This window comes from Vitis vinifera, chromosome 1, assembly GCF_030704535.1.
Source record: "Vitis vinifera cultivar Pinot Noir 40024 chromosome 1, ASM3070453v1".
NCBI lineage: Eukaryota > Viridiplantae > Streptophyta > Magnoliopsida > Vitales > Vitaceae > Vitis > Vitis vinifera.
Window position 1 is genome coordinate 12512777 of NC_081805.1, and position 72089 is coordinate 12584865.

Genomic DNA, 72089 nt, shown 5'->3' on the forward strand with positions numbered 1-72089 from the left:
TTTAAATTTCAAAGTTATTCCATTATGGATGGATTGGATATCCGAAAAAACCTATTTCATTATCATCCATAGTCATAAACAAATTATTTTAACATTATTAAATAAACCAATTAAATAGGTTAGGCAAATCAAGTAATTAAATTATTTATTTAAACAGGTCATATAAATTAACATAATTGGAAGACAAATGTAATAATCCAACCCAATTTTTTCTAAATCTTATTTTTCGAGTTTTGTTGCCAATTAAGGTCAACTTTACCATCCCTAACAAGAATTATCCCCAATCTAAATAAGAAAGCATTGTAATTAAGTAATTTATGATCTCTATAAATTTTAATCATCTTTATTTTGAAGAGAAATAAGTTGAAGGAATAATGAAGTGATGCTTAAATCATGAATACTTCCATATTAGTTTGGAATATTTTGTTTTATTGACTAAATTTGGATCCTATCCTTGTAAGGATTATTTTCTTATTAGGATTTTTTTTCTTATACATAAAATGCTCATAATTGTAATTGTGCTATATATTTATTTATTTTAAGGTTCTTTGATGAGCACCCATGCATGAATTTATTCCCTTCTCTTTATAGATGTTTGCACTTTATTAAACCATGTTAAGTTCTTTTTTTATTATTATTATTCTTAGCTCTTTTATTCTTCATGGTATTAGAAAGGGCAATGTTTTGCAAATTTTCTTCTAAAATTATTTTATGAGTTTCTCTATTTTTTTCTTATATTTGTTTTTTATGAGAAGGGAAAATAGCAACCCTAATAAGTAACTTTCCATAATTCTTCTTAATAAGCACAATTATGTCTCTTGGTCAAGACCAGTCTCATCATGTCCTAAAAGAAAAATGAAATTAAGATGCATCAATGGCAAGAGAGTGTTCTTAGTTTCAATGATTCCAAATACAATAAATTGGACTCAAGTGATCAACTTATTATATGACCTAAGAATATTGCAAAAAATTTCACTTTCTCTATAACTACTAAAGGTTTGTAAGATTTTGTTAAATAAATTATGGATATAAAAATAATGTAACTTAGATGTTTTGATTACAACAACAAATCTCTAAAAATAAGCAAAGATAATTCATCTATTAAATAAGTTGAAATTTTGAAAAGCGTGTGGGATGAACTTACCTCATATTATTCCTTACAATAGACCTCAAAATTCTTCAATAAACAGTTAGGAAGCATAAAGTTTCTCAATTATTAACTAACATAAAGCTTGATAAAACAATAAATTTTGATTCGTTCTAAAGTGTCTTTTGATATTACTTATATGTTATTCTTTAAATAAAAGAAAAGAGAAAAAATACTACAAAAATTGAATCTTAAGTTAAAATTCTAAATTCTATACTAAGTGTTATTTTAGCTACTAGAAAGATGAATGATAAGAATTTTTTTCACAATTCTAGTAGTCATTAGTGTTCATATAAGGGTATCATTATAATCATTATAATAAACTTAATTAAAGCACAAATCTTTGTTAGATTCTTCATCCACATTTGAAACCCAAGTTTGATACTACAATTTAACTAGTTCAATAATATGAATGTCAAATATAGTACATTAGATCTTTCCACTAGATCTTTTCAAAATTTTCAATTAGCTTGAATACTCCACTTTTTATATTGGTTCACCCACCTTTATCCATCATTTCAATAATCGTCTGATATATATATATATATATATATATATATATATATATACGCTTTTAATAATTCTTAATGAGTGACTAATTTTTACGTTATTGATTATTCGATCTATGATCCTAATGATTTACTTGATTTCACTTCTAATAACAACAAACAAACCATCACTATCTTCATTGCCAATGAAGCTTTAGTTATTATTAAAGGTCACGAATTGTTTAATATTTTTTCATATTTCCCCATTCATGGGTCTTCTATGTTCCTTCTTCTCCTTTAAAATTATTGTTTGTTTAGGAATTTTTTAATATCTTTAATTATATTATGTTGTTTCACAGTTAAGTAATAAGAAATGGATTGGTAAAGACATTTATTGTTAATTATATGTATTGAAAATGCTCAACTATACATTAGTTGCTAAGTACTCCACTCAAAATGCAAAAAATAGATGTTTAGAACACCCATTTAATTGTTTATTTTCTTATGTATTTCCTACAATGGTTTTTTACCTCTTATATGTGTGAGGATTGTGACTTATTAAAAAAAAATGTTTGAGGCTTGTCAAATTCAACAATTTCCTTTTTCTCCTTTTTTTTTTTTTTTTTGCTACATCATATGAATTAATTCATTCTAATATTTATAAATACTTTTTTTACCTTTGTTGATGACTCTTTCTTGTATCACATGGTTTTCCTATTAAGATGGAAAAATGATTTGTTTTTATTTTTTAAGTCCCTACCCAATTTAGTATTAAGGTTTTAAGGTCTAAAAATGGTTAATATATAGTGGCATTATCTATCAGATCACTTATGTTGACACCACATAACAAAAATGTGTGATTAACTTGAACAAAAAAAAAACAAAAGGACAACAACATTTGTTAGAAACTACCTAACATCACATGTTCTAAATGGATTTTCCTAAAAACTATTGGTTTGATGGTATCATACTTACATGTTTACTTGATTAATAGACTTTCTAGTTGTAACCTTAATTTTAAATCTCTTATTGAATTTTTTATGGTTAAACAAAAGAGAATTCTCATTTTCATGTTTTTAGGTGTTTTTTCTTTGTCCATATCTTGGCTAGTCATCATGAAAAGTTTAATACTCATATCATTTGTTATGCTCTTCAATTACTCTTCCACTCAAAAAGGATATGAATGATATACCTAAAAACTTATAAACTTTAAAAATCTCATAATATGCATTTTGTTAAGATCAAGTCTTTTTTTTCTTACTAATAATGTTTTCAGTTCTCGATATTAGGGAAAGTGTCTTCTTGATATGATTTCATTTCTCATTCCTAGTTCACCATTTAGTTAATATCTATCCTGATTCTATTACTATCAATCAACAAGGCTCCATTGTTTACTAGTAGTTATTCACTTATCAATGGAGAATGTATAGTCGTAATTAAAATTAATATCTCATTTAAAGTTTTTAACTAACTTAACTTGAATTATATTGCTCACCTAAAACAATGCGTTCTCCTTCATAAATCTAATATTTTTACACCTACAATGCCACTATCTTTCCTATACAAAATCACATAACCCATGCCCAGGTGCCTCCATCATACTTTCTTTATTTTTTTATTTGTTTACTTATTACCATATCTCATGAATCTAAAAACTTTCATGAAGTTAATATCCATCCAATTTGCAGAAAATTTATGCAGAATAACTTGAGATAGTCAACAAAAACCAAGCATGGAACAATATCAAATTATGTTAAATGAAAAGAAAAATAAAAATGGATACAAATTGGTTACCATTGAGAAACATAAAGTCAAACTAGTGACCAAACGATATCCTCAAGCTTATGGAGTTGATTAGAAAGATTTATATAAAGATATGTTTTTATATAAAGATTTAAAAGAAATTTATATTAGTCTTCTAATAATGATGTCTTCAAGATTCCCAAATACATTTAGCATATAAATTAAACAAAAGTTTTTATGGTCATAAATCATATTCTCTTAGTATGGAAAACTAAGCATTATCTTATAAATAATGAGTTCAAAAGGAGTTTAAACAATTCTTCCTTTTTATAAATAGAGTTGTCTCTTGTATCATAATTATTTTAGTTTATGTTAATGATATTATTATTACTAAAGATGATACTTAGAAAAAAAAAATTTGAAAGTTGAACTCTTTCTTTCACAAGGAGTTTGATATTAAAGATTTAGATATTGTAAAGTATTTGTTTAAGATATATACACTACAAGGAAAAAGATATATGGTAATATTTAAAATGAGTCACCGTAAATATTAAGTGTCATTTCAATATAGTGTCACCTTATCCAATGACACCATAGAAGGTATCAATTGGTTACATATTTGGAAGCAACATCAAACTAGATAAATAGTGAAGGATTTGGAAAAGACATCATACCATAAAAATATTATACTAGTGGTGCATTCAAATATATTCACTATAACATAATGTCACCTTATCCAATGACATCATAGAAAGTATCAATTGGTAACATATTTAATAAATTTAAATGCATTAAATGCATCAATTTTGAGTTATAATATCACCTTATTAAAAATGATAGTGGAAGATATGATTGTTTTTGGCTGATTAACTTATATTTTTTTGTAATGCTTATGGATTAATGTGTGATACATTTATTAATCTAATAATATTTATACACCAAATGTTCACAAAAAAAAAATGTGTCTAACACATCAAACCCACCAAAACTATAAAATAAAAAATAAATAATAAATAAAAGAAAGGAATACACACTAAAACATGATTTAGAAATGTTAAGCATCTTAAGATTTATGTATAATTGCATTTCATATGCATAAAACTAACTATAAAATAACACAAAAATCGCATCTAAAAACCCAAAATTTTCACTACTAATTAAAATAATGTTTATATTGAAAAAATTTAAGAAAGTCTTGAATTTCCTTTTTCCTTTCTTCCTATTTTGACAGTCTCATTTTGTACATATTGCTTATTGTGTACAAAATGAGCAATATTATACAATACTTATGGACAATTCATATAGCAGCTAAGGACTCACCATGCATGATAATGAAGCATTAACATGATTAATAATTGGTTGTAACACAAAAGTAGTTCATTCTCCACTAATTTCATCAAATTCTATTTGAGAATTCCTTTTTTAACGTCAAAATGAAATCAAATGAGCAAATCACATTAATATACATAACAATTGAAAACATAAAACTATATATAATTCATTAAATGAGTAAAACCTTTGAGGCAATAATTATAATATCAACAATTATCCATTAAATAAATCTCATAACAAAATAATCACATTCGAAACCTTCTTATCTTAGACACTAATTGATCAATTCTAAAATAACATTGTTACTCTTATAGACAAAATTATGCATATGCATAACTAAAATATGTAAAGCAATTTTTTTTTTTTTTTTGTTACCTATACTAGTTGCTAAGATGGCTTCCTCTTAGATGTTTTCTTTCCAAAGACTTGAAGAGCTTAATGAGTACTTTTTAAAAATAAACAAATGTGTATATATATATATATATATATATATATATATATATATATATTGAATGTAATATTTAAAAAGAAATAGTATTACAAAAAATAATAGGAAGAGTTTACATGTTTGTGATATCCTTCAAGTCCTCACATGGTTTATGATGCATAGGGTCCAGATAGTGTGGACTATCATTTGTCTTGGCTCAATCATTACCAAAGAAGAAGGTTGTATATAATCAGTATAATAAGGCAACAAGTACATCTATTGCTCATAGACCTATGAGGATTTATACCAATTGTTAAGAATGCTAGTTTAAGGTTTCCAATATTAGAAGTAAAGTTAGGCCACATATGGTCAACTAGTTTCTACATTGAGGAGTTTGATTGGTGGTGTAGTTTACCATCACATTCTCTATCATTGGCTATCACATAAGATATTCAACGGTTTTTTAGGAATTGAATATCCTTTTGACTTTAGGAATAGGTGAAAAATACCATAAAACCTTTGTAGGAAACCCCTTTCTTAATCCCCTCCCCTCCCCCAACTTTCTTTGTTTACCTTCGACTTTTACTTTCCACAAGTTGGGCATGCAATAGCCTCCTTGTATTGATTCCTATGTAAAATGAAAATTATTATAGCATACATGAATTTTTTGATATTCTATGCCAAGTGCATTCAAAGTCTTCTCGGTTTCATTCATGGACAACATCTCATTATTCAATGGCAACATATCTACAAGTAATTGAAGCAAATTTGAGAATATTTTGTTAGACCAATTATAACATACTTTTAAGTTGTATAGTTTTATTAATACTGACAATTTCATGTACTTCATGCATCTAAGATATAAAGGTGTTTTCATATCTTCAAGTAACTTTCCAAACACTTAGGGATCATTGATATAGTTAACTTACACAACATTAACCATATCTATTGTGTTAAGAACATTATAATCACATTTATTATAAAACTATTATAAGAAATTTGGATGTCCTCCACTAGGACCCTTTTCTCCATGTCAATACCATACTTAATAACTAAGATCTATTCCATTAAAGAAAAGATGTTCTATAATCACTTAAGGAGTTTGACAAAACAAGTTTTCACTATGTAAGCATGAACATTTTATGGAGATATGGTTGGTTGAAGGTGTTAATACAAAATTGATAAAAGTTTTTAACTCATTCATCATATATGGCTAACCTTCTATCTTTTGGCATTCGATCTCAACTTTCTATTTCAGTTGGTATAATGGAAGATAAATCCTAGACAAGAGAATTGCAAAACATATAATACTAAGAATAAAAAAAACTCAAATTAATATATCTTTCTTGAATACAATGGATACATTTAATTAATCTAGATGTAGCATGTATAGTTTAAAACAAGACTTCATATGTCTATCAAATATTTAAATAACATGGTTTAAAACTTTGTTGAACTATAGATGAATCTATATCTTAGAAAGTTAGAAGACAATCGACTAAAGGGTTGAAAATCTAATAACCAAGTTAAAGGATTTGGCCAAGTCAACCTTCATAAATGTGGTCTCCATTTTTAATCAAGTTATGGGATGAAACATAAGGTAATTAAACTTAAAGATAGGGCCAATCTATGAATCAACCATAAAAGTTTAAAAAGAAAACTACAGAAAGTTCAATGCAATATAGCTAGTATAAATCAAGAAATTTATCACAAGAATCAATAATGGTATTCCTTACTTTTTTTCTTGATTTATACTTCATAATTCCAATTAATATTATCAATAAAGTTAACTTACAACTATAATAATATAATATTTCTATTGTTTCCTCTTTGTAGCAAATGATTTTGAGTAAGAATGATGGAAAGAAAATATTCTCACGAAAGGCACTTGGCGTTCTTACTAATTATATGACCTACATTGATAAATGTGACAAATTAGTTATTCATTTTGGCATAAATAAAAATAACAATAAATTTTGTATATTAAAAATAAGATGATTATCTTATTGAGTTCATATTTAAGATATTCATTCCAATCCATCATATAAACCTTGATTGTTGGTTCTTTGCCATTATAAAAAAATTAACATTATCTTGTCGAAATCTATGACTCATTACAGAGTGATAGACAATGTGAGGTATGATACAATAAAGTGAAAGAAGTGATAACCACTTTTTTACAACATACTTCATTCTGACAACTCAAAGTAGGCATATTGTGTTTACTACATCTTGTCAGTAACAATTTGTCTTTTGAGAACAGTTCTTTAAGAGCTTTACAAAAAGAAAACTTAAGATTGATTTATTGCAATTCCTAATTGAATAACCACCAACTATTCCAAAATAGGCTAATGAGTATGTAACCAACATTTCATTAATTTCAACTATCATAGTTTTGATTGTGGCATGCATCCAATCAAACATATGTTAAGTGATGGAGATTGTAACGGACAAAACTCAACATTTAAGGAAGGGATTTCCACTTAATTTCATAGTGTATTGGGCATAGACCTTATTCTTCATGAAGCCAACTAAGAGAAATTAAGGATCTTAATGAAACCATGTGATCTTGCAAATAAGGAAAGTCTTAAATGGTAGTGCAATCCACAATAGCATGTAGTGCTTTGAATACTAACATAGTTATAATAGGCAAGAGTTATAATGAATTTAATTGGAAGTATACATGTCTAACAACAAATTGTTTAAAGTTATATACGTGTTATATTTTAGATGAAATGAGACGTCAATTATTTATGTAGACAACTTAAAAATTATCTTCAATTGAATGAAATAGACATGAAATGGAATTCAAATAAGCATAAACAAATGTAGTGTAAGAAGAAATATTCCTAGGAAATGGTAAGCATTTAATAAAACTTCTCCCATAACAATGATTCGCTCCTCCAAATGTTTTGGATAGTTATGGGAGCAAATTATATAGAAATTCACTTCATTTACAACGAAAAGCTTACACAAGCATTTTCATGAGTGAGCTAGCCGGTTAAACATTAAAAAATAAAAAAGTAGACAAAATCTTAATTGACGGTAATCACCACCACAAAACCACTCTATTTACAACAAAACACTCTTTAAGTTATAAATATCATTCAACTATGTCATTCAGCTATGTGAACCACTCCATTAATAGTAAAACACTCTCTAGAGAATTTTGATTAGTACTTAGAATAGTCTATATGTAAATGGAAACAACATGCAAATGTTTAAAATGATCCATTTATAATCAAACACATCTAAGAGAGCATTGATTTTGTAAATTTTGAAGAACTTAGGATCAATATAAACCTATGAGCCTAGGGTATAAAGAAACAAAATCAAGATACAAAGAAATGGACCAAGAGTATAACCAAATGTGACCTTGATACAAAGTTTTTGGACCATTTTAGAATTTTGCTCCTAGGTGAAATGACAAAAAATTTCAAGAATTCAATTTTGTAAAGTTGCAATAATATGTACATATTATTAAAACCATTCATTTATTACAATAGTGACTGAAAGATCAAAATTTTAATTAACTACACGTATTTTTCTTTTTTCATCTTTATCCATTTCTATCTTCAATATATTTAGTTAAAAATACATTTTTCAATATATTTATTTAAAATATATTCTTCTGGAATATGATTATTATCTTAAACAAAATTAATTTTTTAATAAATAAATAAAAGATATATATATATATATATATTATCAATGGGTTCATATAATATTTATTTACTATGAAATTTGTTTACCATGAAAAAAAAAATTAGTTTGTCAAAATTATTTATTATTTGGATAAAATTTATTTATCATGGAAAAAAAGTAATTTATCATAATAATTAATTATTTAGATAAGGATGAAATAAAATAGTGAAATCAAATATTATATTAATAAAATATATATTTATTTCATGTAGAAGATGTAGGGAATTTACAAATCACTCAATTAATGTCCATGGACCAATTAGGGGTGTGTGCTATTCTTCCTAGGCTCTCTAAATCCTAGCAATGGAAGCATATATACATATAAAAACTTTGGATCTAGTAGAGAAGTGTTTTACCTTGAATATGCATGTTCATAGGCAGATCCTATCGATAGAAAGAAATGTCAAAGGTATAGTATTTGTCATATATCTCACAAACCCGCCAATCTTCCACCAAAATGACGCTCTCCTTGAATCTCGGTATTAGAAGGGTGGAATCTTCTCTAGGGTTGGTAGTTAGAGTTCTTTCTTTTTCTAAAAGTAAATAGGAAACAATACTAAAATCTTAACCCTAAAAAGGTTATTTATAGGCTTTTAAACAGTTTAAGTGACTTAAGTCTATTTTGGGCTTAAACTAGCTCACTTGGGTCTTAATTGATTAATTAACCCAATTGGGTTCCAATTAATCAATTAGCCTAGTCCAAAAAGACCATTCACAAGCTCTTGTGCAACTTTGCATATTTACCAAAACGTTCTTACATACACAAATGAACAAAGAATTCAAACAACCCTCATAAATCGTGCAATCAAGAAATACGAGCTCAAGCAAGAACCATTAAGACCCAAAGTAAAATACTAATCACCCCCTTAAAATCCAATTCTAAAATTGAAACATCCAACCATAAAGATTTAACTATACTCCAATATCTTATATATATTACAATGAAACATGAATGATCAGGTTTGTAACCTACTATCCACTATATATAGACTCCTCATAAACTAATGTTTATAATCTAATAAGATGAATGCTATCGATCTTTCAAGATTACTTCTATAATCATTAAGTCTCAAATTTTTTTATTGTGTAATCAACTAACATGCTTCAGCATACAAAGATCTTATGTCAAGTTCCAATTAAGGAACTACTACAGCCATAGTTTTTCCTAAACACACTTAGGGTCACCTAAGATGACACACTATCTCAATCTCCATGAGATATCATGGTATCTCTATTGAGACTACGTATGGTCATCGATTTTCATCAACAGCGACCCAATCCATATGAAATATATGATCACCTTAAGATCTCATCTATAACTCAAAGTCACTATAAACTTTGGCATAAGCTCAATATTCTATCAAGGATAAGAGATCATATAGTATAACAATTTGGTAAAGTCATGACTACCTAATAGCTAAACATTAGACTCATCATAGATCTTATCCTACGTGTAACTGTACGCACTAGCACACTTACCATGAGAAACTCATCCTTATAACCAAGACTAGTCATCCCTCTAATTAGAAGGTAGAACACTACAGTCTCATATAAACCAACTATAAACTAATCATCAATTTGTAAAAAACAGATGACTTAAAATTTCTATGTAACTTCTAATGCACCTAAGTTGTATACAATGCAAAAAATGTCAAGCCAGAATACTCAAAAAGTGTAATGCATATAAAAAGTTGATTAAAAAAAATTAAAATTTTTATTAAATAAATAAATCTATAAAATGATACATCATGTCATGCTTTTAAGAGTTCTATCTCAACAAAAGATAATCAATAAAGGAAAAAAAAATAAGATCATTAGCATTGCTCAAATAATAAAAAATCGATGATTTATCTTTTCATCTAACATTTTTTTTATATTGATCATATTAATTTTATTTTTAAAGAATAAAAAAGATTGCATATTTATCAAATAAATTTTCCAAATTTTTGTGACACTAAGTTTTCCATATTTATCACATTAGTTAAATTTAAAAAAATTACTTGTCTTCACTTTAAATTCTTATACATTTATCATTTTAAATTTTTAAAATTTAAAATATTAAATAATAAATTTATTAACAAATAGCTAAAATATTACAAAAGTAAATTAAAAATAATTTTAAAAATATTTTATAAAATATAAGTTTTCAATAAAAATAAGATGATAATATAAATTATAAATATAATTTTATTAATTTAAATAAATCATCAACAAAAAATCTGTCAAAAAAAAAATTTTAATGAAAATTTTCAAATAAAATATTTTATATAAATTTCGTTTAAATATTTTGAATAATTTAATTTTCTTAATCAAAATGTAATGACAAATGTTTCAATAAAATTTATAATTTTATTGGTAGTTTTTAATTTTCCTAAATAGAAACATTATAAAGGAATTTAAGATACTTTTAATAGAAAATTGGATAAAGATAGATTGATTAAGTAAACTTCTAGTCATTTTAATCAATTTAAAGCTATTTATGTTCAATCTATTATATATATAGGAAAATCTTACTTGAAATTATATATATAATTTCAAATAAGATTTTCCTATTATAAGTATTTTTAAAAATTTTGAACTATTTTATAAATATTATATATTTGAATCTTTAAATATTAAAATATGACATGTTTTCAATAACATGAAATCCATTTCCACATTAGTACTCCATTATACTTGACCATGCGACTAATTTTTCTATGTAAATATCTTCTTTTTTTTAATTCAAAAAACTAGTTTAAAAATCTTTACCATATATATACTCTTTCAAAAGTTATATTTGTTATCAAAGGACATCATATTAGTTCAAAGTATCAGAAGTTTATTATAATAATAATAATTATTGTTATTATTATTATTAGTATTATTTGTAATTAAACAACTTTAATGTCACGCCCCAAGACCCACTCCAAGGGCGTGACGGTTATTTCACACCTCAAACCCGAAGGCTTAAAGTATAATCTGACCCGAACAATCATATTGTAACTAGATGTTACCAATTACCAAATACCTGTTCAGAGTAGCGGAACAAAATCTAAATTCCTCAAAATTCAATTTCCAAATAACTTCCAAATATCAAATGATCCAAATGAACATAACTAACAGTTAAACAAAATCCAACATAAAATCCTAAGTCAAATCCTAATGATGACCATTCTTCAGCCTAGCCATCACTCCTCACCCGAACTAAGAGTACCTGAAAATTTTCAACAATTGGGAATGAGCTCACAGCCCAATAAGGAATATTAATGCAATTCATGGATCAAATATTTTCATTTCAAATAGGAGATATCAAATTTTTTTTTTCTCATCAAATATCAGAGTTCCAAAAATACCAATATATTCAAAATTCAACCAACCAATTTCATATCAAATTCAAACACTTTCACATAAGATTCAATCAAATTCATTCAAGTTTCATTACTCTAGTTATCAAATATCAAATGCCCAGTTAGGTGGGACTTTTCAAATGGGTGGCTAGCCTTAAATTGTTCCTGGTGGACGGAACCAAACACTACTAGTACTAGTAACCTCTAACCAAACCCCTAGAGGCTGGGGTCCAAATCAATTACATTCCCACCATAAAATGTAAAGGTCAACTATTATATCCCATTGATAGGGCCGAATAGTCAACTATTATATCCCGTTAACAAGGGCCAAATAAACCAGAGTGATGTTTTTGTTCAAGTATTCAAATTTACACAACATAATATCTTCATATTTTGTGTCATAAATAAAACAAAATATTCCAACATAACATTTAGTGCAAAACAATTTGATCCATGCATGGTAACAAAATATCATTTTATTTTCCACAATTCAAAATAACATATGAAATAATTTAATTTTATAAATATTACATTAACTTCCCTTACCTCAAAAGAAGTCCTTGAAAGCTTGGGAGAAGAATAATTCTGAAAAAAATATAATCTACTCTTCACCTAATATAACATAAGAGAAACAATTATTACTATTTATTTATAATTTAACTAATTTATTCCTTATTTAAATAAAACTAATAAATTCCCAATTTGTTTCTAATAACACACTACTAATTTAATTAAATTACAATTTTATTTCATTATAAAATTCTATATATATATATATATATTTTGCTAAATCTATTATTACTATTATCTTAATTATTAATCTGAAACTAAATATCATTATTTTATTAATTATCTAATTTGAGGCTAAATCATTATTACAAAAAATATATTATTATATATTTTGCTAAATCTCTTACTTGTCTGGGGTACACACCAAACAAGTAAAACAAAGCAATTTTTTTTTTTTTTCCATTGTCATCATCATAATAATGAATCATTATATATATAATATAAGTCTCCTTCCATCCGGGCACATGCCCAAATTTTATTTTTTTTTATTTTCCTTCCTTCCAATGCTGTGCACACGCGTTCTCCTTTCTTTTTTTTCTTTTTTTTTAATTAACCCTAACCTAAAATCGAAATATTCCAAGGAATTTTTTTTTTTTCTAATAAAACTTAAGATCTCCCAAATTCCAATACTAAAATCAAAATATTAAATTTTCACTATTTGATATTAAAACGAATTAAAAAAAATAATCTAACCCTAATCTAGATTTGGGGTTTTCCAAAAAAAATATATCTAATGTGTTTGAAATTAATCAATGAATCTAAAATATTAAACTAAGGGTTAGAATCTTACCTATAGAGATCTGTTCTTCAACCCTGAAATCTGACTCCAATCTTACGTTCTCTGGAATTCTGCGAATAGGAACTCTATTCAGAAAAGAAGGGAAAAAATAAAATTTCTAATTTATACCTAGGGTATTTATTCGTAAAATTACACTTTTACCCCTCTTCCACTTTATTAAATTAATTAATTAACTAATTAAATTATTAATAACAATTTCCTAAATTACCCTTAAAAGAAAATGTCTGGGCGTTACATCCTCCCCTCCTTAACAAAAGTTTAGTCCTCTAAACTTGACATACCTGAGTCTTGGAATAATTGAGGATGTTTTTCTCTCATCTCTTCTTCTAACTCCCAAGTGGCCTCTCGGATACTATGATTGCTCCACTGGACCTTTACCAACTTGACAACAGCATGTCGTAGTACCTTATCCATCACATCCACAATTTGAACGGGTACCTCTTCATAGGTCAAGTCCTCAAAAATTTGAATAGGCTTCAACTCCACAACATGAGAAGGATCATAAATATACTTCCTTAGAGTCGAAACATGAAACACATTATGAACCTTAGACAGGCTTGGGGGCAAGGCTACTTTATATGCCAAAGTGCCTACTCTTTCTAATATTTCAAACGGACCCACAAAACGAGGACTAAGTTTTCCTTTTCTCCCAAATCTCATCACAGACTTCATAGGTGAAACTTTCAAGAACACATGATCACCCACCTCAAACTCCAAATCTCGCCTACGATGATCAGCATAACTCTTATGTCTACTTTGAGCTGCTTTTAATCTTTCTTTAATCAAAGCAACCTTTTCAACAGTCAACTGCACAAGTTCAGGCCCCAAAAGTTTCCTTTCTCCAACATCATTCCAACAGATAGGAGATCGACATTTCCTACCATACAATGCCTCAAAAGGTGCCATCCCAATGCTAGCTTGAAAACTATTGTTATAGGCAAACTCTACTAAAGGTAAATGATCATCCCAATTACCTTGCAGGTCCAAAATACAAGCTCTCAACAAGTCTTCCAAAACCTGAATTACCCTTTCTGATTGGCCATCAGTTTGAGGATGGAAAGCAGTACTAAAACTCAACTTAGTGCCCAAAGCTTTTTGTAGACTATGCCAGAATCTAGAAGTGAAACGAGGATCTCTGTCAGACACTATAGAAACTGGTACTCCATGCATTCTCACAATCTCCTTCACATAAAGAGAAGCTAAACGATCTAAAGAAAAGTTCACTTTCATAGGCAAAAAGTGAGCAGACTTTGTCAACCGATCAACAATCACCCAAATAGCATTATTACCCCCTAAGGTTCTTGGCAATCCTATCACAAAATCCATGGTAATATGCTCCCATTTCCACTCAAGAATAGCAAGTGGCTGCAAAGACCCTGCTGGTCGTTGATGTTCAGCCTTCACCTGTTGACACACTAAACACTGAGCCACAAATTGTGCAATATCACGCTTCATACCTGACCACCAATAGTTTTGCCTCCAATCCTTGTACATCTTTGTCCCTCCTGGGTGGATTGCAAACTTGGAACAATGAGCTTCCTCTAAAAGCTCTCTCCTTAAGTCTTCATCATTTGGGACACAAAGTCTAGTCCCAAATCTCAAGATCTCATCATCTGACAAAACAAAATCAGGCTTACTACCCCTCTTAACTTCCTCCATAACTTGTACTAATCGGGAATCATTCTTTTGTAGGGTCTTAATTCTCCCAACTAAGTCTGGTTGTACTCTGAAATTTGCTACAAGTGCTCCTAAGCCCGTAACTCGAAAGTGGACTTGTAAACTCCTCAACTCTTCAAGTAACTGCCTTTGACAACCACTAATAACTGCTAGAGAACCAACTGACTTCCTACTCAAGGCATCAACTACAACATTCGCCTTCCCAGGATGATACTGAATAATACAATCATAGTCCTTAAGTAGTTCAATCCACCTCCTCTGTCTCATGTTCAATTCCTTTTGGGAAAATAAATACTTCAAACTCTTATGATCTGTGAATATCTCACAAGTTTCACCAAAAAGAAAATGTCTCCAGATCTTAAGTGCAAAAACCACAGCAGCTAACTCCAAATCATGAGTAGGGTAATTCTTTTCATAAGGCTTCAACTGTCTAAAAGCATAAGCTACAACTCTCCCATGCTGTATAAGAACACAACCTAAACCCTGATGAGAGGCATCACTATACACCACAAATCCTCCTGAACCTGAAAGGATAGTCAAAATAGGAGCTGACACTAATCTATTCTTCAACTCTTGGAAGCTACATTCACAATCATCAGACCACTCAAACTTAACTCCCTTCTGTGCCAACTTAGTTAAAGGTAGGGCAATCTTAGAGAACCCTTCTATAAACCGCCTATAGTAACCAGCAAGTCCCAAGAAACTTCGAATCTCAGTCACAGTACTAGGTCTTCTCCAATTAGCTACAACATCTACCTTGCCAGGGTCAACTGAGATGCCATCATTGCTTACCACATGCCCAAGGAAAGAAATTCGGTCTAACCAAAACTCACACTTCTTCAGTTTAGCATACAACTGTTTATCTCTGAGGGTCTGTAATACAATACTCAAATGACCCTCATGTTCCTCTCTACTTCTTGAGTATACCAAGATGTCATCTATAAAAACCACCACAAACTGATCTAAATAGGGTTTGAATACCCTATTCATCAAGTCCATAAAAGCAGCAGGTGCATTAGTCAAACCAAAAGGCATAACAAGAAACTCATAGTGCCCATACCTAGTTTGAAAAGCAGTCTTGGGTACATCTTCCCCTCTAACCCTCAACTGGTGATAACCCGATCGAAGATCTATCTTAGAGAACACACAAGCACCTTGTAGCTGATCAAACAAATCATCAATCCAAGGAATGGGATACTTGCTCCTCATTGTCACCTTATTCAACTCCCTATAGTCAATGCAAAGTCTCATTGAGCCATCCTTCTTTTTTACAAATAGAACAGGAGCTCCCCAAGGTGAAACACTAGGCCTGATAAAACCCTTGTCTAATAACTCTTGAAGCTGAACTTTCAACTCCTTAAGCTCCACAGGTGCCATCCTGTATGGGGCCTTAGACATAAGACCTATTCCTGGTACCAGATCAATGGTGAACTCCACCTCTCTCTCTGGTGGCAAGCCAGACAAATCCTCTGGAAAGACATCAGGATACTCCCTTACTATGGGTATGTCTTCCAACTTCAAATCACTTTCATTACTCACCACACTAGCCAAAAATCCTTGGCAACCCTTCTTAAGCAAGCTACTAGCACGCAAAGCTGAGATCATACGCAGTGGTCTGTCCACATGCTTCCCTTCAAAGCTAAACTTAGGCTGACCAGGAATACTAAATGTCACTCTTTTCTCAAAACAGTCAATAGAGGCATGGTAGGAAGCTAACCAATCCATCCCCAAAATCACATCAAAATCTTAAAGGTCAAGGAGTACTAAGTCAACTGGCATTTCCCTATAACCAATCATCACAATACAATTTCTAAGCATTCTACTGGCCACAACAGAATCTCCCACAGGAGTAGCAACAATCAAATCAAAGTCCATGCTAACAACAGGCAAACCCAACAAACCAGCAAAAGATACTGAAACAAAAGAGTGTGTTGATCCAGGATCAATCAAGACTCTAGCAAATAAGGTGTGGATTCGGAGAGTACCTGTCACCACATCAGAAGTGGCCTGAGCATCTCGATGAGTCATAGCAAACACCCGTCCTTGGGCTTTGGGTTTCTGTTTATCCTCCTTATTTTCCTCTTTATGCTTCCCAGTGATGAACTTCCTATTCTCTGGACAATCTCTGATCAAATGTCCTTGCTTCCCACAACCAAAGCAAGTTCCAGTCTCTCTATAGCATGGCCTACCCCCATGCTTCTTACCACAAGTAGGACAAGCCCCATCTAAATTCTGCGCTGTCTTCCTTTTATTCTGATTTCTTCCTAATGTAGACCTTCAGTGTTCTTGATTACCATGAGCACCATCACTCCTATTTCGCTTCCTTTGCTGTTCTCTATACTGATGAAGCTCCTCATTATCTTTCTCTGCTATAAGGGCTCTGTCAACAACCTCTGAATAGACACCAAGCTTCAGAATAGATATCTTGTTCTTCAAATAAGGCTTCAATCCATCCTGAAACTTTAATGCCTTTTCCTCCTCTGTAGCAATCAACTGTGGGGAAAAACGTGATAACTCTGTAAATTTGGCCTCATACTGAGCCACAGTCATATCCCCCTGTTCCAAACGAATAAACTCTCCCACCTTCTGCCGCCTAACACTGTCAGGGAAATACTTCTTGTAGAAAGCCTCCCTAAATTGTCTCCATGTTATGGGTCCCTGATCCTCCAAAAGTCTCCTAGTCATACGCCACCAATGATCTGCCTCTTTATCTAACATAAAAGCTGCATAAGAGGCTTTTTGCTCCTTAGAGCAATCTATGACACCAAAGAATTTTTCCATCTTAAGGATCCAAGCCTCTACCTCTGTGGGATCTGTAGCACCAGAAAAGTAAGGAGGACCCAATTTCTTGAAGTCATCAAAAGAGCTACCCCTAGAAGATGAAGACTGTCCCTGAACATTAGTCCCAACAGCTCGAGCTTGGCATTCAACTAAACTAGATAGTGTCCCAAGATACCTATAGATCCCTTCTGCACTCACGGGAGGCAAACCCTCAACTGGAGGTACATTGTCATTAGCCTGATTGTTTTATGAAGAAGCTGCTCTTCTTGGTGGCATGATGTCCTAAAATAATAAGGCATAACTAAATTAGTCACTAAAGAACCAATTAGGAAATTTTCCAAATAAAGAAAGAATTGGAATTTATACTAAATGAAACTAAAAGTTAAACAAATGCATCACTCATCTATCCCTAATCTAAACCAATTCAAATTCCCATCAAGATCAAAACCTAGTGCTCTGATACCACTCTGTCACGCCCCAAGACCCACTCCAAGGGCGTGACGATTATTTCACACCTCAAACCCGAAGGCTTAAAGTATAATCTGACCCGAACAATCATATTGTAACTAGATGTTACCAATTACCAAATACATGTTCAGAGTAGCGGAACAAAATCTAAATTCCTCAAAATTCAATTTCCAAATAACTTCCAAATATCAAATGATCCAAATGAACATAACTAACAGTTAAACAAAATCCAACATAAAATCCTAAGTCAAATCCTAATGATGACCATTCTTCAGCCTAGCCATCACTCCTCACCCGAACTAAGAGTACCTGAAAATTTTCAACAATTGGGAATGAGCTCACAACCCAATAAGGAATATTAATGCAATTCATGGATCAAATATTTTCATTTCAAATAGGAGATATCAATTTTTTTTTTCTCATCAAATATCAGAGTTCCAAAAATACCAATATATTCAAAATTCAACCAACCAATTTCATATCAAATTCAAACACTTTCACATAAGATTCAATCAAATTCATTCAAGTTTCATTACTCTAGTTATCAAATATCAAATGCCCAGTTAGGTGGGACTTTTCAAATGGGTGGCTAGCCTTAAATTGTTCCTGGTGGACGGAACCAAACACTACTAGTACTAGTAACCTCTAACCAAACCCCTAGAGGCTGGGGTCCAAATCAATTACATTCCCACCATGAAATGTAAAGGTCAACTATTATATCCCATTGACAGGGCCGAATAGTCAACTATTATATCCCGTTAACAAGGGCCAAATAAACCAGAGTGATGTTTTTGTTCAAGTATTCAAATTTACACAACATAATATCTCCATATTTTGTGTCATAAATAAAACAAAATATTCCAACATAACATTTAGTGCAAAACAATTTGATCCATGCATGGTAACAAAATATCATTTTATTTTCCACAATTCAAAATAACATATGAAATAATTTAATTTTATAAATATTACATTAACTTCCCTTACCTCAAAAGAAGTCCTTGAAAGCTTGGGAGAAGAATAATTCTGAAAAAAATATAATCTACTCTTCACCTAATATAACATAAGAGAAACAATTATTACTATTTATTTATAATTTAACTAATGTATTCCTTATTTAAATAAAACTAATAAATTCCCAATTTGTTTCTAATAACACACTACTAATTTAATTAAATTACAATTTTATTTCATTATAAAATTCTATATATATATATATATTGCTAAATCTATTATTACTATTATCTTAATTATTAATCTGAAACTAAATATCATTATTTTATTAATTATCTAATTTGAGGCTGAATCATTATTACAAAAAATATATTATTATATATGTTGCTAAATCTCTTACTTGTCTGGGGTACACACCAAACAAGTAAAACAAAGCAAATTTTTTTTTTTTCCATTGTCATCATCATAATAATGAATCATTATATATATAATATAAGTCTCCTTCCATCCGGGCACACGCCCAAAATTTTTTTTTTTTATTTTCCTTCCTTCCAATGCTGTGCACACGTATTCTCCCTTTTTTTTTCTTTTTTTTTTTAATTAACCCTAACCTAAAATTGAAATATTCCAAGGAATTTTTTTATTTTTTTTCTAATAAAACTTAAGATCTCCCAAATTCCAATACTAAAATCAAAATATTAAATTTTCACTATTTGATATTAAAACGAATTAAAAAAAATAATCTAACCCTAATCTAGATTTGGGGTTTTCCAAAAAAAAAATATCTAATGTGTTTGAAATTAATCAATGAATCTAAAATATTAAACTAGGGGTTAGAATCTTACCTATAGAGATCTGTTCTTCAACCCTGAAATTTGAATTCAACCTTACGTTCTTTAGAATTCTGCGAACAGGAACTCTATTCAGAAAAGAAGGGAAAGAATAAAATTTCTAATTTATACCTAGGGTATTTATTCGTAAAATTACACTTTTACCCCTCTTCCACTTTATTAAATTAATTAATTAACTAATTAAATTATTAATAACAATTTCCTAAATTACCCTTAAAAGAAAATGTCTAGGCGTTACATTTAATATGTATATCATCATTTTATTATTTATTTTATCATTTCTTAGAGTTTTTCTCAATATTTTCATAAGTTTTGATCAGTTTTCATTATATTGATATTTTTTATTCCATTTATATCTTATATTTTTCTAATATTTCTCAACAATTCCACTATTTTTGACATTATAATCCTTGAGTGTACTAAAATATTTCCATCCAAAAATAAAATTGAGTCTCTCACAACTTAAATCATAGCGTTGAGACAAAATAGCGATGATATAAGTAATGTTATAATTTTGTTTAATCAATCTTACAATTTCACCCTCCAATGAAAAATTACAAATTTTATGAGCAAAGTTTTTATGTTTGGGAAAGAAAATATATATATATATATATATATATATATATATATATATATATATATATAACCTCGGGTGATCAATTATTTAAAAAGAATTAAATATGTCCTTTCTATGAAAGTGCTCTATATAATGATTTGGAGAACTCATTCCTCAATCTAAATATGCTTAGCAATTTAGCAATTTACTAAGGAAAGATTCCTAAGATCAAGATGATTGGACCAACATACAAACATATAAAAACCATGTGAAAAATAGAACAAGTGGACAAAACAAGGGGACCTAGGTACAAAGTAATAGGGTTTAGGAATGACAATAGGATAGGTTCAATGGGTCACTCTATTTTGAACCATTCCATTTATATAAACCTACTCTAATCCATGTCACTTAAAAGGCAGATAGGAGAATTTATCATATAGATCCCCTTCAATTTTTTAAATATTTTTAATTACATTAAAATTAAATATATTTTTTAAATAAATAAATATTATAATTTCAACTTAGTTATTTTAAAAGTTTTTGTGAAGACGGACAACTTTCCTTTCAAGCATATGAGTTTGCTCATGTTTCTTCTTTCATTTTTTTCCCTTAATTATCAATTATATATATATATAAAATTAAGGGAGGAACTCTATTTCTATATTTTTGGTACAAAATGAATTGGAAAGGGACATTCTATTAGTAGGAGATAATTTTTAATTCATCTTTTATTTTATTTTATTTTATTGTTTTTATTTTCAACCAAAATTGGTGACAAGTTCAAATATGTCCATTGTTCAAATTAAAAAATTGAGTACTAAAAATCTTTTTCATAAGTAGCAAAGTTTCATGAATTTTTATAATTTTTCCCTTTTATTTTCAATTTTTTGAATGATTTCAAAACTTGAGAAGTCAATATTAATACATTATTAAGATTGTACCTTGGGCAGGTTCAATCCATTCCATTCATGTCAAACTCAAGGTTCAAGTATAGGCAAAAATTGAGTGGATTAAGGTTGTTAAAAACATATTATTTAAATTGAAGGTGTGAGAAACCAGTTGAAATCGATTAGCATATTATTATTTTTAAATTGTATTATTTATTATTTTAATTAAAAGATGAAAATAACTTAAAAGAATAATGAAAGAAGTCTATTCATTTTCTATTATATTAAAATAATAAGCTTATCATTTTTATTTAATTATTAAAGCATTTTTCAATACTGATTATTTATATTGACTTTTAAACTCATGTTCTATAATTTAGTTTATATTTTATAACTCTAAAACAATTTCTTTTTTATTAAGGTCATGTTTGGTTCTTAGAAAATACTAAGAAAAGAAAAAATGGTAAGAAAAATTATTTTCTCATATTTGATTTTAACATGAAAAGTAAGAAAGAAAATCAAATATAATTAAAATTAATTAAAAATTTATTTATTTTAAAATTATTTAATCCTTTTATAAAAAGAAAAAATAAGTGAAATAAATTTAAAATAACATGTAAAATTATTTATTAATTTAAAATCTATTTTTTATTTTCTTTCATTTTCTTTCTCTCATATTTTCATAGAACCAAAATTATCTAAAGTATTCCATTTAAAGTTTGTTTAATCGGTAACCAAAGAAAACCCCTAAGAATCAAATAGGTTGTGAACTTGATGCCAATCGAGAATTCTTGGACATATTAATAGTGGGTTTGGAGTGAGTCACACTTCTAACCCTCCCACTCCATCTATAATGCAACCCTAACATTGTCCAAGCATAGCTCGACATTCATGATTGGTCAATAATTTAAAATTTCGAATTTAGTTAATAACTTTAAAGCTAATGAATTTGAAATTCATTGATGATTATTGTTGTTATTTAGTTAATTCAAGTATTAAGTATGAACAAGATAGTCCAAATTGATGACACGTTGATTTATTGCTAAATATCTTAAGTTTACTTGTCAAATTAGTATTTTTTTTTTAAATTAAATCATGCATTTTAAAATTAACCTCAACAAAAGCTTTCAAAATATTTTAGTGTCATGCATGAAAGGGTGATAATTTTGTGTAAATAAAATGGGTGTATGGTGGGAATGACAAATGATTTAGTGGGTACTTAGAGAAATTTTGTCGCCCATTATAATTTAAATATTTTCTTAATTATTTTTTACTTAATAATAATAAGAATCCATCGTTATCATGGCATTATCCTCTAATTAACTCAATTTGTTAGTAAAGTGAAATCCGTCATTATCATGCCATTATCCTCTCTAATTAAGTCTATTTGTCAGTAAAGTGAAAGTGGCATGAGATTTTAATATTTTTTTTCTTAAAATAAAACAAAGAGTCTATGGAAATTAAGGAAAAAGATATGGGCCAGTGTCATCTACTCCTTCAACTGGACGCGTGGCGACCACCAACGAAGGACACCCACTGCTACAAGATTCTCACGCTCTCCCTGTAAATAAGGGAGGTTCCGACACGTGCTCAGCCGCTATTGGCAATTGGAGATGGACGGCCGGGATGCTGTCAGACGAACTTTTCGCTTCACTTTTTGGATGTGGGTCCCATGCCTGACGTGCCCTTCGCGACGTTGGCTTATTCGCCAGTTGTACAGGGCCACGTGAATGAGGAGTCCATGTGGAAGTTTGACAGGCTTGGTCCCGATTATGTGCAACAGGAAAATCGGCAAAAACTCGGCGAAAACGATGGCGCTTTTCTCTCCGTCAGCCTTATTTCAAATAAACAATTTCCACACATTTATTTATTTATTCATTATTTTTCCTCATATTGATGCCACGTCAACATTAATAAAAGGTATAGGTTGAATTTTAGAGAAAAATTAACAAAAAAAAAGTGCATTGATTGATTGAGGATTCCTCGTCTTACACGTCTCTTGCTTCTTTTAAAAAAAAAATCATAATAAATAATATATGATGAGTAATCTTTTAACCTGTTTAAGTCAATTAAATGATATTTATTATTCAAAGTCTTATAAATTTGATAAAATTTTCTAAATGTGAAAATGAAAGTTCTTAAATATAGCTATTTTCTTATTATTTTAATTCTTATATATATATATAACTTATTTTTAAAAAAATAGAGAATTTGTAGCAAATTCTTAATGGAGTAAAAATACAAAAAAAAAAAAAAGGAAAAAGAAAAAAAATATAAAAAAGGATAAAAATAAAAGAGTAGAGCGAGGAGGGGGCGATGAGAAAGCAGGGGTGGTGACATGGAATAGAAAAAGGGAACACACATCCGCACTTTGGAATGGAAATGTTGTGGAATCAAAACACCACCAAAGATCTCCAGCGCCACATGAACTTGTGGCTCTCATTCCATCCCCTTTGCTGACCTGTCTTCCCTCTTTCTTATTCTTCATCATGTTAAAAATCTCTTTCTCACCCTCTCCCTCTCCCTCCCCCTCCTCCCTGCAACAACAATAGCATTACACCGCTCTTATACCCCCCAACCCATACACACTCACCACAACCTCAAACCACCAAACCACCACGGCGATTAAACTCTTTCCCACCAACCACAAGAATGTTGGATTTCAAGGACCCGGCGATTAAGCTCTTTGGCAAGACCATCTCATTGCCTCTCAACCCCCACCTTTCTCCTACTTCCCCACCTCCCCCTCCTCTTTCTTCCACCACTTCCTTCCCGGACGACACTTCTCAGGGACTTCAACCCCCCTCACAGGACCAGGTATGAATTCAACCTCGACTTTGGCCTCACTCTCTCTTCTTTTCCAATTCTAAGCACCTCTCTTTTTTCAAGGGTCCCAAGTTGTTGGTGGGTCGATCTTACTTTCTTCAGATTTTGTGGTTTTCCGTTTCATTTTCAAGTGGGACTTGAGGACTTGACACGTTTTTTTTGGGTTTATCTGGCTTTGCTTTGATTTCCTTCCATTATTCGACCATGGGTTTGCCGGTCGAGTTTTTCCTTGTCTAGGCATTGGAATCATTGCTTTCTTAAAACTAAACAGTCTTCAATTAGCTTTACTGGACCTTTTAATTAATTTGGGTGCTTTGGGGAACTGCTGTTTAAGATTTTTTTTTCTTACTTTTAATCCACCTTCCACCAAGCTGCTCTGTATACTAAACTCCAATTACCCTTGATTTTGCTTCGATTGTTTGTAATCTTCTATTTGTGCTATAACTTTCCTACAGAGCTTTGTTGTTATTGTTTTTTTCGTTCTTTCATTTTTTTTCCTCTTAATCCAAGGAATTTCATAGGCAGCTTTGGTGCACTTCTGCTTTATTTTGACCAAAAATCCACAGTATATGATTCTGAACAGTAGATTTATCTCAAATTTGCCATTGATGTCATTTTGTTTTTGGCTGTTTTAAGATAGAATACTTGTGTATTTGCCTCAAAAGAGAAGATCAAAGTGTTTTGAGGTCAAAGGTTTTAGAGTACAGGCACTCCAGACATGATTAGAGAAAATTGAGCGGTTCATCAATTCTTGGACCCCCTTCTGTATGTATTGAAATCAACAGCTTCTAAGGGTGCCAAATTGGATATTGGAATTACTGCAGTGGGTTTCTGAAATTTGATAGAATTTCCTTTTAAATTAGCTGTTTTTCTCCTTTTTTTTGCCATCATGTTGTTAAAATGGAGACTATGCTGCCTCTGCTGGTTTTTCTCCTGTCCTTTGTACCTTTATTGATTGCATATGAAAAGTCAGCCAATAAACTGGCTTTTGTTGCAAGATTTTATCTGTTACTCCAGCATAAAATGGCTGTCAAAAAGCATTCTGGTTTCTTAAAACATGTATAATTTCTTAAAGTGTGTGTTTCAACTCAAACAAAATCAAGTTTGTTCTACAGACAGCCACAAAAAGGGAAAACAGAATCTGTTCATAACCAGCAAATAATTTATTACCGTGCATAAAACTAGTTCTTCTCAGTCTACCACCATAAGATGACCATTTTGTCTGTTTTCATATTTTAGCAAAGGTTTAGCTTTTCTCAACTCAATCTTTGTTCTTACCGAAATACATCTTTCATGTTTCTCATTCGTGATTCCATTTAAAATTTCAGAAACCTTTGGAAGGACAGGAATTTGAGGGTAAAGAGGAAGATGGCACCTCACGTCAGACATCAGAGGAGTTAAAAGATCCTACAGCATCGCCGGGGGTAAGTGAGAACCCTGAAACACCCTCTGCTGACAAAGAGACTTCCAAGGATGGAGAACAGAGTGAGATAAGTGGCTCACAAGAAAAAACTTTGAAGAAGCCTGACAAAATACTACCATGTCCGCGTTGTAATAGCATGGACACCAAGTTCTGCTACTACAACAACTACAATGTCAACCAGCCCCGCCACTTCTGCAAGAACTGTCAGAGATATTGGACTGCTGGAGGAACCATGAGAAATGTGCCAGTGGGTGCCGGTCGTCGCAAGAACAAGAACTCCTCTGCTTCACAGTATCGTCACATTATGGTGTCTGAAGCTCTTCAGACTGCTCGAGCAAGCGCTGCAAATGGAATCCACCATCCCGCTTTGGGGAACAATGGCACTGTCCTTAATTTTGGCTCAGATGGTCCTCTTTGTGAATCCGTGGCTTCTGTACTGAATCTTGCAGATAAAACACAAAACTGTATGCAGAATGGTTTTCATAAATCTGAACAGAGAATTCCTGCTTCTTGTGGAGGGGGTGAAAATGGGGATGACCACTCTTCTATTACGTTGACAAATTCAGCAGAAAAGGGAAACATTGCTGGTTTAGAGCCCGTGGTAAAGAATTTTCAAGCCTTTTCTCCTCATGTGCCATGCTTCCCAGGGGCTTCTTGGTCCTATCCATGGAATCCTGCTCAGTGGAGCTCTAAAATCCCCCCTCCCGCCTTTTGCCCTCCGGGATTTCCTATATCATTCTACCCTGCACCAGCTTACTGGGGTTGTACTGTACCTGGCTCTTGGAATATACCATGTATTCCTCCAACGTCGTCTTCTCCTATCCACTCTGCCTTGGCCACTAATCATAACTCTCCAACCTTAGGGAAACATGCCAGGGATGGAGAGGTCCTTAATCCAGCCAACCCAGGGAAAGAAGATCACCAGAAAGAGAACAATCCAGAAAGAGGTGTTTGGATTCCAAAGACACTGAGGATTGACGATCCCAATGAAGCTGCTAAGAGCTCTATATGGACAACACTTGGGATTAAGAATGATGGGAGTAATGGGGGAAGTCTCTTGAAGGCCTTTCAATCAAAGGGTGACGAGAAAAAGCGCATAGCTGAAATGTCTCCGGTGTTGCAAGCCAACCCTGCAGCCTTGTCCAGATCACTCAACTTCCATGAGAGAGCCTAAATTGCATTGTAAATTATCTACTACAGTGGCAGTGGGATGTGATTTGATGTGATGGAGTTTACCTTGCAGCAAACTCTCCCTGATAACAAATTTGCACTGCCCTTTTCCCATAGTTTCCAGATGACTTAGCAGCTTCAATGTAGTAGCCCCAAGTCAGAGGAAGACCAGAGAAGAGTTCATCCATATTTACTTTTGTAGGAGAGTGAAGCCGTCTTTGATGAGTTTGCATGGTAACTTTTATCTTTCCTGTAACAGCATGAATAGGTGTTTTGCCTTGTAGCTTAGATTGTTTTCTGATCAGTAAATGTTTATGTACATAACTATATGTGACAGAGAGGCAGAGGAAGGAGAGATTCTAGGAAGAACCACTCCAAGTGTTGTAGAATAAATTTGTACATCTAAACCAGGAACCTTTTCCATTTTTCCAGGTGCCTTTGAAGTAGTAATGGTTATGTCAATCTTTAGCATATTCTTATTCTTTTCTTCTCTTTCTCTCAACTCAAGTTGCAGCTATAAATCAGATGGTCCAACTCCCCTTCCTAGCACTATTTTTCCTCAAGATTGGTGAAAGTCATGGGTTCCCTGACTCTTAATAAATCAGAAAGACAAAATAGCAGAAAGCAACATTTTGATGCCGTGAAACCCAACCTTCCATCAAAACTCACAGGAAAATCCTTTTTATTTATTCTTTTTTTTTTTTTTATATTATCCAGAATCTGTTCACTGAGAGCCCCAGACTCTACAATGGACTATGACCGTTTGTCTCACACCCTGTAAAATCCAACTTTTTTCTCAACAACCCAATGCCACACTTATACCCGATAATATGATTGCATTAAGAAATGTTTCTTAGAGCACTGAATGAAATAATATGAAAGGGCAATCTTGCAAATAAATATGGAGATTTGGGCAGAGTGTAAAGATAGAAAAAGTTGTGGTAGGCCCTCATTTGTTCGGATAAACTTGAATTCATGTCACCGAGGGCCCAGCATCTCTCTCTATCGAAGGCAAAGGATCCAAACTACCAACATCAAAGGGTGGGAAAATGAGGATAAAGTTTTTCTTTTTCTTCTTTCTCCTCCTTCTCACATATGGCTTTGTTTGGAATTGATGGGAAAACTTTGAAACTACTGAACCTGTATTAGCTACTGGAAGAATTGTCGAAGCAATTTTTTTCCTTTCCTTTAATTAATAGATCAAAAATCAGATCAGCTAGGGTGAAACATCCAGATATTTGAGTGTTGTTATCAACACAGGATGTCTACTTTTTCAGCATAAGATGAGTTGTTAAGGGACCCCAATGCATGTGATGCCATGAACCCCATTCACATCCTCTCTTACTGTTCCTTTCTTTCCTTTTCTTTTTGTTCTCTTGCTTTTACACCCAGGAAAATGTGCTTGTTTTCTTTCCTAGCCGAATCTTAATCTCTTCCTTATCAATTCCTGAAAATGGGAAAAGAATTTATTGGAACTCTCCACCAGCACATGCCTACTAATTTAATGTCTTTGACATTTCAAAGGGCCCAAATTTATATTGATTGTGATTTTGCCAGACAGGAGCCCCTCACAAGATCCAAATTCTCTCACTCTTGTGGCTCTCCTTGGAGCTGAGTTCTCTCTCTGGCTTGGAATCAGCATCAATTCTTAATGGAGCTGCAGTTAAGAGTTAGTTTCTCAAAGAACAATCATAAGGACACTAGAGTGTCCACTAAATCCTCTTGAACTTGATAGTCGAAAATCTTATCTTAAACTTTAAATTATGGACCTAGTGCATTTTGGGTAGCAACCGCAATACATTATTATATAATTTCCTTGAAGCATAGGGTATCCATTAGAACCCAGAAGTCAAAAGTATAATGTAATCTTATGTAAGATTCCATGGTAGAGAAATTAGATATTGCAAGTGTTGGGCATGATCCAAAAAGGAATGTAGGCGGCATGTAGGCAGAGACCAGCAGACCGTGGGAGGGTCGGAGTGTCGTGATGGATGAGCTGCCTTGCCTCCTTAGTGAAGTTTATATGTACCCTACAAGATGAGCATGGTCCAAGGGGGTGGGCATCTATGGAATAAAAGGATGCTTGATTTGAAGCAAGTCCGGATGGGATGTCAAATGACCCAAGGTCTAGTCTTGTATGTGGGTCGGGTCTATCACGTTGTTGCAAGTGTAAGTGCTTGGAAAAGAAAAGTCATTTAGTAGAAAAGCTTTTTCCAATGTGAAAACCATAAAGTGTGCGGATGTACCTTTTCTTTCCCACCAGGGAAAAGGCAATAAAAAGGTGTATGGTCCACCTCCACATTCTTTTTCTCCCCCATTGCCAAAAAGTCGTGGTAGACTTCAAAATATCTTTACTTGAGATGAGTTTTTATTCTTAAAGTTGAAGTTATCATTTTTATTCTTTAAGATTCATTTGTTAGTGTATTCATTTAAGCCCTCAACTTTGCTTCTAAACATGTTTAGTACAAACGCGCTTTGCAAGTAGTACTTGAACAGGGATGCAGGGTTGCAGTTGTGCCAGGTAACTATGTTAGTTTCCCCACATGTTTCCATTAGTTTCTTCCGAGTTCTGCCTTATTGATGATGGTCATAAGCCTCAGCCCCATATTAGGCAAAGCCACCCCACCCCCACCACTCTTCATTCCGCTTTCTTTAATTTGGAAAAAGAAAGGCCCCATGTTGACTATGGAAGAAAGAATAATATCAAGGCATGCAAACCTTTGTTTAAATGATATTAAGTATGTTGGATGTGTATTGGAATAGTTTCCTAGTTTACCAATTCTGAATATTAAAACTACCTATGGTAGTATTTATCCTTTTGAAGTATTTTTAAGGAGAATCATTCATTATATTATTTTTTAAAAAAATAATATAAATTTTTTTAATATTATAAATGATTTTTTAAAATATCTAATTTGATTTTTAAAAATACAGCTTAAAGTAAAAATATTTTCTAAAATTATTCTCAAATGGACTTAAATATTGACCTCTCATTCTTTTTATACTTAAATATTATAAAAATATTTTCTAAAAGTATTTTCTAAAATTATTCTCAAATGGACTTAAATCCTGACCTCTCCTTTTTTTCCTTTTCTTCCATCACTCTTTATATGATATGTTTACGTTCATAATTTATATTTCAAATGAATAACAAATATTTGGGTTTTTATCTTCTTCTTTTTTCCTTTTACTAATTATTTAAAAAAAAAATCGTGAAAAATAAAATAAAATTTTATGAAAGGCGTTACTGAGCCTTCAAGATAATGGAGAATTCTTTAACTATAATTTCATATTAATATTAATTAATTAGATGTTAAAATTAAAGAATAAATATTTTTTCGTTAAAGGATATATATATATATGCTTTTAATTTATATAAAGTTTCCTCAATTCTAATTAATTCTCATCTAATTTCACCCATTTAATTCTAAGGCTGCTCCCTCTAGTACTGCAAGCTTCAAGCCTTCAACCTCCTTTTTATTATCACTGATTTCTGGTTCTTTCTCTTACTTTTCTTTTTTTCTTTTCTACAGAGAATGAAGAAGGGGTGAAAAGTGAAGAATCCACACAGAATGTGGAGTATTCAGCCGCTTTGCGGAGTGCGGACAGAACATGATAAAGATATGAGTTGGAGGGCCAAACAAGCTGCTTACGAAGAAGAAGTTAGCTTTTGGGAGAAACTTGAGCCTCATAGGATTTTTGGGTCACCTTACAGATTAAGAAAACGTTTTGTTTAGATGTAATGTGGAAGCATTGATATTTGAGAATTTTCCAAGGGACTAATTAATTCAAAGTCAGAAAGTGTACGCGAAGGAATGTTTTGTGGGGCGTGAAATTTCTGAGAAGTTGTTTCTTGCTTGCTGACGAGGCATAAATATGGAGAATGAATAGTCTCCTGACTCTCCTTCTTCCTTGAAAAGGGGGGGTAGGAAACTTGGAACCAGATTCCTACCAGTTTTCCAAAAGATGTTCCATATTTTAAGGAAAGTTCCGTCTTTTGACGATACCCCATATGGTGAAATTTTCTATAATTTATTGTCCAACCCCAACTTTGGGTCCTCTGCCAAATGACTTCTGGGTTATTTGGGCACATAAAGAATAATTTCTCCTCTTAATTTTGTTGAAAGATGACTAATTTTAGACTCTTTTATCTTTTTAATTTATTTCCACTTATTTTGTTGATTTCTTTTTTTTTTCCTATTCATTTATTTTTCAAACTTTTCTTTTTTTACTTTCCCACTCCAACATCCATCCCAACATATTCCTTCTCTACTAGACTTCCATCTTTAAGTTTTAAAAAGGGAATTGAGAGAGGGGGAAAGAGAGAGTTAGATTAGAATGGGAGGGAAATGAATTGGGGATGAAGAGTGATGTCGTTTTTTTTGGCTAAAGTGTAAAAAATATATTAGTTTTTTTTTAAAAAAAGAAAAAGGTAAACAGAGGTTATTTTTTCAATTTTAAAACTATTTAACATCTTTTAACCAAATATCTCTTATACTTTTAATAAAATGTAAGTTAATAAATTAATATTGATTATTTTATTTCATATTTAATTGGATTATTATTGAAAATATAAAATGGTCGTGACAATTTCTTCAATGACTTTTTTATATATTTTTTTTATAATAATGAAATATGAGTAAAATAAACATAAAAAATTGTAATTATATTAAACGTGTTTTCAAGTCCAATATATAATTGTAAAATGTCATAAATATGATGCATATTAATTTTTTATTGAAATAATATGATTATATGTATTATTACTTATTTTATATTTCTTAGAGTTTTTTCCATCCCCTTAATATTTTTTTGCCTGAATTTTTTTGTCGTTTTCTTTTAATATTTTCATAAAATTTAAACAATAATATTTTCACAATTTTTGATATTTCAATGGTGGAGCCGTGGAGGTTGACTGAACATCCTTAGCAATGAAGCATTCCAACTTTCGTGGAAACTTATGGAATGCTTTTTGGAGACTTGAAAGCCGTATTAGGCGACCTAACTCTCAAAACGATCCAGACAAAGAAAAATAGAGGCAAAGCCATAATAAGCTTCTCTTACCTAAACCATAAGCTGCAGCCTGCACCGCCAATGAGGTATTGCTATTATTATTATCGACTTTTCTGGAGATCTGTCCTCACCAGTTTTTCGCCATGAATAAAGCCTCTAGCGAGTACCATGGTCTTTATCAACGTTTCCAGGAAGGTTGCCACCTTGTCTAACAAGGTTTTTCTACGACGACCCCCTTCCAGAAGTCTTACACCCACACAACTATATATAATATAACCTCCAACATCTCCAATTGTATGAACTGCCCAATCCATCCTAGATGCAGGATTCCAATGGAGAAGACACCAACAAACACCACTTCAGCTGGGCTCCTATTAGTGTTCAAAATCAATATATGTTTCTGGCTCTTCCAGCTTTTCATCCAACCCCTAGTCAACTTTGCGTCCACTGGATGGAAGGTTTGGACCAAGGCAAAAAGCCCGGATCCTGATCCAGTGCTCGGCCCGCAGCATGACACAGGGCATAATAGGAAACTAAAAGGAGGAGAGTTGAAGATGGTAATGGACAGATTGGGAGTTACTTACCACTCTGATGGAGAGATGCTTGAGGAGGGACTTGTTGCAGATGAGCTTCCACAACTGTTTGAGGAGGAGCCCAGCTTGGAGGAGGTGAAGAAGGCGTTCGATGTGTTTGATGAGAACAAAGACGGTTTCATAGAGGCGACTGAGTTACAGAGGGTTCTATGCTCCTTGGGCCTCAAGGAAGGATCACAAGTAGAGGACTGCAGAAGGATGATCAAAGCTTTTGATGAAGATGACGATGGGCAAATTGATTTTAAAGAGTTTGTCAAGTTTCTGGATAAAAGTTTTTCTTAGCGTATCAATCCATACGAATGCATCACTTGCCAATTGCCATTAGACCAAGTATTTGCTCCCTCTATAATTTGCCAATCCTTTAGTAATGTTGGCGTGTAGAGGAATATTACTTCACATTATGTACATGTTTTAATTTTGCTACTAATAAAAGGTCATATTTTGAAGTTATACTGCTGAAAAATAATATTTCAATAAGTTAGACCAAAAGATTATACGTACGTTATAGTTGGGCTTTCGAATATGAGTTATGGTACATGAGTTGGCCCATATTTTCCTTCTCAAGATTTGGGGTCCACGGGTTGGCCACGAAATTGTCAGTTCAAAATACTATAAGACGATATATGGTGAAAATATTGAAAGAGCACTAGGCCCCTTTTTCTCCTTGATAAGTGACGGCTCCTGATGATAGCAGTGTGCATATATGGAATTACTTCACCAGAATTTATGTTTCGTGTATGAATGGATTTGTGAATCAACCCCACAATACACCTTTTGGGAGAGTTCCAAACAGCCATCCCATGTGGGTGGCATGAATTCTCAGAAGATTCTACTGGGGAAAGGTGTTTAATTAACAGTTACCATCATGAATGCATGGGAGGTGGTGGTGTTTGGGTCCAGAATTTGTGCCTGAGTTTTTGCAGGACCATGAGAAAAGGATGTTTTCACTATGTCTTATTCATATCATCACCACCTCCATGCTTCCTTCCTTTTCCCTACTTCCCACTCCCACTTTACGGTGACAAACAAACATCCTTGGATATTCAACAACTACCACCTGTTCAGCTTATGACTTGATTTTCTTCCCCTCGTCTGTTTTGGGTGTGGTTTTCCCTGGTAAAAGAAATAAAAAGGAAAAAGAAAATATAGAAAGAGTAACATAATTTATTGTTTCACCTTTGGAAGAGTTTGACGGGAAAATAAGGGGGGTTACAAGGAAAAGATAGGAAGATGACTGTCAAAAGCCTGATGCAGATGTTATAGTTTCAGGAACCCTCTCTTTTTACCTCTAGTTACCTCTACCTAAGTTATCTGGAAGCAAAGCCCACATTAAGGGTCTATTAATTCTGATGATCGCGGAGACCCGACACCCCCTTTCAGCTTTCTTGGCTTCTAACCTCATGTGGCTCCTACCCCAAGAAAGTCTATGAATGGTGGTGGAATGGTCTCAAAATGACTGGCTACTCTGTTCTCTGATGATGAAGGTTCAGTGGCAGAAGCTTGAGGGGTTGATGCAGTGGAATTTGGGAAATTACAAGTGTTATGGTAGTTTGACTGTTGCATTGCCATCATCAATGGAGGGTATTGGGGATAGAAGCCAGACGTATTATTGTTGGGCTCGTCCCTTGGCCTATCCCAAGATCTGTGCTGGCTGAACATGCTTATCATGTCATGGCTCTTGGGACCTGCACAACACAACCAGTCACAAAAGAGAGAAAACTAGTAAGCTACAAAAGTCCCAGCAGAGAGAGAAGCAAGAGTGATAAATAATATAATAGATAGTGTGCAAAAAGGTAAGATAGAAGGGTTGCATCAGTTCATGAATAAAGAAAAAGAATAAATGAGCAAAAGATAATCAACTTATTCAGGCTGTACCCATCAAAAGAAAAAGCAAGAGAACTTATTCAACTGCAAGGGGAGGAGAGTTGAGCGAGTGAGAGAGAGAGACACCATGGATCAAAAGAAATAGGAAATGTGGTAGGCTTCCAAAAAGGAAACCAATGGGAGTCAGCACAGAAACCCAAATGCACAAACTGCATGAACTCACAGATTATAGGGGGGAAAGAAAGGGATCAAAAAGGACACACCAGAGAAGAACTCGAATGGTGTCTGTTGCGCACAAAACCCAGTGTGAGGAGGGAGCTTGCTGCTTGAGATTGCTTCTCCCCCACTGTTCACCTGGGGTGAACCATTTGAACCATAAACAACCCCACCAACAGCTCCATTGAAGGTTGCAAATGGGAAAGGAGAGAGGTTGTTGTTGATTCCTCCACTGGAGAGATTGATGGAATACGGTGGCATTGTTTCTGTTCTCGTGGCTGTGTCCCTGCAGACAAAGCTTGGGTCCTCCTCCATCCTTCTGTAAACAGATTGACTCAGCTTCCTCCTCCTATAAGCACTCGATTGTTCTCTATACTTCCTAGCCATTATGACATGCCAGTGGTTCTTGACCGCATTATCAGTTCTCCCAGGGAAAAGCCTTGCTATCATGGCCCATTTGTTACCATACAGTCTATGAGCATCCATTAGCCTCTCCTCTTCCTCTTCACTGAAAGCTCTTCTATTGATCCTTGGGTCCAGCTGGTTAAACCATCTCAATCTACAGCTCTTACCTTCAAATGGATAAGAGAAAGAACCAGAATGAGGCTAGCTAGTTCAGAGTCAAATCAGTATTCTATATGAAAAATATATAGAAAAGACTAAAGAGGCATGCAAGTCACCATCTTTCTTCTCACCCTCTTACCTGATCTCCCTTCTAACTTCTCTGCTATAAGGTTCCAGTTCTGAGGGCCATAAAGCGCCACAAGTTCCTTGAGCTTGGTATCCTCTGCAGGCCTCCAATGCCCTCTGGCACACAGTTTTGAATGCCCACTATCGGTTTCCTTACCACTGACGATATTCTCATTAGGGTTCTCTTCATTTATGTTGGCATTGAGATCCATGGTTTCATTATTTTCCCCAAACCCATCACTGCAATCAGAGCCCTTACCATCACCCACATCACTGTTGTGGTGTTCTTCCAAGCTTCCAGCAGTGCAGTTTCCCATGAAAGGAAAACCCCAGCAAGCTCTCCCATTTTCTACCTCACTTGGGCCCTTACGCACATAAGTACTCTCTTGTGAAGAAGAAACAGCTGGCACCACGCCATAGTTTGGATTTATAGAAAGAGCACCCATGTCTGCAAAAACCATCCCCATGGAAGTCCCAAGAGAAGTAGTGGAAGATGAAGAAGAGGAGGGAGTGGATGAGTAACAGCTGAGACCATTTGTGTTATCTGGTGCATAAATAACACACTTGTTAGCCATGCCTTCATTTCCTATCTGACAGTTGCTGCTATTCAACTGTTACAGAGTCATCTTCATGGCCTGATTGGAAAAAAAAGGGATGTGTAGTGGAACTAAAAATGAGAACAAAGTTTGACAGATAGTGAAGAGGAGGAGAAAGGGGTTTTGCAGAGGGAAGCAAAACTTCAGGGAAAAGAGAAAAAAAAGAGAGAGAGAGAGAGAAAAAAAACTTGAAACAGCAAAAACAGCCGAGTGTTTTAACAGAAGCCTACACGCCTTCCCCTCTCCAGAGTGAGAAAAAGAGTTTTTCTTTCAAGTAGTTAACCACCCTGACTGACCCTGACCTTTAATTTAACTGGTTCTTATGATTTTTTATTGTCATTCTCTCTCTCTCTCTATAACAAATCCCACATCACTCTCACGTGTGAAAGTGAGAGAAAACCCCTCTCTCTCTCTCTCTCTGTTTCTTGATCTTCTCTCTCCCACACTCTCTCTCTCTCACACACACACACAATAAGGTTAATAAGGTTGAAGGTTCTTAGGCTGTCTCTCTCCACATTGACAAGAAAGACTCTAATGTGATGTCTGCTAGCATGGGGCTTGTACAGGTCTAGACACCTTTCTTTTCAAGGCAGAAAATGAGAGCTTGACACTACACCGCCTGTCACCACTAGTTAATAACCTAGCCTTCGATCCACATCACCATCCACCCCTTTAACTTCATAGGGGTTTAACCTGGGTTTCAGTTAACCACTTTGAAGTAGACCCAACAACCAAACCCCCCATGACCACCAACATTTATTTACTTGATTCATCACAAAACCCCCCCACTTCTTCCACTTGTTTCTTTTTGTCTCTTTACTGGGATCCCAATGTATACGTCTAATTGTTTGCCATCTATAAGCATATTCTTCTGTCGCCCATGCTAATCAATGTATTCCTTAATCCACTATATACATCAGACCCCCAAGAATCAGATATATACCTCTTTTTTATTTAAAACAATTCTTGATAAATAGAAGCACTTAAATTATGTAAAAGTAGTTTAAATGTGCTCCCCAGTATCAGAGTTTTTGATTCCTTATTTTGGCATGTAGTCTCCGGCTTTGTGCTGGCCAAATTTCTAGACCTCCGTGATCATGGAAAATTCCAAGGTAGATTTGGCTGCACGGCAAGTAAATACTCATGCTAAGCATAATTAGTGGATATGGCAAAAATATCAGTGAAATCAGAGGTTCTGATTTTCATATCAGAAAACGAGAACTTGATATAGAGAGCCATCTTTTTCTTGATTTTCTTTTCCTATTTGGAATCTTCTTACAAGTCACCACTTGTTGAAAATCTCAAGTTGCACGCAGTTGATCAAGGGAGCCTTGACGAGTCAAATCAGAAAACCAAAGTTGTAAAAGGGAAGAGATCCGCGTATTCCAGCCAAAACCCAATAAACCCAGTTAAAAGGGTGGGCATATTTCCATGTAAGGAATGTCCTTATACTGCACTTCCACCTCCCAAACACTTATCCAATACACAATCAAACAATTTAAATTTATTATTATTTTTCTTTATTTTTATTGAAAAAAAAAAAAAAGAAGAATGTCCCTATCTTACAATAATCATAATAAATAATAATAATAGGTCTTCAGTTTTTCACTCACTGGAAAACCCAATGACAGACGTTTCAATTAATGTGGTCACAGTGTAACAGGAATGTACTAGCATTGCTGTGAAGAACTGAACAACTTTGGTCAAAAACTTTGAAACCTGGCTTAATATGGGAAACAGCCCAACTGAAGGACCCCAGCAATTGAAAAAACCATTGCAGAGGAAGCCCATAAGAGGATAACACCATTTGGAGTTACTTCCAACCTCTACACCCACTCTCAGAGCATAGGGTCCCAACCAAAGGAGGCATGTTTTTTTGGGTTACTATTCCACCCTGCCCTTACACACTCCCAACTCCTTTATTGCCATTATCATTTATGGGTGCATTCAACTAAACATCCTTGTGACATCATGCCTTCATTTCATTTCATGTGTCATGCCCATCTACGTTTTACATGGACTGGGGACCCTTTCCAAACCGACTTGTCTCCAATCCTTTCCTATGGGACCAAACCTTTTGTTTTTGTTCATCCATATGTGATGTGAGACAAGAGCTTCCTTCAGCAGATACATGCAACTAAATAATGCATCTTCAAGAGCTATGAACATGGGCTGCCCTTTTCATTCATTTCCGATTTCTTCTCGTATTTCTTGGGATTCAAAGACGAATCCGAGGCGGCCTAGTTGTTGAACATGAATAAAAATCGTCATTTCATCTGATCCTCTGAGAAGAGAGGCTCTTCTTTCTACATGCCATACAGAAAATATATATATATATACTCATTTGAAGAGTCGAGTATATTAAGAAAAAAAGAATCCAAAATTACTTTGGTTAGGTTCAACGGGTTGATAAATCTCTGCACAAAGCCACAAACAATCAACAGCATCCCCCAAAAAGAAAACCCAACTCAGTTTGAAGCTTTGAAAGGTTGTTGAGTTTCTTTCTACCCTTTTTCTATTATTATTTTATTGATGGAAACCACCAAAAACGATGAGATGGATTAGTTATGAGTTAGGACAAATGTGTGTGTGGAGGAGGAGAAAAGCAGAGACTTTCCAAAGGACCATTCTGTGATTATATTATGAGAGAGAGAGAAAGAAGAGAAAAGGCAGGACAATAGATCATTTGGTCTCCAACTTTTCAGACCAAATGGAAAGAGTTAAACGTGTGTGTGGGTTTTACAGGTTAAAATGTGGCAGTCTTGGGAATATATTGCTCTCATCATGCATATCTTCACCTTCGCCCCCCAATCACCAATCACCACCTCCTTCTGCCTTTTATTATTGTTTTCTTCCCCTCTGCCCCTTTTCCCACTCCCCACGTGTGCTCCCCCACTCCTCCCAACACTTGCACGTGTGGGGCTGGGCCTCAATGATCTGACCCCCGAGTATTTCCAAACAGAATTATTGTAACGAACTGCCTCAATACTTTGAAAACTCTGGGATGCCCCTCTCACCCTTTGGCCCCCCGTGTCCTGCCTCTTTAGTCTTCCTACCTTCTCATGCTTCACAGAACCCTTTTGGGAACACTCCAAAAATTCCTTCCCTCATCCTATTTATATATCTTTCATTATTTTATTATTTCAGACATTAAACCAGAAAGGTTTTGTTAGCAACCTTTTAACCACATCAGAAAGGGACAAATGTGTTTATTAATTGAAAAAGTTTATGGCTTATCAAAGTGCCCTACTTGCCATGTGTGCATATGCTTCCCAATGGAAAAGTTGTGTGTTAACTAGTGCATCTAAAAGTTGTTAGAGATAAATTTATATTTAAGTGTGTGATTTGGTCAGACAATTTGAAGACCCAATCTGACTCATACTAGATTTAAATGGAATCAGCAACTCTATCTTCCAATTCTTTTAAGTGTGTGATTTGGTGTCTAGACAAGTTTTCATAAGGTGGCCTTTTCATTTGTTGCCTTTTTTTTTTTTATCACTAAACATATCAATTAAAAAAATTCACCATGCTTTTCTTTTTCAATTGCTAATATAATTTTATTTTATCTCATTGGGTAATTAATTAATCACAACCCAAAATTTATCTTCAAACTCCTAGACCACAAGTGAGAGTGAGCCTTTTTTTGGATTGCCTGACACTGTACCTGCAACATTGACCTAATTAATTAGCAGTTTTATATTTGGTTGGCAAGCTACAATGAGATTCTAACCCATCACCAAATCAGGATGATGATCTGCCTCACTAGCTACTTCCTGATTGAGGAGACCAAAAGAGGGAGGGGTACCTTGCCCCTAATGCAACTGTAATCAATCAAAGTTCAACCCTCCAATCAATTAATGAGAATAAAAATAGATTAACTTTCCCCTTATGTGTTTTTGTGTCCTGCTCTATCAGCCACATTCTTATATGAAATTAATTATCTTCTCAAGGATCCTCATCTTTATCACACAATGCATGAACCCATGGAAGTAGTTCACTTCATTAAATAGATGAGAAGGTTGGCAAAACTTGGGTTTGGCCAAGGCTTTTGGCTAATTCGAGGATAATAATAATAATAATAAACAAACAAACAAATCAGCAAATGTATATATATATATTAATGAAAAGAAAGGTCTTACAATGGAGGCCAAAAGGGGTGAATTGACTACATTGGAGGAGATTGTCCCTTGATGTGAAACTTGAGATGATAATGGTGGTGATCAATTGCCGCCACCAGGGGCAATGCTCATGTGAGTGAGATGGTTAGAGGAACGTGAATGAAGAAACATGCTTTTGTGATGACCCATGTAAGAAACGATTGAGTAGCCTCTCTGGCCAAATCAATTATAATATAATAATGTAAAGAGGGAGTCATGGAGATTGAAGACATGAAAAGAAAGAGGGTCACTGAGGTGATGTGGTTGGCCCACCATATAAATAGTAGGGCTGCTCCATAAGATTCGGTTGGTTCTGTTCCCTTGGAACTATATGAAGAGGAAAGCAAGGTAGTGCCCCTGTTTCCATAGGGTTTCTCCCCACCCACCTTCCAAGAACAAGACAAATCTAAGCAGTATAGTGGGGTTTGCAAAAGGCAAGAGCATAAAGTTTGAGAGAGAGAGAGTGAGTGTGAGAGAGAGAGAGTGCTGAAACAATGACACCATTTGTTTTTGCCTTCTTTTCCCCCTCTACACATGTTGGATATGAAGCATATGAGTCAGTTAACTTTGTCTCAAGGCACAAGAACAACAATGAATTCCATTATCCATACCATGTGACTCTGATGGATGACCTTTGGACCCATTCCTTAGGGTCTGATTGGGACCCACCTAGTCAAACAAACAATTGACTCCCACAGTCATTTCATTTCTCTGGTTTCCGTCACTAACAGTAACAGGTTTCCTCAAAATCCTCATGCAGATTAATCCAAAGAATGGATTTGAAGATTTTGTGACAACCCCAAACGACCTCTTAAACATGATGGAACACAAGTAGCCCCCCAAAACAGTGTGGCTGTCGTTAAGGGCTGATTTGGTCTAGCATGACAGTATGAGATATGTAACATCTTACATCTTAAGACCCACAAATTAATGTTTGAAGGACAGATACCTACAACGCATAAATGCTTTTCTCTCACCCTGGGAAACACAAAGCTATGGTTTTGGTTAAGTATGGTTGGCCACTCAATATGATCATATCATATGTCAGTCGTCGGTCCCTCCGGATGCCTTCTATCTATTTAATGTCTCGTTCCAAACCAATTCCATGTTTATTTTCTTTTCGTATGCCAGAATCATCTCATGTGTGTAGATTATCATTTTTTGATTTCTTCTTCTCAAGGCACCTTTTAGGTGTGGGTTTCAGCTTTCAAGTTGACATGGCAACATGGCCATGGCCCATATGCCAAAGTCTAAGTTCTCACTTCTCACTAGCTCTGGGGAGAGTAACTCTGTGAGAAAGGGTTCAAATGAAATAGCATCCATCATGTCTAGTCAATATTAAGCATGTTTAGGCTCAACCCATACTATACCTATGAATATTATTTGGGTAATATATCCACACGCTTGTCGTCGGATCAATTTAATGTTTTCTCTCTGTCTTAACTCTCAAGAATGTTACACACAAATCTATAATTCTCGCATTGCTACCAATTCTAAAGAAACTTATCTTCCCACAAGTTTATTCATTTGGAATTATAGGATAATTTGCTGTTCTAGAAAAGAGATAATAACATATATGTCAAAAATATTTATGAGGGAAAAAATTAAATTAAAGAAGTTGTAGGAAGAAGTATTTTGGGGAGGCAAGCCTGCCCCCATCGTGCCTTTGTTGGTTTGGACTTTTGTACTCCATCGAGACCTAACAATACAAGAAGTTAATTATATTCATTCGAGGGACGTGTGGTACTGATGCATGTCCCGACCATACACCTTAATGAGGTTTTTAATCAGAGACCCATCTCATCAATCATCCATCATGTGTGAGCAGGAAATAGGATGCATGACAGCATGCTTGATGATGATGTATGTTGATTAATTGGGATGAGGAATTCCCTGGTCATGGTGAAAAAGTTGAGAAGCCTAAAAATGAGGTGTACAGATACAAAAGTTATTGAAGGTGAACCGGTGAAGGATGAAGCAGCAACTAACAAGGTGAGGGTGATAGGTGGGCAGTCCATAACAGCTACAGGTCTACTACAAACAAGAAAAAAAAAACCCCATGGCCAGCTGAAGTCATTAGGTGTAGGTAATGATACAGATAGCAATAGGCATAGAATGAGAGAGAGAGATGACATGGGGTTTCTTTACTGACTTCCGTGAATTATCCAAACAAGGGATGGATGTACAGACTAATGATTCCACATATAGATAATAAAGGTGGGTGTTACACTGCTATAAGCTTAACAGTCAGTAACCATGCTGCTACAGATGATGATCAGAAAACGCTTAAAAGAGATGACCTCATTCAATATCTGATACCACAAATAGAAAATATAGGTTGATTTGCGAGATGTGTAAAACTACACCTACACCACACCCAGCAAAATGTGGGTGGGAAGGAGGGGTTCTAGACTTATTTTTTCAAATGGGAAGACATTTAAAAAAGAAGAAAAGGCAACAACAACAAAAGTGAGAGGACCTCCAATATTGATCTGACCTGAATAGAGAGTACCAAGTACCCCCACGTAAAAGATGAGAGAGGCAGAGGCAGAGGCAGAGGCAGAGTTGGGAGTAAAAGGCAACAGGTTAGGGGGGGGTAGGGTTGGCATTTTGAATACACAGTATTTATAGTGGTGTAAGAAGTTATGCAACTGTGCAGTGTGCATAGGGGGGGTTTTTGGACACTGGACCCTGATCACACAGGACACTCTTGATTTTGTTTGAGATTTTCTTTCATTCATTCCGCAAGAGACACAGCTTTACTCACATAGAGGAATTGTCTGCACCGCCCTTTTTTTTTTTTTCTTCTTCTTTTTTTTCTGCCTCTTCCCTTTCTTTACATTTTTATCTTTTTAATGAATAATTTTTTATCTTTCTTTGCCCTTTTTCTTCCTCATCAATCTCTCTCCTCTCTCTCTTTTGTTCATTCATGTTCATCTGTGTGGAACTAGAACAAGTGATTGTACCTGCCCACGTGCGTAGACCCCTATGTGCTGTTCCAAACAAACAAAGCAGGCCCAACGGTTCATGGTCCTTTTGCCACCGTACTATTGACATGTTATTTTATTGTATTTTACTATCCTCTTCCTCCCCCATTAGTCCATGACCCATGCATCTCCGAGTATCCAAGGCAATACAATTTTACACTAAAGCCTCCTCCTCCTCTTTCATCTTTTGATTTGTCTAGATTTGACTTTTTTGGACTCATCCCTATTGCAAACTTCCACTAATTAATTTTCCCTTTTCTTTCAGACTTAATCAAATGGCTTTTATGTCATTTCCTCCTTTAAGCTATTTTTGGTTCTAAAAAATATAAAAAAAAATAAAATCTAATTAAAATAGTGTGTAAAAACAATTTATTTGATTTTAAATCTTTTTTTTCTAATTTTCTCTCTATTTTCTTGCATTCGCATTTTTCTTAAAATTTTTCAAAACCAAAGACGGCTTTACTGTGCAGATATTGTAATAACAATGACTTATGGATTTGAGCCCATTTAAGGACCCATAAAGACAACAAGTGCAGCCCATGGGCCTCATCTGGAGACACCCCCACTGGGCTTGCGGTGAAAGAGGAAACACTAAATTTTACGCCCTCTGCCACAGGGGTAAGACGTACAACATAACTAACTGACATATTTCAAAATTAGTATCACCCAAACATACATCTTAAACCAAAAATAAAAATAAAAAATAAAATTAAAAACAAAAAACAAAAAACAAAAAGGCAAGTGGTCAATTCCAAGTATAATAAAAGAGCAATGAATCCACACAATCCATGTGTCAGATTTGTTTTTTTGTTTCGGGGGAGGGCGGGAGGTGAGAAATTATTTACAAGTAATAAATAACCATTGCGTCAATGTGTCAGAGGGAGGGGGGGTCACTGGTCAGGGGTTGGGACTTGGGACTTAGCCCCAACTGATTTCACATTGTGATGTAAGTTAATAAGGTAGGAATGGGGTTTGTCGCATTGTTGTTGCTTTGCATGGACACATTTAATAACCCCACTTAAATATGCCCTGTGTAAGTCAAACCTCCCTCTCTCTCTCTCTCAGGGGCTCTGCATTTATATCCATAAAAATGCCGCCTTTTTCGATTCCCCTGCTTGTACCTCTTGGACTCTTTCGATCCATTCTTGTGAATATTGTTTTTGTGTTTGTGAGAGAGGTACAGTATTTTGAAACAACAAACATTTTAATCTGCTTTGCCTTCCATTTAATGTCGTTCTTGTAATATCTTTTGTACCTCCACCTGATGGGTCTCCTCTCTTCAATCGGCGGACTCCAGGATCGCAACTCCATCTCTAAATTCAGAAATCACTGCCTCATCATTGCATTCACCCATTAATAATACCAGTTGCACCTTCTGAATTCCCATGCTATATATATCTCACTTCAACCTTTTCTATGCTTTTGGGCTTAAAAATAAAGAAGGGTAGTGGTGGCAACAATTTTGTAGCTCAAGGAAAATGATAAAATATAGAACGTCATCCACCTTGCCCTTCCTTGGATGCGTTGAATACATAGGATATTGTCTGTCGGTGCTTAGAGAAAGAGAATCGTCTTGATTTCCATGCTAAAACACTATTCAGAACCATTAATGGGAATTCTGTATCACTATGCTCACATAGTGCTCTTCAGTGTTCTAGTGATTCTCTGTATCGCTATGTCAACATAGTACCACTGTTGATTCATTTCTGTTTTGTAATCTTTCTTTTTTCTGTTGATCTTCTTACTACGTACAAGTTATGCTGACGGGTAGAGATTGAGAAACAAGTTTATCTCCTTCGGGGAAACTAAAAGATTTCATCATCACGGCCTCTCTGAATTTATTGCGTATAAAACCCAGATAACTTTCTTTTGCTAATTACACTTTTCAGTACCTTCCAGACTTCACCATTACTTTAAGATCAACCTTTCAACATCTCCTCAAAAACTATGCCCTTTTCCTCCTATATGACCTTCTTCTTCTTCTCTTATTATTATTATTATTATTATTATTATTATTCATAATAAAGAACAGCCAAAGCTACCATCTCTATTCAAAACCAATCCTACTTTGCAGCTCTCTCTTCCAAGGTTTCAACATCCTCTACTTTCGTGAAATTCTCTTCTTTGATGATGATAATATGTCATGTACAAACGACAATTTTATGAAAGGAGGAAGAAAAAAAGAAACCATTGTGGGTAGTTTCACTCTCAAGTGTGCAGGTATACATGGCTGTTTGTATTTGATTGTGGGTAGCAAGACCCATTCGAATCTTTACGTTAGTTTAGGCAATTGCATCTTGCCTCTGATCTGGGATGCCTGTGTCTTTGTGCCTATATCTGTTGTGTCAGGTTTCCAAATCTCTGATATATAGGTTTTTGAGTATGGATTAGCTCCAACTACCGCGTGTATCCCCCATGCATGGACCAGATGATGTTTCACTTGCTCCATTTGGAATGGTCTCAAAGGAAAAGAAGGCAAAAGGTATTACTTGCCTTGCTGCCTTTAAAACTACCAAAATAACAATAAGCTTTGGAATTGTAGCTAGCTTTAAACATAATTAATACCCACAATCATCCACTATATAAACCACTTAAGAATACCACCCCTATTTTAAGGAAACATTAGAGAGAAGCCATTTTCTCTATATCTAGAAACATGGGATCTTGAAAAATGAAAACAGTCCAAAAAAAAAATGGCCACTAATCGAAATTTGCATGAAATGACTATCGTCCTTTCAAACCTTCATTTCTTAGCCACTCAAAAACAGACCCCTACATTATTTGTTTGTTTTGCTGGTATGGACCCCCCCACCCCCCCTCAGAACTCTGCACATCTTTCCAGCACAGGCCCCAAATGGAGAAGTGTCTCTACTTTTAGCATCCCCACCCAAATATAGAAGATTGAGATAGGACATAACCATACAAGATTCTCCTCAGGGGGAAACCTACATCACAACCACAGTTTTATGGATGCCAAGAAAATGGTTTCACAGAACGATGAAAACCTACAAAAGCTACCAGAAAGAAAAGATGACAAGTAACCATGTTGACAGAAATCAGGTGGTTTTCCATGTCGAGCTTGGTCCCACCAACTGCCCTGCATGCATACCGTCTAAAATAGCTTCACATTTTCATCTTTCATGGCCCAATAGGTCAAAGCTTCAATCATCGAGATTCCAAAATGTACAAGATACACACACACACAGAGTCATAGGTAAGTAAGGTAGTCATTAATTAATTAGCCAAATCATCATATATATATATATATATATATATATATATATATATATATATATATGTTTTAAATATATTAAGTGGCCCTATGATAGTGTTATGTTTCCATCGGACTTTTCTCAATAGTACAGTAGTTTAAAAAAGTTATGCTTAAATTATTGTAGTAGAAGAAGTTATTACAAATATATGGTAGTTTTTGCCACATAGGAGAGAGGAGAGAGGAGAGAGGAGAGAGGGTGAGAGAGGAGAGAGGAGAGAGGGTGAGAGAGAGGAGAGAGGAGATAGGGTGATAGGATATTATAAAAGGGAACTCGTCTCTTGAAGAGACGAGTTCTATGAAAAAAAAAATATATATTTTTTTAAAAAAATTCCCATTTACTCAAGGGAACTCGTCTCTTCAAGAGACGAGTTCCATGAAAAAAGACAAGGGAAAGACGAGTTCCCAGGGAAAATTTTTTTTTTTTTTTAAATATATTTTTTATTTAAAAAAAATCCCAAATTAAATAAAAAAAAAATTTCCTAAAGGAACTCGTCTCTTTGGGAAAAATTTTTTTTTTTTAAATATATTTTTTATTTAAAAAAAATCCCAAATTAAAAAAAAAAAAAATTCTTAAAGGGAACTCGTCTCTTCAAGAGACGAGTTCCCATGTAAAAAAATATATATTTTTTTAAAAATATATATATTAAAAAAAAAAATTTCCTAAATGGAACTCGTCTCTTGAAGAGACGAGTTCCCTGGGAAAAAAATTATTATTATTTTTTAAATATATTTTTTGTTTAAAAAAAAAATTCCTAAAGGGAACTCGTCTCTTCAGGAAAAACAATATTTTTTTTTTAAAAAAAAATCCCAAATTAAAAAAAAAAAAAAAAAAAACAAATTTTTTTTAAAATATAATTTTTTTTACATGGGAACTCGTCTCTTGAATAGACGAGTTCCCTTTAGGAATTGTTTTTTTTTTTTTTTTTTTTTTTTTTTTTTTTTTTTTTTAATTATTATTATTATTATTATATATATATATATTAAAAAAAAAAAAAAATTTACATGGGAACTCGTCTCTTGAAGAGACGAGTTCCCTTTGGAATTGGTTTTTTTTTTTTTTTTTTTTTTTTTTTTTTAATTTGGGATTTTTTTAAATAAAAAATATATTTAAAAAAAAAAAAAATTTCCTATGGCAAAAAAAAATTAATTTAAAAAATTGGACTTTAAGACGAGTTCCCATAGGAAATTTTTTTTTTTTTAAATATATTTTTTATTTAAAAAAATCCCAAATAAAAAAAAAAAAAAAAAAAAAAAAAAAAAAAAAAACCAATTCCAAAGGGAACTCGTCTCTTGAAGAGACGAGTTCCCATGTAAATTTTTTTTTTTTAAATATATATATAATAATAATAATAATAATAATAAAAAACAAAAAAAAAAAAATTCCTAAAGGGAACTCGTCTCTTGAAGAGACGAGTTCCCATGTAAAAAAATTATATTTTAAAAAAAAAATTGTTTTTTTTTTTTTTTTAATTTGGGATTTTTTTTAAAAAAAAAAATATTGTTTTTCCTATGGGAACTCGTGTCTTGAAGGGAACTCGTCTCTTTAGGAAAATTTTTTTAAAACAAAAAATATATTTAAAAAAAATAATAATTTTTTTCCCATGAAACTCGTCTCTTCAAGAAACGAGTTCCCTTTAAGAATTTTTTTTTTTTTTAATTTGGGATTTTTTTAAATAAAAAATATATTTAAAAAAAAAAAAAATTTTCCCCAAAAGACGAGTTACCTTTAGGAATTTTTTATTTATTTAATTTGGGATTTTTTTTAAATAAAAAATATATTTAAAAAAAAAAAAAAAATTTCCCTGGGAACTCGTCTTTCCCTTGTCTTTTTTCATGGAACTCGTCTCTTGAAGAGACGAGTTCCCTTGAGTAAATGAGAATTTTTTTAAAAAAATATATATATTTTTTTTCATGGAACTCGTCTCTTCAAGAGACTGAAGAGACGAGTTCCCTTTTGTCCTATCACCCTATCTCCTATCTCCTCTCTCTCACCCTCTCTCCTCTCTCCTCTCTCCTCTCTCCTCTCTCCTCTCTCACCCTCTCTCCTCTCTCCTCTCTCCTATGTGGCAAAAACTACCATATATTTGTAATAACTTCTTCTACTACAATAATTTAAGCATAACTTTTTTAAACTACTGTACTATTGAGAAAAGTCCTGTTTCCATCTAAACAACTCTCCATGATGGTGATGCTAGCCTCGGATTCTCTCCTTCCTATTTGCTCAGAATGGGCATGAAATAGAATAAATAAAAGTGGAGGTAGAGCTACTAGGCCATGTGAATACATGTACCTTTGATGGGTCCAATGTCCATAACCTTGATAATTGTCAAGTCCGGTTGCTTTCTCAATTAGCAGTAGCAGCCTGATGGTTGAATCAATAAGTGTACTGACTGACTACACAACCTTGAACCTCCCCTTGTCAAGACTCAAGACATCAACACTCATTGAAACCTGACTTGGTAGGGCAGTTACCATTTCACTTCGCCTTTCTCAATTTCATTAAAATATATATATAGCAATTACAATTACACTCTTCCCAGAAGCCAGTAGTAGAACACATGCAGCATCCAGTTTAGATATTCATCACCTTCATGGCTTCATCCAGATATTTTTGGGTTATCCAGCAATCTTTCTGCAACACTATATATGCTACCAGCTTTCCTTGAATATCCAACTGAATCCATGGCTAAGGATCATCTGGGCTCAGGCTCTGATTGAGTACTTCTACTATCTAATATTGTTCAGCAAATATTTATTTTTCATTATAAATATTTTATATATTTATAATATTTTTTAATAAACAATTTTAATTATTACTTAAAATTAATAAAAATATTATTGAAAATAACTAAATATAAATATTAATTAAAATTAAGAAAGGTAAATATGTTAATTTTGTGTATGTTTGGATAATTTTTTGTTTTTAAAATTAGAAACTTTTATATAAAAATAAAATATTCACTATAAAAAATATAGATTTACCTTATATATTTCAAAATCATTTTAAAATTTAAGATAATAAATCTTATTTAATTCCTCATGTTTTCTAAACAATTTTTTAAAATTATTACTTTTCCAATGTAAACCTCTCAAATTTCATGTATTTTATATAAAAAGTTGTTGTTACTTTTAAATTTTAAAAACAAAAAATAGGAAGTGTTTCCAAAAAAAAAAAAAGTTAATGACACAGTGCGAAGTGGATAAGATAATCCTTATATTTTAAAAAATAACATTCACTTATTGAAAATTATGTGTCAAATGAACATTTTTACTCGACATTTTTTTAAATAAGAAAAAAGGTGTTTAGATGTGGGATGGAGATAAAATAAAATTGATGAAAGACGTTTTTATCCAAAGAAAAGTTAATATGTGATGTTTTTAAAATATGTAGAATATTCTTTTATTTCATCCCTCCTAATTAAATAACTCAAATAATTTAAATGCTTAAAATAAAAATTAAGTGACCACTTAAAATAAACTTAAATCAATAAATATAAAAATAAAATATCTTAAATAAAAAGTATAGATTTTGTCTTTAAAAATCACTTTAAAATTTTTTAATATCTTAAATTTTTTAAAACATTTTTTTCGGATATAAATTTTTAAAATTTTTATATGTTATTATAGTTCTTAAATGAGTGTATCAAGAGTAGTATTAAGCTATACTAAAATATAAGTATTAAGTTGTAATAAAGACCCTCAAAATTCAAAGGAGAAGGCCATCCTTCATTCCTTCCTATGAAGCACGGGTGGCAGGTCGCCATTTCCATATATATAGGTTGGGTCACGTCTACCACAATCCTGTGTCTTCGGTACCAGACAAATACTTAAATCTCTCTCTTTTAATACTTGATTGTAGATCTTAGGCCTGGGCCTGACGAACGGCCCTGACCCAACAATAAAAAAAAGGTCCCATCCCAACCCCGCCCCATTAAAAAATTAAACGGGGCGGGTGGGTATGGGAAATCGTTTCATTGTTTGAAAAAAAAATTATTTTTAAAATTTTTAATTACAATAATGTATTTATTTATTTATAAGTAACTAAAATATTATAAAATTTAATAATTTATTTTATTGAAATTTAATTAATTATTTATTTTATATATTTTAAAAATAAAAAAATAAAAATTAAATTAAATTAATTTTTGAAGTTAGTTTTATATATAATCAAGATGAGGGAAGTGTAACAAGACAATACTCAAACCTATTTCAAATCCATTCTAGGTTTTAGAAAAAATGGAGAATTATTGAATAGGGTGAGGTGGATGCAAGATAACGACTAGTAAGGATCTTTTACTTTGATAATCTTGGACAAGGCAAGGTAAAAGAGAGAAAATTCTCTCCAAGTCTATTTGGTATAATAAGATATTGAAATACCATAAATATCTTTTAACTAAAAACTTTTAAAATTCAAAGCATTTAAAACACTTTACTTTTTTTGTCAAGACATTTAAGGTGAATGGGCCTATGTTAATTATAATAGCTGACACCCAATTTTGAAATCAAAATTTTGGTTTTTAACTCATGCAATTATTATATACGATGATAGTATAAATTTTTATTTAAATTTACTATTTAAAACCAAAATACTTCTAAAAAATATTTTCAAAATAACATCTAATGTTTTTTTTATTACATATTTCTATTTTTATTCTAATTTTAAATTTTATTAAAAACAAAACAAGTTTCATAATTATGTAATAAGAATGATAAATTTTTCATATATATTTTTTCAATTTTAAATTGGTAAAACATGTTTTTATATTAAGTTTGATCAAGATAGAATGTTTAATTTTTAATCAGAATTGTTTAAAAATAAGAAAATGATGGATGTTTTTTTCTTAATTTTTGTACATCATTTTTTTTCAATGCATTGAGCGGACAATGTTAATATGTACATGTACTACAAAAATATATTGTAGTTACAATATAAATATACTTACATTACAATACTTCATAATAAAACATAATTGGGAAAATTTTTAACTTTTTTTAACAAAAGTGATAGTTTGTATGATCATATCTATAACATACTTATATTAGTAATCATTTTTTAAACCAAATGAAGAATTTACAAAGACTTATAGTTTTATATATATATCATACAAAAATTATTAAATAATTCCAATGAATGATGTTAACATATTGAGATGATGTGTTAATATCAATGTCAATAGGGAATAAATAAACATTTACTGTTGTCATAAAATATAAGTACAATATAAATGCATTATTTTTACATTACAAACATTACAACATAATTTTATTTATTTATTTAATTTTTTTCATGTGCTATATTATTAAATGAATAGTTATATGTTATTTAATTGATAGATGCTCGTGAAAAATAATTGTTTGTTCTATTAAGGTAACAAAGTTTTTAATTGTATGTTACATGTATAAAATGACATAATAATCTTATGGTATGGTTTTTATTTAAACGATATTGAAATTTTTTTTTTTTTTACTGATTCTCTAAAAAATCTCAAATTTTTTTTTGAAAAAAACAAAACTTTGAAAAAAAAATAATATATTTCAAAAATTTTAATTTCTTATAATATAATAAGAAAAAATTATATAATTTTTTATTTTATAGTATGATCATTCTATATTCTCTAGTATACTTATACTATTTTTTTTTTTTTTACATATATAAAAATGATTAGACAATTTTGATGCATTGAGTGAATAATGTCAATATACTGGTATGATATGTTAATACCAATGTCAATAAGGTTAAATAGACATTTCCAAAATTATTGATTTTGTTATAAAATATAGGTACGACATAAATGATTTGCTTTCGCTCTTAAATGTAGTTCTTTTTATTTCACTTGATGTTTTATAGACTCTAAGAAAATCTCTAATAAAATAAGTTTAAAATAATATATATTAATATCCATCAAATTAATATTATTTCTTATTTTTATTAAAATAATATATGTTAACATTCATTAATTTTAAATTTACTTCTTAATTTAATATATGTTTTTTCTCCTATTTCTTCTTGAAATCTGCCAGAATAGAGCATATGCAAGTGCACTTTGACTGAAGTGTACTGATGAATTTGTTATTAAAATTACAACGACGGGACCAGCTTAATGTAGCAACCCAATACTAGAAAAATATGATGAGGATATGAATCATATGATACTTCAGATTTAGTTGGTCGAATAATTAATAATTATATAAAAAATTTGTAACGATCAAGTGTAAAACTCTCTCACTTGGTTAAGGAAGAAAGCAGCGGAGCAGAGAGGAACGCTGCAATTAATTGTATAGAGTTTGTTGAAGCTCCCGATTCTCTCGCTCCCTCTCATGGCGGATTTGCAAGCTCCTCCCCTCCTGCAATCTGGGATTTACACCCCTGTCTTCTCTTTCTCTGCCTTTTCGACAGTCTTATTGTTCCATTTTCCCTATCTGGGTATTTCTTTTTTCTTTTTCTTTTTGGTCTCTTTAATTAATTAAGTGTTTCTTTTGTTTTATGTTGTCACATTGCTTTATTTGGATGGGGTTTTTAAAAAAGGGCTTGAATTTAGTAATGGCTATTGTAATGTATTTGTGTTTCTGATTCTAGTCGTCATATCGGTTTGGGTTTTGCAAATTTTGGTTGGTTTTGTCACGGGTTGTAACTTTTTATTTTTGTTTTTTTGTTTTTAAATAATTCTTAGCAAACATCTATGTGTTATCCTTGGGTTGTTACTTCGTTTTTATGCATTTGGTTTACAACTTCATTGAAATGCTTTCAAAATGTTTCCTTTTCAACCCTTTGCAAACTTGTGGCAAACGTGTTTTCAATGGGAATTCAACTTTTGGGTATGGTTGTGTAACAGTGAATTGTTTGGCCAGTGAGAAAATGCGAAATGAAATTGTTTGACTGGAAAATTCTGTTTACTGTTCTGCTTTCTGTGTCCTTAACGTGAAGGGTATGTTACATGATGATGAATTAATTGCTGAATGAGCAAATTGTGAATTGTGAACTGTAAATGGGTTTGGTAGGAAAATTCTGTTACTGATTTATATTTTTGTGTGAGCTTTAGTATTGTTGCGAGGCTTAAAGGGTGTTAAGGACTAAGGTTTTCCCTTTAAATGGTAGGGTGGGAAGGGTTAAGCTAAAGATAAAGGAGGTTGGAAAATATGAATGGCCGTCAAGCCACCTATGCAAAAAGGAAGAGTGGAATCATGAAGAAGGCTAATGAGTTGTCAATACTATGTGACATAGACATTGTCCTTCTCACGTTCTCACCAACTGGGAAGCCTTCATTATGCAATGGAACGATCAGGTATTATCATTTATCTGCTTACTTTTTGAGTGCTTAAAAGGATGGTTGATGATACAAAGCTTCAAAAAGTGATGTAGAGAACTTTGAGAAGGCATGGCTAGTTTGCTAAGAACTTTAATGTAGATTGTTGAACTTTCTTATCATGAAGTGGCTACATGCACCACTTTTAATACTTACATAGTTGTTAAAAATTTACAATACACGATAGGATACATGATACGATACACTATACAATACATTTTTTATGGAAATTGATACATATTGCAATCCGTATCTTATTTTAAAACATATCTTAGGATATATATACGATACACGATATGATACGTAATATTACGATACAACGATACTAAGGAAAAATATTATATTTTATGCTATATTGAATAATCCTTTACAGAGGAAAATATATATACAAATTACCTACAATCTATTTAAGGAGAGTTTGATATCTTATCACAATCCTATCAATCCCCAAAAATCAGGAGACAACCTTACTAATTACATGAAAACTAGGAAAGTGTTACAATTAGGAAACTACTTTATTTTACCAAAATCTCTACAATTGTACATTGATTTCTGCAAGTTAGAGAATCACATAGATTCTCCAACACTCCTCCTCAAGCTGGTGAATAGATATTATCCATTCCTAACTTGCTTGTAACTTTTTGGAATGAAGAGCTAGTCAATCCCTTGGTTAAAATATCTACCAATTGTCCATGTGTTGGGACATATGGTGTACATATCAACCTACTCTCAAGCTTCTCTTTGATGAAGTGTCTATCGACTTCAACATGTTTGGTTTGATTATGTTGAACCGGATTATGAGCAATGTTGATGGCTGACTTGTTGTCATAGTACAACTTCATTGGTTCTTGCCACTTAATTTTGAGATCATCAAGAATGATTTTCAACCACAAAAGTTCATAAATACCATGAGCCATGGCTCTAAACCCTGCCTCGGTATTTGACCTTGCCACCACAATCTACTTCTTACTTCTCCAAGTTACTAAATTTCCTCCAAGTAGTGTGCAATACCTTGAAGTCGACCTTCTATCCACAATCGATCCGGCCCAGTTAGCATTTGTGTATGCCTTAATTCTTAAATAAAATTCCTTTTCTTAGGGTACTCTTGAGATATTGGAGAACTATATAAGCAACTTGAAAATGAACATCCCTTGAGTTATACATGAATTGACTTATTACACTCATGACATATGCCATATCCAGTCGTGTGTGCAAAAGGTAAATTAACTTGCTAACCAGCCTTTGATATCTTCCTCGATCCATTGGTGTATCATCACTAGCCTCACTTAGCTTGTAATTTAGTTCAATTGGTGTGTCCATAGGCTTGCATCCTAACATTCCAGATTCCTTGAGGAGATCAAGTGCGTACTTTTGTTGTGACACAAATATTCTTTCTTTTGATCGAGTTACTTCAATTTCTAGGAAATACTTGAGCTTTCCAAGTTCTTTTATTTCAAATTCCTTGGCCAACTAGTCTTTAAGTAATTTCATTTCCATTGGATCATTACTTGTCACAACCATATCATCAACATACACGATCAATGTTGTAACTCCCCTTGAAGTAGAGTGTTTAATGAACAATGTATGACCTCCTTACTTTGTTTGTACTTCATCTTCAACATTACTTTAATAAATCTTCCAAACCACACTCTTGGAGTATGTTTCAACCCATACAAAGCTTACTTCAACCTACAAACTTTATTCATGTCAAATAATAGGTCAAAACCTGAGGGTGTCTCCATATACACTTCTTCCAAATCAGCGTGTAAAAGGGAATTTTTCACATCAAATTGCTATAAATACCAGTCAAAGTTAGTTTCCAACGATAAGAGCACACGCACGGTATTCATTTTTGCCATAGGTGCAAAAGTTTCTTGATAATCAACCCTATAAGTTTGAGTGTACCCCTTGGCTACTAATCTTGACTTATATCTTTCTAAAGACCCATCAACGTTATATTTTACTACAAACACCCATTTACACCCTACAATCTTTTTTCCTTTTGGAAGGTCCACTATTTCCCAAGTTTGATTTTTATTTAACGGCTTTATTTCCTCATTCATGACATTTTTCCAATTCTTATCCCTAAGTGCCTCATGGTGAGTTTGAGGAATTTGAATAGCATATACTCTTCTACTATATATTGCTAATTCCTTGTTCTTTGTTTTAATAAAATTATCCTCTTTTTGGGTGGGCAAAGGAAATGCATTATTCTTCTTGTTTTGACTATTAAGTCCCACCCCATATATTGGTTTTTTTAGGGACTTATAATTTTGGAAGGCCATTATGAATCTTTTCAAATGGGTTTCCAAAAAAGGGATTGATTGTTGAAAGAATCCTGATTTTTCCGGTCCGCCTTTCCTTTTCTCAAATACGTGGAAGATACCCGCACAGCTTTAGAATAGAAGGCACTAAAGAAAATAGCTGGTTCTGGCTTTTTACTTGCTTACCAAAAGAGACTCTAACTGAAAGGAAAACTCAAAATAGAGGGAAGAGCACTAACTGGAACTCCTGAGGATTGACTGTTAGCTCATTTTTATCATTTTGCTCGATAGGTTCCTCAGAAAGAATTACTGAGACTTTTGGTTTGATACTAGCTTGACTAGCTGTTACTCTAATGCTGGCTGGAAAAGGAACGAAGTCAACTCTATTGTAAATAGGAGGAAGGGTTACCGGAGAGCTTTCACAACCTAGCCCTAGCTCTTGTTTTACCCTGATTGATTGAATTGAAAGAGACTCCCTGGTCCAGGAGACAAAGCGCATCTTCTTCTATAGATAGAGGCGTTGGATAGGGAGAGGTAACTCTTTCATCATCTTTTAAATAAAGAAGTCAAAACTTTCTTTTCTATTGGAGGAAAGACTCCAACTTAAAAAAGGGCTTATACGGCATACCCATAGGACTCCTTCTTTTGTTATGGATGGGCTTAACCTTCACACCCAAGCTTTCAAACTCCCCAGCTCTAGCCCATTATCCTGTAACCTTGCCTTAAGTTAAGGAACATCAAAGGGGACTGACCTTTCGACAAGAGATTCGATTTTTTTACCTTAAAAAAAAGAGAAAACCTACTGGCTTTGACTAGAATGAAGCTCCAACTCAAATAGAAGGTATAGGTTTATAGAGCAATTACTTCCAAGTAAGAAAGGCCCGCCTATGGGACCTCTTTTATTCGCTCGCCTGGCCTACAATAAAACTCAAAGCACCATCGAAGGCAACAGTAATTCAAACTCCAGAGGAGGCAGAAGGTGTAACTGTAACTGTAAAATTCCTTGGCCCCAGAACCAAACCAGCTTATGCCTTACACAAGGGATGAAATTGAGTATGGTGGGGAGAGTCAAAATGGACTTAACAATTATATATAAGGAAAGGAAAGGAAACTGCCACTTGGGCAGAAAAAAAACTATATGCCCTTAGGATGCCACTCTCCTTCCATTCCAACTAGTAGGCCTTTCTCGAAATGCATATGATAAAGCATTACAGGAAGAAGGCGTGGTAGATAGCTTTTGTAACGCTTCAAAACATGAGCTCACAGCATGAGAAAGAGGGGACGAAATTCCATAGTGAGGTCCCATTATCACAAGAGGAATTATTTAGTGCCATAAGCATATAAAAGAATCTCGTCTTTCATTGCTTAAGAATATTGATAGACTCTTCATAAGAATGAAGATGTATATAATGCTGGAGAAAGCAACCTTTTAGTATAGTAGTATTCCATATATAAGTGAAATACCAGAGCGATTATTCTCCTTTAAAAAGAATCTTATCCCAATCAAACCACTTTTTTTTTTACCTTATCGGATACTCATTAAGAAGGAGAGTACTTCCGGTTCAAGGCTTTGACTTCATACTCGCTTACACCCACACCCTTAGACCCCTAAAAAAGCACTTAAGACTGCTTAGAAGGAATTAGCACTCGGTATAAAGGAAAGGGATAAAAATATACTTCTTACCTTTCAACTCCTGGCACTAGGGGGAACTACAGGTAGTGGTATGAAGATTAAGACTAGTTAGTATACTGGTACACTCCGATTGATCCCTGGATTCCTGCAATGAGAATGATTATAATGATTATGTGACCAAGTTTTTAGGCTGATATCAGGATTTGCTTTACTATAATCTAAGATACACTGGAAGATAGAAAGCAGTTTGCCCATTCATTGGAATGGCTTACCCCTTACCTTAATAACTATCAGGGAAAAGAAAAAGAACTCACTCTTAACTTACTTATCTTTTTTCACTTTTTAACACTATTCGCTACTCAATTTGAATAGCACAAGAATTCAAATCGCTGGTCTGTAACCTATTCTCTCCTAAGGAAATTATTACCTAATATGAAAAATTGGTTCAACTAGAAAACCCAACCCCCCAATATATAAAGAAAGACTTAGCACTCGCAGAAATGATTGAAATTGAAGGGAAGCACGAAGGTATAATGAATATCCGCCTTTATATATTGGGGGGTTGGCCTATTAGGTAAGAGAATGAGTCTTCAACCTGGAGACCCTGCTATAGGTGTACCAGGGAGTACGCTTCTTCTTACACGGCAAGTGCGAATCCACGTTATTGGGAGCTTTTTTTTTTTTTTTAACTACTATATCTTTATTTTGACCTCCTTTAGCCCACTAATCCTTAGAACAAACTAACTAAGACCGTATAGGCCCCACAGGATGGGATATATTCTGTGTAGATTCCTTCCGACCAAGTCCCAGTAGCAGAGTCTTTGAGGCACGAATCTAACAGCAAGGGAATCAGCGGCTGATCGCGATTCATCAGTCGCAATTCTCCCAGCAGCTATCCATTTTAGTTCGACAGTCAATGACTGAGCTGTGATTGCATAGGTGGTAGAGCAAGCTGGAGCGGAGGCAGTAGAGACGAAGGTGAGAGCAGAGGGGGGTAAGAGTAGGGCGCCTAGTTACAGTTCGCCCGAAGCATCGCTAAAGGCATAGGCAGTCAGAAAGAAAAATCGTGGTCAATCTTTTTCAGGCTATCGAATCAGCAAGGGCGTAGCGAATAGTCAAGGCTACCCGATAAAGGATGGCTGGCATTCATCAGTAGGTGGATCCGCCGTAGGGGTTGGTTCAGCCACTCGACGACCGGCACTTGCCATTGAAAAACCAATAAAAGTACTTTATGCAGAAGGGTACCACGAACCAACACAAGTAGTCTAGTACTCTAGCATCCTTATCAACTGATAAACAAGTTTGGGTAAGAAGGCTCCAATGGAACCTGCACAATCCATGACTCATACTAAAATTTCACTCTCTTTTTGTTCCCCATTGTAAGCAACATGCATTTGGATGTCCTCGCAACCAATGGTGATATCCTTCCTTCCATAATTCCTTCCAGCCTGCCGGTTCCACCACTTACTCTCCCTCACAGCTGCATCTTTCCAAAGCCATTTTTAAACTAAAGCCTTCTTAGCCAACTTGCAAACCCAAACCACACCCCTCTCCCTCCAAATGTCCAGAGGGAAATCCCTTAGCATTTTTTCTAGGTCTGTTCCTGATGGATGCCGAATGATGATGATCCAATACATAAAAAGATCTTCTATCGAAGTCTATCCATGTTACTCATCATTTGTTTCTACAGAAAAATAATTATAGGGATCATATTTTAGGGTATGGATGTTGATGTTACTCAAAACACTGACTTTGAATAAGAATTATATGAATGTCTTAATATACGATGGAATAGTTGAAATTTTCAGTAGATTTTCAAAACATTTTTGTGCATATGTTCAAAAAAGGAGTTAAAAGATTAAAACGTATAGTTTTAAAAAAAAAACAAGAACAACTTTTAAGAGAAAAATTTATCATGATTTCACACATACACACAAGCGTGCACACACACACATACACATACACACAAGTGCGCACACACACATGCACAAAAGATATCACCAGAATATTTAAATTGTAAGAATTATAATAATCTGATTAATTTGGACTGGCTGATTTTAACTTTATTCTGTTACACTATGGATTTTTTATTTTGATATACTGATGGAAAATTCTTAGTATCTTATCGTTTGGAGATCATCTTTAATTCTTGTCTATAAATAATATTAGTTGGCCCCTTTTGGGCGGATCATGCTTAACTGTTCATGCCACTGGTATAGTCACATTAGTAAAAAATTCTCCTTGTTATATCATGCATCGCTATTTTGAAAGGTATTAGAAGCCTTCCCTTTAGGAAAGTTTTTGTTTCCTGAGGGAAAAAAGGTAGTTTGTGGCTGTATGTTTGACATTTTTTTTTTTTTGATAAGTAGTGTGTTTGACATTTAAGTAGGGCGACATGTGGTTTGTATTTGTAATCTGCCTCTTGGAGCCAAGGTTGTCATTCCCTTATTCTGTGCAGTTTGCCACAGTCCAAGCACTTTTTTTCCAATGGATTACATTGCATTATTATAATAGGCATCTGACTGTTGCATAATATAGAGAACTACTACAATTATTTGGGCATGGCATGACCAAACTATATTGGTAGTGATGTGGGGGGTTGGGGGTTGTATTGGGGCGCTTGAGGTATCATAAGGGGGTAGACTACCTTGTGATCTTGACTCGATTTCACTTCTTTTTATTTTATGGACGTGAATAAGCTAACCGAATGGTTCCTTTTGTTTTTCTCATTTCTTTAAATTCTGCATTGCTTTAGTTAACTCTTGAAAACAGGCTTGTGTATTCATTAGATATATTTACAACCTATTTATTGTGTTTACAATGGGAAAAAGAAAAAGGAAATTATTCTATTCTAGGCCTAGAGTTATTCCATAAATTAGCCACTAATTATAGGAAATAAATACAAAGTCAATTTGATGAGGATGAATCTCCAAGATATACATTAAGAAAGAGAATTATTATTAGTTGGAATTAAATTAAGATTAGTATTTGTTGGAGTTAAAAACCAAAGTATATTGATTGATGATTAATAGTATTAAGTTTTCTTGCATATTTTGTAGCTTTCAATGGTGAGACTTCATTGATTTTCTTTTGCGTGAGACTCCTAGAAAGCCTTAGTGTGAATGTAAGGTTCTATCCTTTCTTCTCCTTATCTTCTTTCTCTATATTTTTTATTTTATTTTATTTTGCTGCCATAGGCTTTTTCCCTTGTTTCCTCTCCTTAAACACTAAAAGATAAAAATCCTAGCCCACCTATTTTATTGTAAGTAACTATCCTATGATTGTCCTACATCACAATTGTTTAGCAAAAGAAACAATCCTAAATTAAATTCCAGCCTATACAATCTGTATGATCCAACAATTACTGCCTGGATTCTCCAACAACTCACATAGGTCCAACTATCCACCATCTTATGGTTATGGAGGCACATTTTCATTATTGATCTCAAAAAGCATTATATGCCTAAGCCTAAAATACCTCTTTTTAGATCAGCCATATTTCATTTTTCTAGAATTAGTTATTAAACATGTACTGTAGTGTTCCAATTCTGAGAATAAGGTTTGTTACATTCATATCCTGCAGCAGAACAAGGCTCAAAATCTTGATGGCAAAATTTTGTAGTTCCAAGATCCAATACCATGACTTATATATATCAAAACCCCACCATTAAAATACATTGCATGCTTGAGGCTTATGCCTTACCAGCCTGGAGACTTAAGCCTCAATTCCCTAGGTGTTGAGTTTACCTCCCTCTACATTACCCTGAGAAGATCATCAGGGCATGCACCTCAAATGCCTTTTAGGACACTGCTTTTGATTGATATTAGTTGAGGAATACACCTGCTCTATTTCTTGCCAATGATTGTTCATCTCCAGAGTTGCTGAAGTCGTCAAATATCTCTTCTTCATTTGGTCACATTCCAGTACTAATTTTAAATTATTTTTTTATTTCTGTATCTATTGGACTGACCCTCAGAAGATCAATAGCATAGAACATTTGGTGCAAATAGAAGGTTCACTAAGGGAATCACTTGATCAAGTTCAAACACATAAGGTATGATTTCCATTCTTGTGGTTCATGGCATCGTACAAAGTTTGTGTTATAGTGGATATGTGATGTTCCCTTATGCACTGCATATTGTGGGTTGCAGTGGTTATCTAATTAGAACATTATTAGATAAAAATGTCTCCAAAAATTGACAAAACCAAAGGTATGTGAGTCAGATTGGGTGCATATGTTATTGTTTTTGTTAACTTGCCTCCTAGGTCCTGAGCAAACCTCACTGATACAGTGACAGTGATATATGCCAGCTGACACTTAAACTAGAAAACTCTTGAAAAACTCATCTCTTTGACTCCCCCAATTTTCCAACAAAAAGGATAGCAAGGACCTTGACAGACAGGCTATATGGGCCAAGGCACACAAATCATTGACACACAGGCATTCTAGTATGTTGTGAGTCTAAGGAGTAGTGAGAAAGGATATGATCAACTTTTTTGAGCTCACCTTTCACATGATGCATTGATATGAAATTTAACCCATTTTCTGGACATTGAGTGACCAATGGATATAATCTTGTTTAAGGTGAACTCCAAATGAAACCCTCCTTGGTGCCACCTTAGAAGATACATCCACACATCACATCGATTTGGATCCAAATGATATTGAAACACGCATTGGCTTACTTCTTGAAGAACAACCCCCCCTCAATTTTCATGTAAAACTGTTTCCAGCATTCTCCCATTGTTCACTCTCATAGAGAGGGGTTTGGAAGGTCATAGAAGGAGAAACTATAACAGCACCTTGAGTCCTCCCTTGAAACTTAACCAAAAACCTCTTGTCATGCCCTTCCTTGGTCCTTTCGAAATGTTTCCCACTAAAATTTTTTGAAGTTTCATCCTACTTCAGAAAGGTGTTTCCAACTTGGGACAAGGGTACTTGGCCCTGAGATCCAATGACCTGTGTTCTTTTTTTTTTTTTTCCTGGACTATCCCCAAACTCATGTATTTGGTTTTATTGTTCATTATCCCTGCTAGTGGATGGTGAACAATGTACATTTTTACTTATAAAATGAACTCTATGATGTGTAATAGTGAAATTGACATAATATCAAACACAGAATCTCAGATGTTGTCATTGGTGAGAGAGAAAATTACTTGGCGTGATGGCAACCTGTGCAGCTGTCAAGCCTGATGGTTTGGATTTGAGTTCTTATGTGGTCACAACATGCAACAGTGCTGAGGGTTAGTTCTGTAGCTAATCCATTCCCAAAACCCCAGAATTGGGACATACACTGCAAATGGCCTTTTGATGTGGCTAGCAGTGCACCTTTCCTCCATAAACTTTTGTGATAAGCTCATTGCTTCTTGGTGACAGGGAGGGATGATGACAGACATGACTTCTAGTAACAATGGCAGAAGGCCCCATAACTGCAGCATCTTTCCTTTCTTATACTGTGTAATGTGTCATGTATGAACAAACAAGAAAAGAAGCAGAAGGGTTTCTAAGCCTTAGTTCACCAGCACCAGGCAATAGCCAATAAAGTTTGATTTGAATACCCAATTTCCTTAATAAAATATATAACAGTACAATGATGTAGAAAGAAAACCCCTTTATCTTTTAAAAAAGTAAAAACTAATTAAAGTAAGGTATTATAATCTTGACTAGAGAAAATCTGTCTTTACTGTTTTGGTGGCTTTGCTTGGGGCTTAACTTTCTGGATTGCACATTACTTGCTATGCAACTCCCTCACACTTTGATGATTATATCCATTGCAATTGTTCATTGTGTTGCAGGCTCATGATAAGCAGCAACCTCTACCCAACTGCTAACCTTTATTATTACCACTGTTCATTTTTCTTCCCTTTCTTAAAAGGCTAGAAATAAAGTATGACTGATGAGGATGGACATTAGTTTTAGTTGGAATTAAATTAGGATTAGTATATATTGGAGTAAAATTAGGAGTAGCTAATTAAGAGTGAATTTGGTAGTGATTTTAAGAAGTGTTTCTAGCCTTTGTAATACTTGGAAATTTTCATCCTTCAAGCATTAAAAATGCTAGAAATACTTCCAATAATCATTGTCAAACGCATTCTAAGTTATGGGAGAATTAGAATTAGAGTCATAATAGGTTATTAGAATCTTAATAGACTTTGGATTTCTTAGAGAAGCCTATAAATAAGGCTAATTGATGTAAACCAAATTAGTTGATTGGTGATTAAATAATATTAGCTCTTTTGCAAGTGTTACAATTCATAATAGTGAGACTCCATTCATTTTCTTCTAGGTAAGACTCCTACTCCTAGAAATCCTTAGACTCTAAAGTTTCTATCTCTTCTTCTTCGTATCCTATTTCTCTATAATTTTTTATTTTATTTTTCTCTCCCATAAACTTTATCCTTTGTTCCTATCCCTAAACCCTAAAAAATGCCACCTATTTGATTGTGGGCAACCATCCTAGAGTTGTTCTAAATCAATGGGTCTACTGCTCTAGGGTAGGTTTGAATTTCTTGTGTATTCAATGACAGATGGGAAATGTGCAATGAAGCAAAGGGATCAGAAATCTGGGTAATGGAGATAGATTACATGAGAGGAGACTGATAGATTGGGAGAAACTGTGGTTGTAAAAGATGGAAGTAATGGAACCTCAGTAAATAAAGAAGGAAACTAGATGATGCTATGCCATCTCCAATTGATTGCTATGATGCTCAACATAAGACTGAAGCAAATAAATGATAACCTCTGAATGGCAGTTTACTTGTATTGGAGAAGTAAAATGAATTTAGAAAGACAAGCCAATTTGTCTTTTAACAACTTTGTTGAGATACTTATCTCTGTATATTGCCATGTCATATCACTTATCAGCGCCTCATAGCGTCTCTTGTTTTAAGATACAGTGGGATGCTTTTCATAGTAATGCCGCATATTTCTTTTGGCAGGAAAATATTGAAAAACAGCAACTTACGCCACTAGAATGTTATAGTCAGGTAAAGAATTTCTCTAGTGGTCTGAGACTATTGTTGCATGGGATATCTTGGTACAATGACAAGAAAATTGTTATCTTAATTAGTTTTCTCTTGTAATTCCAAGATGGGATGCATCTACCCTTTAGAATGGGTGCTGACCAGCAGCTTCAACCCCTATCATGGACTCCTAATAATGACAGTCAACAAATGGTTTTATCCAAGGAACCAAACTGGCTTCCCTAAAGGTGAGTTGGACTCTTAAATCAAGATTCTCCATGCTCTAAACTGATATTCTTTAGAAAACTTAGTACAAAGTCCTTTGTGTAGATCTATGCATGGGATAAAAATTCCTGTTTTATGAGAAGCATAAAAAGAAAAACTGTCTTACATGAAACGCAAGAAGGAAATGAGGTGTCTATGTGTATGATCTATTACCAATTTCATGCAGAATCGAAGACAATGTTCCATATTTAAATGATAATTTGCCTGAACAAGTTCATGAAAAATTCTTTCCATTCTAATATTTTTCCCACTGCCTCATTATTTTGTCTTTTCTCTAGGACGTGGATTGCCATGCAGGTTCCTTCTTTGGAAGTTATTCTGGGTACTTTGGAACAGGAAGAAAATCAGAGATTGATATTTCTGGGCAAGAAAGTGGCATTCTGAATGAATTAAGAAGAAATGCATCCATGAGTCTACAATTGGGTGGCAAATACCCATACCTGCCATATGATCTTAATTTTCTGAGTGAGATGAAATTCCAGCCAGCAGAACGGATGAACCAACAAGAGAACCATGTGGATTATCATGCAGGTGGAAGCTTTGAAGCTCCTCAGCCTGCATATGACACACCCAATGTAGTTGGGCTTCCACATCTAGTCCTTGTTCTGTTGCAATATTTGATTGGTGTTTAAGTCCACAGGTCAGTTTTTTGTTCATGCATTCCTGTTTCCTTAGAGAGATGTTTACTTATTAATACTTCTTACACCTATGAACTGATGAACACTGGTCTATTGGTCACTCCACCTGTTAATGAGAGAAAGATAGAGGAGAGAGGCACAGAAGGGAGAGGCAAGAGATGCTTACTTTCTTAGTCTACTTAAAAATGTATTAATCAATGGGCATTGTTTAATTTCTTACTATACTTAAATGGCTATGAATTGATGGACACTGTTTAATTGTTTGTTATACCTTGATATCCATTTGAGTGATTAGAATATAAGTGGAACCCGATAAAAGCATGTTGTGTTAGTGCTTTCTTGCTATTCTTAACGCCTGTGAATTAATGGACACTGTCTCTAAATATCCATTTGAAAGAAGAGATAAATGGCTAGGTGGAGCTAGCTAAGGAAGGTTGTACTAGTGCACTCAAAGCTAGTTTTATCAGTTCAATTAGGCTTTTAGAGGCTTTATTCCTTCACTAACAGAGGCACTTCTATTGGTTAAAGAATCAAGTGATCAAATCAGAAACTACTTCAGCGATTCTTTACAATATTTCCTTTAAGGTGCAAACCAAATTTAAGAACTGTCCATCAAAAAATTCAATAATAAAGAGTATGAGTGACCAGTTGCCACTTTACAAACTTTAAGGCCTAGCATTGTATTTCAGCACACTGGGATGAAACACTGCATATTTAGGGTTCCATAACCAACACTCCTTGTATATTGTGACTAGTGTCATGCCTAAATATTAAAAAGTCAATGTTTGTGGACATATTCATCTTCTAGAAACAAATAAATATGTATGGAAATAATGAAAACTATTACCAAATTGTATATTTAAACATTGAAGTCTCATAAAACATTTATTTCTTAAAGACACTTGCTATAGGGATGGAGCCAAGTGTGAAATTATAAATTTTTGAGCAGTATTATATAAATTTTGGAGATATATCAGGAATATATTGAGAATAATTCATGACTTTTTTCCTAAAACTCTCTGCAGTAGAAAATTTCTTCTAAGACTTACAGATAGGAGAGAAATTATACTAATATTGAAAATGTCAAATAATATCAGAGAAATATAGGAAACATGAAAAATATTATGATAGAAACAAATATGTCCTTCTATCAAGTTCCATGGAAACCTGGAACGATCAAAGATACAGCAAGAATATTGTTGATTTTTCAATCCATGTTCGGAGCAGTGATATGTTAAAGGGGATTTACCATTTTGACAATTATCCACTCCTAGTTCTACTCTAATTTTATTGTTTTTGTTCTAAAAGACTTCAGAATTACTGTGGAAAGTATAATATAGTCAATAGTAGATAATTTTTCTTGCAACCAACTGATAATACAGAATCAGAACTAAGAATTCGGTGGAGGATTTTTTTTTTCTTCTCTTTAATGTGATGTGGGGAATTTTTGCTTGCTGTGACATAGACTCAATGTTACTTTTCCAAGTTGTTATTGGGATAACTGCTTCACCTCTTATAAACATCTTACTCATTTCTTCTTGCAGGAAATGAACTGAATCTCAGGAGTTATGCTCCTTAGGGGCCATCTACTGACCATGGATGTGAAGAACTCGCTCTACACGCATAACCTAACAATCAATCCAGATTAACAAGCTGGCTTCATAATGGGGTTTCATTGTTGAGCAATAGTTGACAGCTGCCTCTAAGAAGTGTATAGTACATGACTATGCTGCGTGGACACCCTGATACTTGATTAATCACTCCTGGGCCATGATGACTGTGATGTATTAATGGTGTGTATACAAAATTATTTTCAGAAATGGGTTGTGCTGGTGGACAAGGTTACTAATGGCAACCAGAATAGTGCTTGGTAGCCTGAGCTGTAAATTAAATTACATACATGATACACCGGTGACTTCAATATAAAGTGTTGTGTATTATATGTCTTTTGATAACAGTTGCATTGTGAAATTGGCTTGTTATGAGGAGTAGGTTTTCTTTTATCCCCTGACCACATTTGTTGTTGGCCTACTTGATAAGACCCCGAATCCAGCATGGACCCTGATTGTATAATGTGCCCAGATAATTTGTGATCACCTCCCTAAAAGCTCAACAGCACTCACTTTAAACACTTGACTTTTAGTGTCTGACACTGACCCTGGATGGGGCACATCCTTTTGATATCTGCATCTAACCCAGATTACGCTAACTAAAACAGTAGATTTGTCTTTTCTTTCCTATATTTTTTTGGCTGGAATTTCCTTTTAACTGTTTTCTACAGAGCCCGATTAAACCATGTGTATAGGGGAGGCGCCTCCCTCATGTCATATTCCTTGAGGAAGAAATCCATGACACGCAAAACTACTAGGATGACTGGTATGAGGCGACTATTGGACAGATTGAACATCAACAGCTCAGCTGGATAAGGATGTGATCGGAATACAGGGAACCCCAATCGGACATATAAATGTAGTAATGCATGCAATATCACATAGTTCCATGGAAGGAATCAATTTCAACCGTGCTTTTGGGGTGTATGAAAATGAAATGGACTTGACCACACCACCATCACTTTCTGGATAGATTGCCAAGGAAGAAGATAAGATAAGCATCCTACCGGTTTATTTAGAAATTAGGACCAGAAAGATCTTCTCCTTTTATTGTTAGAAAGCAAGCACTCTATCCTTCTGACCTCGCTGCTCCTACTTACGATGGGTATATATTTAAAATTAAGAATTCAAAAACACACACACACACAAATAATAATAACAATTTCCCTAGTTCACTTTCAGATTTTCGTTAATATTAAAGCTAGCTGATTTCATTTCGATCAGTCTGATGGATTTCTTCCCTAATGTTTATAATGTTATTTTTAGGGGGTGTTTGGTGTGGGATGTTTTGCTACGTATGAAATGATACGCTAGTAGATTAGGTGTGTCTGTGCTTTAAAAACCAAAATGGTCTGAACATCACATGGCATTGTTGCATCAAATTAAAGAAGTCATTACACGCATATACAACGAAACTTAATAATGGGCTCATCCGTCGTCAACCGTCCACCCCAAATTTCTTTAAGTGATTGGGTCAGGATGTTGAGTTGTAGCGTCTGATACAAACAATCACTCCCTCACTCAATAAGCTGAGATGTTTGGTAGCCGACCAACCCAATGGTAACTGTCATCAAGCAGGGTTGGCAAAGTTTCACACTATTCCTCGACATTGACTTGAATTTTACACCCTAAGAGTATGAGTTGAGTATAATAATCAAATTTATATTGATCCGTCTAACCCATTTAATAAATAAATGGTTTTTCCCTCAACCCATATAATAAGAATTTGATCCTAATCGATCTACTTGATAATCATGTCGATTAACCTAATTACTACTCGAAACTTTTAAACTTTATTTTACTCATTTTATTTTTTTTAATAAATAAATAAATTAAGTCATAAACATATCTAATGGGGGTATTAATCATATAGATTTATACAAAATTTAAATTATCATAATTATTAAATATGAAAACCTAATTATTAAATGGGTTAATTATTGACTTAATAATTAGATCATATATGGGTTAATATTTTTAGCCCGATTATTATTTATGTTGTATTTGAGTTGACCTATTTAGTAGAAAGCCTAAGTTTTGACATGACAGAAACATGATTCACCAACATGAATTGTCACTGCTATTATTAAGTGCTCATTTTCAAATATTTTATATTTTTGCTTTTAAATAAACAAAATGATAGTAACTTTTAATAGAAAGTGTATTCAAAGGAGTACCAAATTTGTCTAATAAAAATTGATTCATGAAACAAGAAAATAAGTTAAGTTTTATAAGTTTATAACAATCTTCATGTTCTAATAGGTAGGGTATGTTTTATTGTATCATTAGATGAGATGACTAAGAGATGAGCTTTATGGTATTGTGATCTAGAGTAGTGAGATTTTACGGACCATGTTGATGTGAGACAACCATAAATAGTAGATTTATGTATGACTTATGAATTAATTATTGGTACGTTGATTCATATATTTTTTAAATGTTATTATGATTATGCTATATTAGTTTTTTATACACCACACAATGGTTTTTATTTTAAAACAATGATGTTAACATTTCTGTATTGTAATTATTTACTTCATGTTATATTCACCTTCTAGATTTTAACATTTCTGTATTGTAACATTTTTGAAAATGTGAAGAAAAAAAAGTTTTTTTTTGTCATATTTGTTAGATTTATTTTTAAAATTTTAAAATTCAATTTTATTTTTTTAAAAAAGTTAAATACAACATGGTATCATGAATTTGCAGTACATCATCACCAGCAATATATTATGATATAAGACATTATCACCTTAGAAAAGAATATCTTTGAAAGCATAATAATCCCTTATAAAAAAGGCCAGTAGAAAATGTAAATGTGGGGTGTGGAATGAGGGAGTGAAGCGAGGAGTGCGGCGGGTCACATGGAAACGTCCCAAGTTACGTGCAGGGAAACGCATGTGAGGGTGAAGGGTGAGTCAGACTGTCAGAGTGGTTTCATTTCGTACAAGTCGGCAGATAACGGAACGTGGGGCCCTTCTTCAATGGGATTCCTACTCTCTTGTTGGCTTCGATGCGCACCATAGCCATACCTAAAAGCCCACGGGTCTCGACAGTCGAGATAAAACGTACGCCAGTTTCGCACCTCCACGCCACTTGACCCATCACTCTCCACCCTCTCCTCTCATCCTTACCCACATATCCTATGCCTTCCTCTTACCCCTTCTTCCTTTCTAATCGCCTACTTCCTAATTTTTCTTTCTAAATATAATCTCTTTCTTTCAAGAATAACACCTCATGAGTCATAACAAAAATTGCATTGCAGCTATAAATGGGCATGTAGGGTTAGCTATTTGGTAGTTAGGTCACTGTCTAAGTTGAGATTGGAAATTCCATGGTTCATCATCAACCAATTAGTTTCTTCATTTCTTCAATTTCATCCCACTTGCACCCATATCCATTTTGAAATTTCCCAGAAACTTCCTCCTATCCTTTACTTGGTTCAAATTCTATCACACATTACCCATTTCCTTTTTATCCGTCTTCATACTTGGGACATTTCTGTTCACACCATATAAATCGCTCCAATTATCAACAACAAAAAAATTGCATATTGCCCAAAAATCAGAGCCATAAAATCCTTTAATATCAGTTATCAACAAGAATTGAGATTTTTATTCAATGCTCATTATTTTTATTATGAATCACAACTAGACTGTTTATCCTTCTCTTTGAGTTTTGAAAATGACTGTGAAGAGACCGGAGATGTGAGTGGGTTAAAATGTGCGAACCACCCAAAAGGTTGGTTGGACATGAGATATTCCCTTGGTGGTATCTCTGACAAAATTGATGCTATTAAATATATTTTGAAAGAGACGAGAAGGGCATCGCAGAAGCAGAGGAACATTCAAATGATATCTGTTGAGGCCAAATCACCAGACACTGTCAAACCCAAGTACCTAGAGACATGATTTGGTGAATTATTCACCAATTAATTCCTCCAAACTCCCTAGTGAAAACTGAAGAAACAAAATACAGCTAGGGTTGTGGCTGTGGGGTTAAACATAGATTCTCAGTGGGTGAATTAAATGCACGTCGTATTCTATAGGAACACCAACAAAATTAAAAACTAATGGGGCTGACTGCTGAGTAGAGGACGAGACAAATTTCCAATTTGATTCCTTGTCTTAGAAGATTTGGCTGGAGGAGATGGGGTTAGGTCCCCAACTTCTATGTCTCCACCATGTTGGCCTAAGTTAGTACACTCATCATTATCATTTGATTTGGCCTTTTCACAACGAAATATTCAAAAATAAAGTCAAGGAAAACCCAATTTTCTATGGTGGGAGGATCTTAAAATTCAAGCACTACACCAAGCTAGTTCTCTTAGATAATGGGAGTCCAAATATGCCAGCTGTTGTTTGATTTTCAGGGATGAGTATAGGCTAACCCTTTAATGGAGTTGTGCTTTTAAGGTTTGTATTTATTTTTTATTTTTCCCTGTAATTATTTAGTTTAAAATTTCTGAAGCTTTTTAGTCAGATCCTATATATAAAAAAAAAACAAGGCATTAGGTCTTATCCTGCCATGTATCACCATCTGGAGTCCTGGACCCTTCAGATGGCAACAGTTAAAAGCAAAATAGAAAAAAAAGAAAAACTAAAAATGATTTTAATCACGTATGTAAGAATCCATATCTGAAACTAAAAATCCAAACTAAGAACTAAGAAACAATGTCAGAGAGCTTTGACTAGAGTCTAGACTGTGGGTTTATCACGTGACTGTGAGGGTCTTGTGAGAATGTAGCTTTATAAAAGAATCTGGAAGCCATTATGTGAAGTGTTGTTGGTTTCCAAGTTTAAGGAATTGTTAAGTCACAGGTCTGTTCAACTGGGTTTGAATTTACTTTAAAGTGGGCAAACAGCCTCACCCTCGAAACACTTCCCTTTCCATATGAGTCAACAATAA

The 72089-nt window shown here is 33.6% G+C and overlaps 5 protein-coding genes and 1 long non-coding RNA gene across 8 annotated transcripts; 3 read left to right on the top strand and 3 right to left on the bottom strand.

Annotated features, from left to right (window-relative positions):
- Positions 1 to 11819: 11819 nt before the first annotated feature.
- Positions 11820 to 17293, bottom strand: LOC132254637 (uncharacterized). The gene is made up of 2 exons (XR_009466913.1): positions 17203 to 17293; positions 11820 to 12038 (listed from the first exon to the last, which is right to left on the bottom strand). It is a non-coding gene; the product is annotated as an uncharacterized LOC132254637 (long non-coding RNA).
- A 201-nt stretch (positions 17294 to 17494) lies between these two features.
- LOC104880046 (uncharacterized) lies at positions 17495 to 18225 on the bottom strand. The gene is made up of 3 exons (XM_019223164.1): positions 18208 to 18225; positions 17687 to 18109; positions 17495 to 17626 (listed from the first exon to the last, which is right to left on the bottom strand). Exons 1-3 carry the CDS (start codon positions 18223 to 18225, stop codon positions 17495 to 17497), a joined length of 573 nt encoding a protein of 190 aa, XP_019078709.1.
- Positions 18226 to 24058: 5833 nt separating this feature from the next.
- LOC100265355 (cyclic dof factor 2) lies at positions 24059 to 27604 on the top strand. Its single transcript, XM_002269425.5, has 2 exons — positions 24059 to 24531; positions 25869 to 27604. The coding sequence occupies exons 1-2, from the start codon at positions 24367 to 24369 to the stop codon at positions 27135 to 27137; spliced, it is 1434 nt and encodes a 477-aa protein (XP_002269461.2). The 5' UTR covers positions 24059 to 24366; the 3' UTR covers positions 27138 to 27604.
- Positions 27605 to 32144: 4540 nt separating this feature from the next.
- On the top strand, positions 32145 to 33189 carry LOC100248178 (probable calcium-binding protein CML45). The gene has a single exon (XM_002269356.4). The coding sequence runs from the start codon at positions 32443 to 32445 to the stop codon at positions 33019 to 33021; it is 579 nt and encodes a 192-aa protein (XP_002269392.2). The 5' UTR covers positions 32145 to 32442; the 3' UTR covers positions 33022 to 33189.
- A 694-nt stretch (positions 33190 to 33883) lies between these two features.
- Positions 33884 to 36389, bottom strand: LOC100253313 (transcription factor CSA). Its single transcript, XM_010653633.3, has 3 exons — positions 35483 to 36389; positions 34827 to 35351; positions 33884 to 34424 (listed from the first exon to the last, which is right to left on the bottom strand). Exons 1-3 carry the CDS (start codon positions 36042 to 36044, stop codon positions 34138 to 34140), a joined length of 1374 nt encoding a protein of 457 aa, XP_010651935.1. The 5' UTR covers positions 36045 to 36389; the 3' UTR covers positions 33884 to 34137.
- A 16148-nt stretch (positions 36390 to 52537) lies between these two features.
- LOC100258450 (agamous-like MADS-box protein AGL30) lies at positions 52538 to 67526 on the top strand. Of its 3 annotated transcripts, XR_009466916.1 has the most exons (7): positions 52538 to 52907; positions 53580 to 53766; positions 61665 to 61739; positions 64625 to 64672; positions 64776 to 64896; positions 65212 to 65573; positions 67116 to 67526. XR_009466916.1 is itself a non-coding variant. In XM_059740739.1 (6 exons), the coding sequence occupies exons 2-6, from the start codon at positions 53749 to 53751 to the stop codon at positions 65286 to 65288; spliced, it is 339 nt and encodes a 112-aa protein (XP_059596722.1). In that variant the 5' UTR covers positions 52538 to 52907; positions 53580 to 53748; the 3' UTR covers positions 65289 to 65887. The 3 variants fall into 3 exon arrangements, 1 of the variants encoding a protein (XP_059596722.1); XR_009466917.1 differs by lacking the exon at positions 61665 to 61739; XM_059740739.1 differs by lacking the exon at positions 67116 to 67526 and having other exon boundaries at positions 65212 to 65887.
- Positions 67527 to 72089: the final 4563 nt, after the last annotated feature.

What these genes read in the sequence shown, in the direction of transcription:
- LOC104880046 (XM_019223164.1), bottom strand. An exon ending in TTGCTACAGAGGAGGAAAAG is followed by an intron (nt 17,627 to 17,686) that starts GCATTAAAGTTT and finishes TCTATTCTGAAG; the next exon opens with CTTGGTGTCTATTCAGAGGT.
- LOC100265355 (XM_002269425.5), top strand. Translation starts at nt 24,367, where the DNA reads ATGTTGGATTTCAAGGACCCGGCGATTAAGCTCTTTGGCAAGACCATC. An exon ending in AACCCCCCTCACAGGACCAG is followed by an intron (nt 24,532 to 25,868) that starts GTATGAATTCAA and finishes TTAAAATTTCAG; the next exon opens with AAACCTTTGGAAGGACAGGA.
- LOC100248178 (XM_002269356.4), top strand. Translation starts at nt 32,443, where the DNA reads ATGAACTGCCCAATCCATCCTAGATGCAGGATTCCAATGGAGAAGACA.
- LOC100253313 (XM_010653633.3), bottom strand. Translation starts at nt 36,044, where the DNA reads ATGGCTAACAAGTGTGTTATTTATGCACCAGATAACACAAATGGTCTC. An exon ending in GAAGTTAGAAGGGAGATCAG is followed by an intron (nt 35,352 to 35,482) that starts GTAAGAGGGTGA and finishes ATCCATTTGAAG; the next exon opens with GTAAGAGCTGTAGATTGAGA. An exon ending in ACCATTCGAGTTCTTCTCTG is followed by an intron (nt 34,425 to 34,826) that starts GTGTGTCCTTTT and finishes TGTGTTGTGCAG; the next exon opens with GTCCCAAGAGCCATGACATG.
- LOC100258450 (XM_059740739.1), top strand. An exon ending in CACTAGAATGTTATAGTCAG is followed by an intron (nt 64,673 to 64,775) that starts GTAAAGAATTTC and finishes TGTAATTCCAAG; the next exon opens with ATGGGATGCATCTACCCTTT. An exon ending in CCAAACTGGCTTCCCTAAAG is followed by an intron (nt 64,897 to 65,211) that starts GTGAGTTGGACT and finishes TCTTTTCTCTAG; the next exon opens with GACGTGGATTGCCATGCAGG.